Raw genomic sequence first — 70,581 nt, forward strand, 5'->3', positions numbered from 1 at the left:
TTTGGTGTCACAGATGTTGTCCCTCCTCTTCCGGCCAGTGCCAGGAGGGGGGCAGGAGGTACATCTCAACTCCTCAGGCTGGGGGCAGGGGGAGGCAGGGGGTTGGCGTGGGCAGGCTGCTTTGCTTGAATTCCTGAGAAGGCACCATACATAGTGGCCGGAGATTGGGTAGGAACACAGCTGTGGGTGTCGGACAGCAGGTCTGGACCGGACACACAGAGCAAGGGGTCCATGGACCCATAGAAGGAACTCGGAACCAACACACAATATGATCATCTGTTACAGGTGAATTATGCCTCCGCCCAAAGCCATAAGTTGAAGCCCCAGCCCCAGTGTCTCAGCATGTAGCCGTATTTGGGGACAGTTATGTGCCTTTAAAGAGGAACATAAGTTAAAAGGGGGCCATTAGAGTAGGCTCTGCTCCAGTCTGACCAGCATCCTTAGAAGAAGAAAGGCAGACATCCTGAAGGGCACCAGGGACACACAAGCACAGAGGAAAGGCCAGCTGAGGACAGGTCGGGAACACAGGCACCTGTAGGCCGAGGAGAAAGATCTCAGCAGAATCCAATCCAGGCAGCGCCCTGACCTTGGACTTCCAGCTTCCAGAACCAAGAAGTGAGTTTCTGTCAGTCAAGCCCAGTCTGCGGTACTTTGTCACGGGCAGCCCGGGCGGAGTGACATGTCCCCCACGGACAGCCAAGGGATTCTGCAGGAAAGCAGAACGCAGGTGGAGTGTAAATCGAAGGAATGGATGAGGGCCACTGTGAAGCACCACGGAAGCATCAGGAAACCTCCGTGAGGCACCTCGGCAAGCAGATTCTCCCTGGGGAGGCAGGACTGGGGGCGGCCATTCACAGGCAAGAAGCAAGCGAGCCTCTGTGAGCTGTAGGGACGCAGCCTGGGCTGGACTGAATGGGGTCAGTGGGAGGGCGGCCCGTGGACACAACAGGAGGAAAAAGCCCTACAAGTGGCTTAGGGTGAAGGGCAGAAATGATGCGGACAGCAGTGTCAGAGGGACCAGGGAAGATTCCAAAATTTTCTTTTGTTTTGGGGTAAGGAGCATGTCTACTCTGTGAGATACTCAAGACTGCTTTGGTGGAAGAGGGGACACAGAGCGTGGCTGAAATGTGACGTCTCCTACAAGATCCACCTCACCCAGCTGGGACTGTGGACAGGACTTAAGGAGGGAACATACTGAGAGAACTCTGGGCGGCTTCAAGGGAACTAGAAGGGCCAGTGAGACACCCAAGGGCAAAGTCATTAAACACTCAGACCCGAAAGCAAGAGAGCAAGAAACCGTGATATCCCCATTGGGCAAGAGTGGGAACCATGGAGGGGCGGGTGCCCAGCAGAAGTCGTGCATGAGGGGACATGGTTTTACTTCCAGAACCACAGCATCGATGGAGGGAAGGACGGAAAGAAAGGCCTGATGCTGGTCTCCCTTCACTGCCCATCTCCTGGAGGCTCCTGTAGACAAACCCAGCCAAAGACCGAGGACAAGAATGCGCAGCAAAGGACCCAGGCCATGGGGGTCATGGCCTGGGGCCCAGAGCAGAGGGGATCATGGATTTGGAGGATGTTGTGAGTGGACTGTGTCTTCCCCAAAAAAGGTACGTTGAGGTCCTTACCCCTTACCTCAAAATGTGACTTTATCTAGAAATAGGGTCCCTGCAGATATAATTAGTCAAGGTTGTGCTGGAGGAGGTGGGCCCTCACCCAGCATGACCTGTGTCCTTAGGAAAAGATAGCTGTGTGGAGCCAGAAGCACAGGGAGAACACGGGGGAAAGGCAGGATTAGAAGGATGCTTCCAGAAGCCCAGGAGCGCCAAGGATGGAAGCTAAGAGAAAGGCAGGGGCAGAATCTCCCCTAGAACCTCCAGGGGGCGCACGGCACTCCTGGCACCTTGACTTCGGACTTCCAGAACTTTGACACAACAAGGTTCTGCGGTTTTAACATGCACTTTGTGGTACTTGTGACAGCAGCCCCGGGAAGCTGCTACAGGGTGATGGACAGGCTAACCGGCATCTTCAGGGAACGTGATGAGCAAAGCCCCTGATGGCACTGGAGGGTCAGGAGCACAGGCATTAAGTGAGCTTCCTGGGAAGAAGGGAGGGAGAGGGCAGAGTGTGGGGTGGATGCTGGGAAGGGAATTAAGGGCACTCCCTTCCTGCCACCCCTGCCTTCTCCAGGGTGTGGCGGGCGAGGTCATCTGCCCTGAGATAGGGGTGGGGGCTGGAGTAGGAGTTTGAGGAGCCAGGGGAGAGCCAGAGGCATCTATCTGGCAGGGAAGGGAGAGGGGGGGTTTCTGGAAAAGGACATAATTTCAAGGGTCTGGAGAACCATCCATATGATTGGCACCTGTCTATGTAGTCTAGGGATTTTTTTTTTTTAATGTTTATTTATTGTGGAGAGAGAGAGAGAGACAGAGCATGAGAGGCGGAGGGGCAGAGAGAGGGAGACACAGAATCCGAAGCAGACTCCAGGCCCTGAGCTGTCAGCACTGAGCCCGATGTGGGGCGGGAACTCACGGACTGTGAGATCATGACCTGAGCCGAAGTCAGACACCGAACCGACTGAGCCACCCAGGCACCCCAGGAGGTTTCTCCACAGCAAATAGCCTGGTACAGGACAGGATGGGGGATGCGTGTATCAATCCCAGGCAGGGGACCTGCAGTGTGGACCCTGGGGGGCAGCACTGCCCGCTAGGATTTTCTGTGATCAAGCAAATATTCTCTAAATCTCCACTGTCCAGTGAGAGAGCCACCAGCCACGAATGCTTTCACTGGGTCCGGTGCAACCGACCAACTGAATTTGCTTTATTTTCATGAACGGAAATGGAAGTAACCACAGGGGCTCTTGGCTACCATATTGGATTCAGCACGCCGCAGAGCAGGTGAGGGAAGGCAAGGTCGGTTTGAACCAACGAGTGCACTCAGGGCGCTGGGGCCACAGGGTCGGAGGCCAAGTTGGAGGCTCATCCAGGCAAAAGAACAGCCTGGAGCATTATTAAACTTCTCAAGGAGGAAATTGGCACCGGCCTCGAAGTTGGTGGGCAACCCCTTGGACATGTTTTAAGGGTGACAGTTGTATTGAGGTGTGAATCCTGGAAAGTATGGTTATTCCCTAAAGTCATAGTTCTTTTCTCAATTGACACAGGTCACTGTGCCCTCCAAGTATCCTGGGCTTCTGTTACGTGTGAGCAGCTCTCCAAAATGTTTAAAAGCTCCCCAGATGTGCCAAGGAGATGTGCCCCAGAGAAGTCGTAGGCACGTTACTTTCATGGTGCTTTGTTTTATCATTGGATCCTTCTCCCCACGTTTTAAAGAAATCCCTTAGGGGGGATAAGATACCTGTTGGTTAATTAAACTGTGTGATAAGTTATTTGCCCTCTCCTGGGCCTTATTAAGCTACAGACATTCCATAAAGGAGTCTCTACAGGAATTGCAAGGTCTGGAGAAACATACTTATCCACACTGTATCATCCACTAAACTTCTCACTGGTTTTCTAGATGCCAAAACGCATTTTTGGAGACGTGGCACTTTCTCTCCATACCTGGGCTCACTCCCCATGAATTCTTGGATCCTTCGTTGGGGGAGCCACGCTCCTCGGGCATATTCCAGAAAAGCAAGCTGGGACGTGGTCTCCGGGCGGAAAGGGCCCAACCCAGACCTCCAAACTCGCAATTCAGACCTGTTCCACTATGTGATGTCACCTCCTAGGCACTCTGATCAAAACAAAAATACCTTTAATTCACCCCTTGTCTCAAAACTCCATAAAATTTCCACCATGGTATTTGCTCAGACGCAAAGGGGAAAAAAAAGAACGTCTTAGAGACGCCACGCCAAAGAATTCTAGGTGCAGAAGAAAAATAAGTGTTGGGAAATCTATACGTGTACCGACAATGGAAAGATGTCACACTGATTCGAATGAGAGTAGCTGAAAAACGGTCCCTTTAGGAGAGCAGGCAGCGCGGCCACGGGCCCAGCTCCATGGCTCACATGCCCCCGGGGGATGTTCTGCTCCCCAGATGCCAGTGACGGGTCATCATAAATCTCCCCCGGGGTGGGCGGGGGGGGGGGGGGGCCGCCAGGTGTTTCCGATGATAAAATTCTCAAGATTAATGAAAACTTCCCTTACACGATATTTTTTCCGGGATTGACAAAAAAAAAAAAAAAAAATACCAGCTGACCCTTCGTTTCGGCCGGCTTTGGACTCTGCCATCACGAGCCCAGGGCTGCCCATCTCAGAGCCACACGGCTCCAGCAGCTCAGGGACCCCTCTGTGGCTCTTTCCATCCCTCGGTGGTCTAGTTTTGTTTTTTCCCATTTATTCAAACATAAATGACAAAAAAATAAAATAAAATCCACTCAGAGAACCCTTATTAAGTACTGTCGTTGTTACTCTCAGGCAGCGGTGATGAGGTCATTGGGGGACTTTCGGAAAACAGCCTCTTTTTCAAAAGCTGGCCTCACCTCTTGAAGTTCGGGTGTTATCTCAGTAAAATGAGTCTCCCCAGGTGATGTTTTCAGAGGGAACGGTCTGGCCGGCCGGTACACAGGCGACCAAAACGGCAATATTTCTCTTTAGCCAAACAGCACGTAGGGTGTCTCTTACTAAAGCAACATCCAAAGCTCACCTTTGGCTCCTGCTGGTAAAAATCCATTTTAGCGCCAGCGTGGACAGCAGGGTTTAGTGATGAGTGGAGTCATTCTAGATAGAGCATTTGGTAGCACAGCTAACACCACCACGAGCTCCAGAGCTAAACAAAAGTCCGTAACTTGGGCTTGTGAGTTTCGCTCTCCGTAGGAAAGAGAAACCACTCAAAATCGTGTTCTGCGCGTCCCTCTCCTTCCGAAAGTGACCTGCCAGGGGCAGGGGTGGAGGTGGGAGTGGGGAGCAGCCTGACGTTGGTTTCGAGGCTTCCCCGTCATCCGCCTGGAGCAACGTCCCCATCACACGACCTTCCTGGGACGCGGGAGGGCACAGCATCGGCAATGCGGGGTCCGTAGCGATGACTGGTATTATTTACAGGTCTGGCCAACGCTCAGCCCCACCACCCGCCGAGGCTGCTCCCGGCAGAAACACTGCAGGTAATTAGAGAGGAGCCTGCTTCCCCGGGGCTGTCGCTGGTGAGTCCTGGCACGGGTTACGTTGTTTGGTCTTCATTAGGGAACCTACAGGGAGTTGCTTTCAAAACCTCGGCGCGCCCCGAGGACGGATGTGGTAAGTCTTGGCCAAATTGACGAGATCTTCGTGAAAGCACATGAATCAATCGGCTGGGGCTGTACGAGTGAAGTCTTTGTTCCCTCAAAGGGCACGGGTCTCATTCATTCATTCCTTGCCCCAGCAGGCATGCAGGGCTCCTCTGTGTTTGGGGCACGTTTGAGGACCCGAAGACACGAAGAGGAGCAGGACAGTGTCCCATCTAACGGTTCTACCGCCCTCCTCCCCACGCCCTTCAGGGCAAAAAAAATATAGCAGACGCTGGAGAACGCGGAAGTGAAACGAAACCCAGACCCGTTCTCTGCTGTGTCACGTGCTCACAGGTGGACACAGGTGCCCGATCTTTGCTGTCCCTTCTCTGCCACCCCCGAGACTGCATCGAGACGGAGCATCGGATGTGCTGAGTGCCCGAGGACTCACAGTGTGGACAGCTGCCTCGAAAGAGCATGTGCGGTAGATTCTGATTAAGGGCCCTCGAGGAATTCTGCCTCCTCCAGGAAGCCCTCGAGGGCCTATCGGGCAAGCTGGGGCCCCATCCCTTGGCCTCGCTGGTGGTGTTCCACAAACCGAACTAGCTGACCTCAGGGAGTGCTGTCTGCTGACCATCACTTACTCAGGCCCTGGCTAAGACCGGGGGTGACATGAATTGAGTCATCATAGGTGGGATCAAGAATTTGTTTTTTATTTTCCCCCACGGTTAGCAAATTTTGGAAATATGTGAATTCCTCAAATATCATGCACATAACCACAGGGTGGGGTTTCAGAAACTAATCACTAAGGGCTATTAAAATGGAAAAGAACTTGACATTTGAAATGTTAGAACAAATAACCTCTAGTAAATCTATATAAAGAGAGTGATGGTATGAAAAGAATTATTCTTCGAGAGGACCAAGAAGACCACGGTCAATCAGCAAGTTTGCTGATGGGGGAATCCAGCTAATGGATGGATCACATGATAACCTCCGAGGCCCGCCTGCAGGCACAGGTGTCCCCAGCATGGTCCAAGCCTGCCTGTCACAGGCTCGCTCACACACTCTCTTAGCTATCCCCTCACGGTCACGTTCAACATCGCAGCAAGAATGGAAGAAGAGGCAGAGAGGGGAGGGGAAGGGGAATCAGCACCGACGGACGAGTGCGAGGGGTAGGGGCAGTCACAGAACGCTATTATTCTCACCACACACTGTGAATGGATACCAGTATGGAGCCCATACTCTAGAGGACAGAGTCAAGGCCCAGAAGGACTGTGTCCCTTGTTCCAGAGGGAGAATTTGAGCCTACGTGCGTCTGATTCCCAAATTCTGATGGACGCCGTCTCTGAACCAGAACATGCCGGAGAGAAAGCGACAAATGCTTGGCGGGCAGGGGACGCCAGCTTTGGGTGATGCTTGCTTCCAGAGCCCAGCTGTGAGCTTGGTGGTCCATCCCAGGAAATCCGAAATGCAAGTCTGACTCGTTGAGTTCCTGGCTTCAAAGACTCGAGCTGGAGGAATCCAGTGAGGACTGGCCCCCGGGGGTCATTTGGCCCGCCCTAAAGCCAGGGACATTTGGAGAGACGCGACCCAAAGTGCCATGAAGCACGCTTCAACTGGCCCAAAGCCAGACCTGACTCCCAGCGATCATTATCTTCTCAATATTGGCCAACTTCTTGGAGCTTGCATTAAAATCCAAATGGGTCCACTTATTCTGCATGGGCCCTAATTGAAGGAAGAGTTGCCAGACGGAGCAATCACGCAACCGCTTATTAAGTCAGTGGAGCCCCCCGAGACCCGCTGTGTTGCCAGGCACCGTGTGAGACCCCAGAACTACAAGGGTACCAAAGCCGCCTCCCCAGCAAGGCTGTCTCTTGGAATATAACCGAATGAGAAGGAGCGAACCACAGAGAAACACAGAAACATTCTGTTTGCTGACCATTCAAATGTATGGATGTTTTCTAGATCAAGTAACCAAAAGAAGGCACTGCGCAGAAGCGACTAGCTCATTAGAGAAATGACTCTCTGTTGAACTGTTGAAGCAAAGCCCTGCTTTAGGATCAAAGATGTGGCAGAAAGCTTGGCCTCCTCTCAATGAAGGATCTTCACAAAGTAGCACAGCCGCTGATTGGCCTCCCCTAAAAAACAATATCAAGTTTCAGACCTTTCAGGCTTTTTACGCCAAAAATACGCCACGCGGTTTGGGGTTTCTGCCTTCCTCCCCGACCCTACCTTTATGGCAGCGATCCAGCTTCTAAGAATAAGCTTCCCACCCGTACGGCGATCGGTATTATTTTTACACACTGTCCGGAAGAAGGATGCATCATCAGCTTGGCAACCTTAGAGTAACCCTAGAAGACCAAGTCTGACAATCAGAAAGAAAGGAAGGGAAAGTGAGCCTCGAAGTAGAAACTGATGTACTTTGCTTTAGTTTTAAACCTAATTCATCTTTCCTTCCTTTCGAGGGGAACCCCAAAGGCCCAATTTACTATTTTCAAATACTACTCCTGAACTGCAGTCTGGTTCGGCCTTGGGATAACTTCTGACTTCGGCCAATTCTGTAAACTAAACCTGGATTTCATCAGGGGATCTGCCCTTGGACACAAAGCATCAAGGACTTATGCTCGAATCCATCGCTCAGAGAGAAGGCAGGAAAAATGAAATTCTTTTGTCAACTGGGTTGGGGTCTCTGGTAGGGCCGGGGCTTGTTCTGGGCCGCTGGGCTGATGGTCTCGGGATGCCCCTGGGTCTCTGATACAGTCTGCTGGGACTCAGTCCTTCTTCTGGGTGCAGCCTGGCGGCGTGGGGGTGGGGGTAGGGGGCTCGGAGCCGGGCCAGTCTTAGGGTCAGATGCAGGCCTCCTCCACTTACTCTCCTTGTACCAGCGCCTTTGTGCGTGAAACAGGGGTGATAAGGACACCCCCCTCCAAGGCCCAGGTTGGGACCGAGTGAGAGGCTCAGCCCCGCGCTGAACACCTAGACTGGAGTTTGCACCTTTCACCTGCTGCTAAGAGCTCAGACCTCAGACTGTGCCCACCCCACCGCCTGCAGTGGCCGCTCCCGTGGCACTCACTGCCGGAGCCACCAAAACACCCGAAGCTTGAGCAGGACTGCTGGGAACCCCTGCTTTTGTACGCTAAGAACACAGTAGCTTTTTTGTTTTTGTTGTGTTTGTGTTTTGACGTGGAGAAACTTCTCGTGCTGTTGCACAGAGAAAAGGAAATCCAGATACAGCTCAGTATCTTAGGTTTCAGGTCTCTGAGCAGGAAACCATTTGACACTGTGGGAAGACCAAGTCTAAGGGCGCCTCCTGCTAAAACGAGCACCTGTGGACGCCGATGCCCTATCTGCTGTCCCTTCTGAGTGTAGCCACGGGCCAGCGTGCGGGAGACCATCCGTTAATCTGTTTAAACCCATCATGTTCCTGCTTTCACTGCCTCTGGGTTTTTTTTTTTTAAGTTTATTTATTTATTTTGAGAAAGAGAGAGGGAGAGAGAGAAAGCTCGAGCAGGGGAGGAGCAGAGAGAGAGGGAGAGAGAGAATCCCAAGCCGACTCCACGCTGCCAGCACAGAGTCGGATGTGGGGCTTGATCCCGTGAACCGTGAGATCGTGACCTGAGCCGAGATCAAGACCGAGCCACCCAGGCGCCCCTCAGTGCATCTATCACCTCCCCTCTACAAGCAATACAACGGAGGGCAAAGCTCACAGCGTTGTTCCGCCATTTGGTCATGTGTCTGTTGCACAGCTGTGCACTGAGCAAGCAGCACCGAGCCAGGCCCAGCGAGCAGAGACGATTTCCCGGTCCAGGGCCCTCGCGTCTCGTCGGGGAGACAGGAAGCAAAGGCAGGCAGGTCAAAGCCCAAGGGAAGCACGAGGGACAAATAACTTGTGCTGGCTGCATGTGCCCGAAGGGCATCCAGTTATCAGGCACGGTGCATGCAGTTCATACGCTCTCTCTGATTTAACCCTCGAAACAAGCCCACGAAGAAAATACCTCCAGGATCCCCGTATTGTAGTCATAGAAACTGAAACTCTGACAAGTTAGGTAACTTTCCCCAAGTCACAGGGTGGTAAGTGGGGAGTAAAACCCAGATCAGACCTACTAGAGCAAAGTTTGAGTCTTTGACAATTCTCTCACATGCTATGGGTTTCGCCTATGACCTCTGAGTTGCCATCCACACCTTTTGCTGAGTTGTCTGCTACCTCAAACCCCCGAGGTGCCTTGATAGTGGGGGGAGGGGGGCAGGAGGTAAAAAAAAAATACACACCTGTGAAATATTAGTATACTCCTGAGTTTTTGTGCAAGGAAGTGCTTGGTGAGCTGGGCACGAGCTTGATGCTTTAAGCAACGCTGAAACTTAATCTGAGAATGAGATACGGTCACTTACTAAACATAACTTATTCAATTGATTTTCAGATTCTTTTGTGCAGCCACGTTTCACCACATGAGGCTCGTCAGCGGGGCACGGAGCCCCTCTCAGCCTGGCTCCCGCTCACCGCGGGGTCCCCCCAGTGCAAGCTGCTTGTCCCAGGGCCTTCTGGTTCTACTGGAATCACCGCTCACTGGAGCTCCATTCCATGAGCGTCGGACAACCCCGATCTTTGCAGGCCGCATCCATCGATATTTGATTTGGCCGGGCCTGGCGCTCAAGCTCCCCCAAGCAGAGGGGTTTGCAAGGCTAACTGCCTTCCCACTACTAAGAGGGGGCGCCGGGTTGGGGGCGCCTGGGTGGGGGTGCCTGGGTGGCTCAGTGTCCGACTCTTGATTTCAGCTCGGGTCATGATCTCACAGTTCCTGAGTTTGAGCCCCACGTTGGGCTCCATGCTGACAGTGCAGAGCCTGCTTGGGATTCTCTCTCTCCCTCTCGCTCTACCCCTCCCCACTCATCTCTTTCAAAATGAATAAACTTAAAACAAAGCGGGGGGAGGGCACCTGGGTAGCTCGGTCAGTTGAGCATCCGACTTTGGCTCAGATCATGATCTCGTGGGTTCATGAGTTCGAGCCCCATGTCGGGCTCTGTGCTGACAGCTCAGAGCCTGGAGTCTGCTTCAGATTCTGCGTCTCCCTCTGTCTCTGCTCCTCTCCTGCTCACACTCTGTCTCTCTGTCTCTCAAAAATAAATCAAACAGGGCGCCTGGGTGGCTCAGTCGGTTAAGTGGCTGACTTCGGCTCAGGTCGTGATCTCACGGTCCGTGAGTTCGAGCCCTGCGTCGGGCTCTATGCTGGCAGCTCAGAGCCTGGAGCCTGCTTCGGATTCTGTGTCTCCCTCTCTCTCTGCCCCTCCCCCATTCGTGCTGTGTCTCTCTCTGCCTTTCAAAAATGAATAAATGTTAAAAAAAAATTTTTTTAAATAAACCAAACATTAAAAAAAAAAAAAGAGGCACTTCGCGGATCAGTTCTAACCCACGGCCTTGGGCTCTTCCTAAAGTAGTTTCAAATGGGTCCACACACTACTCAGATGTCCCCATGACGTGATGCTTCCATGTCATGTTGAACACATAACACATTTCCCGGGATGGGTGGAAATGTGCGTCACGCATTTTCCTGGATGCCGTACAAGCCGAGGATGAATCAACGTTCAAGGAGGAGATCGTTTCCTCCTGCTGCTTCCCAAAGGGAGAGCTGCTCATTTAGCAGGGCAGTGCCTCTGGGGGAGACGTTTTCCTGGCACCCTACAGCAGGGCAAGCCCCTGGGGTAAAGGGAATCCCCCAGGGTCATCTTTCCCAGCCCTCGAAAGGCACGACTGCTCCACATAGATCTGTCCTGAGACGACATTTTCCAAGACTCACCCACACGATGAGTCTGACGACGAATTTGTGCCACACTGACTCCTCTCCCTCGTTCGTCCCCGGGATGCTCAGACTTCAACCAAAACAGAGGAAAAACTCAGCCGCTGGGCTCTGCGCGGCCACTGAAAGGCTTCCGTGGGCCTGCGAGGTCACTGATGATCAGAACCACCTGGAAACTTTTAAAGAGCGTGAATTGCGGGGTTCACCCTGGAGCTCCTAAAGCAAAACACCCACGGGTGGACCCCGGGAACCACTTTTGTTTCAAATCCTTCCCCGGGAGCATCCTTGCAGCCGGGCTTGGAAACATCGCCACGTTCCACATCAGCACTGCAGGCCAGAAGTCCAAGTTCTATAAGGAAAGAGCTCCACTGCCGACAAAGCCACAGAGATGTCTTCACGCCGGGACCCCTCGAGCCTCAGATTTGCCCAGGTGCAAAGGCACCGCGTCCTCAACCTGTCTGCCCACAGAAACCTCGTTCTCAGGGAACACCCCGGGACTCCGGCAGGGCTGGGCACCCCTGGGGAAATGCCGCAGGCACACGAAGGATCAGGCATCCCCTCCAGACGTCATCCTCGGTGCTCGTATCTGCGTCCTCGGAGCCCGTGCTGCTCGGCGCGGAACCCGGATCGACCCGTTAGCCCCAAAACCAATCCCGACAATCCCTGGCCTCAACCAGGACACCTGCACTCGCTGTGTCTCTTTCTTCCCCATAAAACAGAGCTCCGGAAGCCCACAGTCTCACGTCTGAGATGGCAGAGCCTGTAACCTGTGAGCAGGGAGCCTGAATGCTCAGGGCTGGTTACGAAACAGGGCGACGACCAGGCAGGGCCCGCGGAGCCTAGAGATCCAGAGTTGATGAACTGATTAAGTCAGCCTGGAGGCAGGCCACCGGTGGCCACACCTAATTACTCACTGGCCACTGGGGGCCTGCCTGTTGGGATTCTCCCTTCGTGAATCACTCACCCTGCTCCGGCAGCTGGGGCGGCCTTCCTCCCCCAGCACGCGTGCTAGGCAGCAGCCCCAGATGGCTGGGCCCCTTCCGTTAGCACCACTGCCTCTGGTCCCCACTGAGCAGACGTTAACCCCTGAGTGCTAACTGACAAGGAGGCGTTTGGGGTCGCAGGATTCTACGTGGGCAGCATGAGAAATAAAGTATTAAAAAGAAAACAGACAAGAAAAATACAGAGGGCAAAGGAGGCGGGGGTGCTCCCACACCCGCCCTGCCCTTGGCAGGAGACTTGGTCAGGTTGGAGGAGAGGACTCACTCACTCAGTCACGCACAGTTCAGCCAAGAACAAGGAGACCACGCCAGTCACTAAGGGAGAGAATTGAGCGCGTGGACCTTGGTAAAAGGTGCTGACAGCACTGAAAAGCCGTTCGAGGACAATGAGGCAACCCAGCGGTCACCATGAGGGAGGGGACACCGCCCCTAGGGCCCACAGGACCCTGGTGGAGCAGGAGAAGCTCTGAGGCCAGGCACCACCGGTGAAAACCAGGACCACTGCAGAGATGCCGACCGAAGCAGAGGAAGAGGAGAAGATGCCCACTGTGCTGGGTGCTCGTATGAAGGACGAGTTGGTTGGCCAGAGACAAGGTAAGGGGCCAACCGACAAAGAAAGGAATCCCTAGGAAGGGATGAAACCGAGATGATGGCCCTCGTGGGAGAGTGACTGATGGCTGTGTGGCTGCCGACGGGGTGGGGGGCGGCGGGGGCAAACCCAGAAGACGCTCGTCTGACCTCCCCGGTGGAACACAGCAGGCACCTAGACTGCCCTGCCCCCCAGCACTCCGGATCGGTCAAGGTCCCATCAGGAGAGGAAACCTGAACGGCGAAAAGTTTAATATCAAGGGTCATAAACCACAGCAAGCGCTAACCGGCGTAGCTCCCCAAACCCTCCCTACAAAGGCAGTAGAGAGAGTTAAAATAAAACATCGATACATGCATGTGCGTGCGTACTGTCTTTCACCTTCTTTCTTCCCAAACCCGTAATGAAATCAGAAGAGAGAGACAGACCAATAAGAAACAAATCTATTGGAGCCACGAGAAATTTGAGCTACCAGGTGCCAGGGAGAGGGCAGGACGTGACTCAGGGGCGCTGTGTGCTAGTCAGCTTATACCGGTTCGCAAGGGCCGGCTGTCACGTTCCAGAACTTCCCTGCGTCGGTTATCCAACACAGCAGTGATCAAACCTAAATTATAGGAACTTCAGTTAAACGCACTGTATGAAAAACGGAGGTAAGGATGACTCAGAACGCATCACTTCCTGAGTCTTCTGTTACATTTTGCCGCTCCCTGTGCTCTTGAGGTGACCAATGTGACTGTGTCTACCTGCTGGAGGTGCCACATGAGGACGTGTGCCACGGCGCCTCTCTCCTCAACTCTGCATCCAGGGGCATCAACCCGGCGAGCTTGGAACCAGCCACGGTGGGAATACTGACCTACCAGAGTCAACAGGTTCTAGAAATCGGGACGTCTTTTCTTTCCTCCAGGGAGCCAGCTGCTGACCGTTTACCAAGACGGCAGTGGATGAATCTGAAAACACTGTGATCATCTTAGACCCTCAAACCCGACCCCTACTTCACAATCGGGAGACCACCCTTCCCTATCCAAAGAGGAAACTAGACGCATCCTGCGGAGAAGCTCCATCAGAGTCTGGGCCCTGGGGCCTCAGGCGTAGCAGCCGGTGGCGAAAGGTAAAGGCTGAATTTGGGGCAATTAAGCAAAAGTCACGTGGCTGGGGAGCCCTATCCTCTTCTCTTTCTCCCCTTCCAGAATGCCACAAATCAAAGTCGCACCTCCCAGACAGATAGAAGGATCTGGGAAAAGATGTCACTGTGAACCGTGAGTAGATCGCCAAAGATCTGCGGCTGTTTGAGGAAAACTCTGATGTGAAAGAATAAAATCCAAAACCTGCAAACAGGAAAACAGGAGGAGAAAGGCTTGGCTGGAGCCCGGTCGGCGCAAGGCCTTGTGCGTGCAAGGGCTGGGTGGGGAACGGCGAGCCGGGCTGACCCCTGTGCACACCTGTCTGCCCACCCCGTTCGTGCAGGAACATCCCTGCAGGTGGCTGACAAGTGTCCCCTAAATAACACATCCACCCAGCACGTGTTATTTGAGAAGGGTCTTTGCAGATATCATTAAGGGTCCTAAATCCAACGACAGGGGCCCTCGTAAGAACAGGAGGAGACCCAGAGACGCAGAAGAAAGCCCTAGGAAGCCAGAGGCCAAGACTGGAGTCATGCAGCCCCAAGCCAATGAAAGCCTGGAGTCCCCAGAAACTAGAAGGGCAGGAACTGATTGTCCTCGGATCCTTCAGGAGGAATGAGCCCTGTCAACAACTTGATTTCAGACTCCCGGCCTCCAGAAGTGTGGGACAGTCAATTTCTAGGGTCCTGATGTCCCCAGTGCGTGATGCTCTGTTACGGCAGCCCTAAGGGGGGACGTGTGCAGGGCTGCGGTGTGCTGAACTGTATTCAGACCCCAGATCCATTGCTGGAGGGCAGGTGGGCGGAGCCCACACACGCCCCTGCAGCCCCCAGACCCCGGTTCCCTCTCTCCAGAAAGGGGGTGCATACACACCTGCAGGCCAGCCCCGCCTACCTGGGACAGGGCCTGGGGGCCCACGGAGGTGCCTTTCCATTTCTGCAGCTGAATTTTGGGAACGCCCATGAGGGGCCGGGCACACCGTAAGTGCTCAACAAGCATGGTGTTTCATTCATTACACCCTGTCCGTTACGGACCGAATAATTATTTGTGCCCCTCCACCAAAATTCAGATACTGAAGCTCTGAGCCCCCTGCCTGGTGTAATCACACTGTGTTTGAAGGTGGGAAGTCTAAGGACGTAATTCAGGTTAAATGAGGTCCTGAAGGTGGAGCCCTGGTCTGATGGGATTAGTGTCCTTATAAGGAGAGATGCCAAGAGCTTGCCCCACCCCACCTTGGGCACAAAGAGAAGGTCACATGCGCACACAGAGCTGGAGCACCCCACAAACCCAGAGAAGCCGGAGGACGAAGCCTCTCTGGCCGCTCCCCCGACTTTCTTGTCCTAAAGTCTCATTTCCTGTCCTCAGGGTGGGGATGGCCATTAAGACCTTCCATTCCCAATTTAGAAAAAACGCTCCTATCACACCGTGACGAATGCTGTCGGTATTCATGAACCCGTGGCCACCTCTCAGACGCCTTCACTTTTCCTGAACACGTTTACTTTTAACAGTGACAGCATCCTGAAGACTCTCTGTCCCACACCGTGTGCCCTGGACCTACCTCCTGGAGCCTGGCCGTCCTCAGGCTGGGAGAGGAGGATCCTTTCTTTGTAAGCCTAACCCGATGCCTTCTCTAAGGGATCACTCCCTCCCATCGGCTCTGCATATTTCCCGAAAAGCCAACCGGGATCCTTCTCACCACGCAGCCTCGTAACCATTTCCCTATGTCTCCATTGTCCATCGATCTCCCCTTCCAGGCTGGGAGCCGATGAAAAGAAGAAACAAAGCCCTGGCCATCTCTGACATTTTTAAAGCCCAGCACAGTGCCCGGCACACAGTGGGCACTCAGCAAAGCTCGGCCGAACCGGCGACTCAATGAACCAGTGCACGGCTGGATGAATACATTAACGGAAACAAGCGTGGAATAAATTGCAGAGAAAGACACCCATCGGTGGCACAGCTGGGCAACTGACGACTTTTCATTTACCCTTCAGGCTCCACACGGAATTCAAATTCTCATTATGGTCCCGCATAAAACACAATCCGCACTTTCAACAACGACCCTGAGAAATGCAGCGGTGGGGAAAGCTTTAATGCACTCTTCCCATTGATTACAACTCTGCAAAAAAAAAAAAAAAGGGGGGGGGGGGAGATGAAAAGATTAGCTTCAAACACTTTCATGTGAACAGCTAAAAGGAAGCAAATCCGGCATGGTAAAGCAAAGCCCTGGGCTCTTTCAGACGTACCGCGGCCACCGACACGACGTGTTTGCGGCTCGCCCCACGACACGTTGCCCTGCCAACATACATTCTGAGTCACCCAAGCAGATGTAATGCCATTGCCACAATGACTCCCTCTTCGCTTTTTCTTCGAAAACTTGTTAAAGGGAAGATTCCGACCTACCTAGGAAATGCTTTTAATCAGTTTAGTTCCGGAAATAACTATGGAAATTCAGATTCTTCCATTCTGTTGCTTCTGAACATCATATTGTGACAAACGGCTGATGATCACCGCTCTTCCCCCAGAGCGTCGGGAGGAATGACGTGACTGGCAGCCGTTCTGAATCCCGCATGGAAAGGTCTGAGCGAATAAGCGTATGAAAGGCCAGCAAAAACGAAGCTTTTGGGAAAAAAAAAAAAAAAAGAAGAAGAAGAAAAATGTCAAAATTGCCCATCACTCTTCACATACCGATCCGATAGCCATCCCCTCCTTTGGCAAGAGCTGTGCGTGGCCTTTTGTCTCAGTCCTTGGAAAGCGGGGTCCCGGGGACTCTGGACGGAGGTCACGCGTACCGTGACGGACGGAGGTCACGCGTACCGTGACAGACGGCCATGCGCGGGTGAACAGAAGCCCACTCGTGGACGCCAAACGAGCTTCAGAAGTGTGACAGTCACGGAGGTCTGACACACGGGTCTTCCCCAGCTTACGATGGGGCGAATCCCGATCAACTGGAAACATCGCTGCAAATACAAACTGCCTACAGTAAGTGAGCTCCTTTCCTTTCATGCCTGACCCAAACTACTATCGTTCCTTATCAAACGCTGCCAGTGTCCAAATTTGGGACTGCATAGACGTGCACCGTCCGGGATATTCCGGGACTAGGAGAAGAAGTGCTTTGTAACACTGGCACGGTTTTCCAAGCATGTGACCCTCCCGCTCCCCGGAAACCATCCCCCTGGGAGGAACGAAACTGTAGAGACACACATCCACCGGAGACATCCCTGGGGTTTAGGAGCAGAGTCCAAACCTCCGGGAGGGGACTTTGGGGACCTACCTGCTCTCATCAGCCAATGCGCTCGACCCCGTGTGGCACACATCCACAGCTCCTCGTGTGTCCCCGGGTCGTGAGATACGGGGCTTAGCACGGATGGGGAGTCGCCTGGACCCAGGGCGGAGAAGCCCAGCAAAGAAACAGACCACATCCTCGAGGCGCGGCCTCCTGGGGAGACCTCCAGAAACAGCGAGCCTGGTGATTTTAAATGTCTTGTTACCCAGGAAGAGAGCTGAACACAAGCGTCCGTGGGGTCTCATCCCAGGTTGCCTGGAGTCTACCGGGAAGGCTGAAGTCCATTATCCAGAGGACATTATCCCGCTGTTTGTATGCTGACCTTCGGAGCAGGGTCACAGGGTGGGAGAGGTCCAGAAAAGCCTTCCCCTCTCTCCAGTGGGGGCCGGGGGGGGGGGGTGTCCATCCACATCCCATCCTCTGCTGGAGCCCCAGTAACCCTTCCCGGGGTCCACATGCCATCATGCACTAAACAACGCATAGCTTCACTACCCTCTGGCATTTTCAAAGATCTTTCCATCAGAAGGGCTGCCAAAGGAATGAACCTCAAAAGGTAGAAATCTCGGCGCCAGGCTCTCCGGACTCTGAATTTGAGGAGAGTCAAAGGCTTCTGCCCCAAACCTTCTCCACCGCCACCCCCCGCCCCTCACCCCACAGTCGACCCCGTACCCAAAACCTGGCACACAACTTCTCCCAACTCTACATCTACATCCACGTGGGTGGGACGGGGACAGAAGTTCTTTAATATTAACCGATTAGCCCCCCCCCCACCCCCACGGAGCTCTGTACCTCTCGGCCTGTGCCTCCATCGCCCCACCCCAGAGCCACAGGCCAGCGTCACTGCTCCGGGGAACAGCGTTACAGCCACAGATCAAAGGACAGGCTCTGGGGTCTGGATAACCAGGGATGAATCAGGGCAAGTCTTCAAGCCCCAGGCAGGGCGCAGAAAGGGGATTTCTAGGAGCGGAGACGGTCTGACCACTGGAGCATCCCTGAGATGGAGTTTGCACGTCAGAAACCCCACCGAGCTCTGAGGGCGCCGTGTCCTGGGGTCTGTGGGGAGAGGGGGAATCCCCACAAAGCAGCAAGGGCTGTGCGGTAAGTCGAGAGTCGGTTCAGAGTCTGCCCACCTTCCCTCCGGCCCTCCGTGCCAGAGCAGCAGCTGGTGACTCTCGTGGGGCTAAGGGTGGCCAGAATACAGAAGAGAGTCGAGGCGGTGCACCGAGCGCCCGAGCACCCCACGGCCCGGCGTGGCGCCCAACAGCAGAAAGAGACCCTGGAATAGGGTGACACGCAGGAGACCTGCGTAAGAACCTGGCAGGTGTCAGTGGACACTTTCGAAGATGCTGGCAGGAACTGACGGCCGGGACCGCCCCCCACCCCACCCCCCTGCACCTCCATCACTATGTACCCCCCACCCCCGGCAGAGCTCACCCAAGGTTTCGGAAGAATTAGGCAGTTGCGGGGAGCATCTCTGAATTGATGGAGATGGGGCCTCGAGACAGAAGAAATTAAGTTGAGATCATCTCATGTTACACGTACTGCAAGGCCGGGCTTGTGGGTACAGGTATGTCCCCGCCTTGAATGTGCTGCTCGGCGAGCGTGTTTCTATCTGCGCTTAGGCTGCTAGGAAGCTCAGCGCAAGTTGCAGTCTATTGTCAGGAGCACATATTCTGGTCATGATTTACTGACTTGTCTGTCATTGTGCTCGTCCTTGTCCTTGCTCTTGGGATCTCCGCCCATAGTTGGCCGTGGTCCCACTATCTATATTATTGTTACCCAATCAGAACCCTCAAGGCACATATGCACCTGAGAACATGTGTGTCTGTCACATAGACACTTAGAGTGACTTATAACCCTGGTTTCAAAATTCTCAGCCATAAAGCCCTTTGAGGAACTAGGAGCCCTCCTGTGGCAGGCTGGGTCTATGGGACCCGGGGGGGGGGGGGCTGCTGGGGGCAGTCCACCATGAGCGTCTGGGTGAGCCGACATGCCCAGGGGGCTCTCCTCTATGGTAGCAGTCCCCAAACTCACAGGTGAGACAGGGGCTCGTGGCCCGGGTCCCTCCTTGTGTTGGCAAACGGCTCTCTGTGCAAATCAGCCTTAGCACAGCTGGAGGGGGAAAGGGCAGCTTTGGGGAGCTGGGTCCCCCCCTCAGGTCCTGCCCAGACGCACCTGCCTGCTGAGGTCCCCACCATTCTTGTGGCCCCACAGAGAGCTGGTGAGGGCACAGCAGAACTGACCATTCTGAAAGTGCTCTCTCAAGCCACCGGTAAAGCGGGTTTATTTGGTAACGCACAGGCCGACAACGCACTCATCACCGCGTGGTCTCAAGAGGGTCACAGATTGGTTTTGTCTTTTAAATGAAGAGTTTACCCTGTACACAGGAAGAGAAAGCAGGGCCTAAAACCACAGAAAGCGGGGAGTCTGGGTGGTTCAGTGGGTTAAGCGTCCGACTTCGGCTCAGGTCATAATCTCATCGTTGGTGGGTTCAAGCCCCGCGTCGGGCTCTGTGCGGACAGTTCAGAGCCTGGAGCCGGCTTCGGATTCTGTGTCTCCCTCTCTGTGTCCCTCCCCAGCTCACACTCTGTCTCTCTCTCTCTCAAAAATAAATCAACATTAAAAAAAATTTTTTTTTAAAAACTGGATGCTCAAAGGGGCTCCTGGGTGGCTCAGTTGGTTAAGCATCAAACTTCAGCTGAGGTCATGATCTCACAGTCCGTGAGTTCATGCCCCACGTCAGGCTCTGTGCTGACAGCTCAGAGCCTAGAGCCTGCTTCCGATTCTGTGTCTCCCTCTCTCTGCCCCTCGTCTGCTCACGCTCTGCCTCTCTTCCTCTCAAAAATAAATAAACATTAAAAAATTAAAAAAAAAAAAAACTTCGCAGGGAAGTGTCAATGGGCTATGTGACATGTGGCCCTGGGGGCACACACCAAGCCACACACAAAGTCCCGGGCCCTGGACAATTCTGGGCCGACGGCAGGCGAGAATCTTCCGGCACGCACGTGGCCTCGAAGGCTACACTGACCCAGCATCTCCTTTCCCGCAAATTTACCACATGACATTAAAAAAAAAAAAAAAAGAAAAAAAGCACGAAATGTTTTTCCTTTTCTATCACCGCCTCCAAGCTGACCCCTTGGGTTTTTGCTTTATGGTAGTGTTCTTGTTTTTTTTTTTTCAACGTTTATTTATTTTTGGGACAGAGAGAGACAGAGCATGAACGGGGGGAGGGGCAGAGAGAGAGGGAGACACAGAATCGGAAACAGGCTCCAGGCTCTGAGCCATCAGCCCAGAGCCCGACGCGGGGCTCGAACTCACGGACCGCGAGATCGTGACCTGGCTGAAGTCGGACGCTTAACCGACTGCGCCACCCAGGCGACCCAGCGTTCTTGTTTTAAACACGTCAGGCCGACGTAACATGCAGTACAGATGTGTCGTTATTACCTCACACACACGCCACCTAAATGTCACACATGCTTTTAAAACTGAGACTCAAATGCCTTTTTAGGAAAAAAAAAAAACTTTATTAAAAAAAAAATAACTTACAAACGGAGAGAACTTTCTGGAATAAGACCGCTCGCTTTGTGCACAGCGTCACAGCCCGGGGCAGCTGTGCTTTGTTTCACCTTTTTCACGTACTTTTACAACACCCATAAGATCACAGGCTGCATGACAGAGTCGTTTTGTCGTTCCATACCCCAAAGCACCACACAGACATAAAACTATCGTAAATAAAGCCTTTCCGCCAAGACTGGCGTATATTTATATACTTATATATTTATAGATATATCCTTCCAAACCAGCTAACAATTAATGTCATCCTTAGTCAACACGGAAGTCAAACTAGTCTTCAAACTACCACGCTCTGAATACAAGTCAGCGTTGTGCCTCCCGTACGATATTTAAAATATATTTAAACTTTCAAATACGTTTATCAGGTACACCGATAGTGAGAAAATAAAGTCTTAAGATTTAAATACAAATCGCCATAGAAAACCTTCGGGGAGCACGGAAAGTCCTATTTTACACAAGTGCAGGCAAGCCCATCCCCGCGGCGGGCTTGGGCCAACAGGTCGGTCACACCTGCGTCAGGAGACACCGCCAGGACGCACGGCCGCGTGGCAGCCGCCACAGCGGCCCGTGGCGCACGCTCCCCTCTGCCCGCCACTCGGGCGCCCGGCCCCGAAGCCACCTGGCCGCGCGCTCGGGAAACGACGCATCCCGGTGCCGCGTGGCAAACGGGCACCTTCGGTCCCCGGGACCCCGCAGGGCGCGTCACTTGGTGCTCTGCTCCAAGGCCGAGTACTCCGTGTCGGACGCTCTGGAGGCGTCGATGAGTTTGGTGAGGCCTGTTTTGGCCGAGTACTTAAAGATGAAGGCCTTCATCAGCTCGTACCTGTAGTTACGGTTGATGAAACTGTAGAGCACGGGGTTGACGCAGCAGTGTACCAGCGACAGGCACTGCGTGACGTGCAGCGCCGTGAACAGGAAGTTCTCCAGCTGGCAGGTGAAAGGGAGGTAGTGGAGGATGGAGAAGATGTCCAGGAGCACCACCACGTGGTAGGGGAGCCAGCACACGAGGAAGACCACCACGTAGGAGAAGATGATCTTCCGGCTGGTCTGCTTCTCCTGGTCACCGGACGCCGAGATGGCTCGGGCCAGCAGGCAGTAGAAGACGGCGATGACGCAGGAGGGGACGGCGAAGCCCAGCACGACGGAGACCAGCTCCATGCTGATGAGCCACTCCTTGACGCTGTGCTCGGGGTAGAAGGAGCGGCAGTAGGTCTCGTTGTTGGACGCCGACGTGACGGTCTTCAGGTAGTAGGTGTCGGGCAGGGACACGCAGAAGGCCAGCAGCCACACCAGGACGCAGACGGTGCGGCGAACCGCCTTCTTCCTGCGGCTCGACGTGCCGGCGAAGTGGGTGAGGGACAGGTAGCGGTCCACGCTCATGCACGTCAGGAAGAAGATGCTGCCGAACAGGTTGATGGAGAAGATGAGGTGCGTGATCTTGCACGTGAGCTCCCCCATGGGCCACTGGTTGTGCTGCACGAGGCTGACCACCCAGACGGGGATGGTGACCACCACCCACAGGTCGGCGATGGCCAGGTTGAGGATGTAGCAGTGCGTGTCGTAGCCGGTGGTCTTGGCCTGGATGGTGACCCAGACCACCACGGAGTTGGCGATCATGCCGATCACGAAGATGAAGATGTGAACGAAGGCCAGCGTGTACAGCAGAAGGCTTTTGTTGGGCATGTGGGGGCACAGCACCGTGTCCACGACGATGCAGTCGCTGCCGTTGCACGGCCAGCTGACGTCGGAGAAGTTCCCCGGTTCCGAGTAGTCGAAGAGGTGCAGATCCATGGTGCTGAGGGCAGGAAGCAAACGGCCTGCACAAAAACCACACAAAGAGGGATGGAATGGAAAAGCGGCTTCGTTAGGGAACGCCGGAGCGCCAGCCCATGTGCTTTTCCGGCGCTCCGTAAGCTCGGCTGTCCCGCTCGGGCTCGGTGGCGTCTTCCCAAAGAAAGGACAAAAGCAAGCCGCCGCGACGGAGCTCTGCCCCACCGCAAAAAAAAACCTACCCGGAATCTTAAGCCCACGTGGTGCTAAAGACAGCAAGAGTGGCCGCTGTCTCTATCTTTTCACGGCTGTGTTCTCAAGACGTCAGCAGCCCGGCCGTGCCCATGGGGTGAAATCAACACGGCCCAGGGGCCAGCGAAGCGTCTGACAGCCCAGGCGACGCCGACGGCTCGCTCATTCTCCGCGGAGGACAGCGGAGCCGTTTTCCCCACGTCCCAGAGAATGGCAGTCGATCAGGTCCTGGCAAAGCTGCATGACCAGGGTCCTGTGCTGGGGTCTTAATGACAGCGCTGCAGATTCCCTCCCCAGCGTGCGTCAGAGGTGTGACTGACTCGGTGCTTCTGACCTTCCTGCAGCACGTGTGTGTGTCGGCCCGGGTCTCAGGCCGCCTTCGCCCCGCGGTCCTGACGACCATTTGGCACGCAACGTCCTGCAGCTCGGGTGCCGGGGTGCACCCCAAACCCGCCCCCCCCCCCCCCGTCCCCGGCTGGGCCGCACGCTTTTCAACTAAGGGCAACCAACCGGCTGTGTTCCCTTCTTTTTTTTATCCAACGCTTCGGGAGCGGCTTGTGCCAAGACCCGGAGCACAAAAGTCACCACCTGCCACGCTTCTGGAGGGGCAGACACCTGTCTCCACCGTCTTCCCTGCTGACCTGGGGATCGTCACCATTTGCACATCCATAGAAGAATCCCGCTCCCAGGTACCACGGGGCCTAGATGTGATTTCTCCCGAAATGCACCCACCGTGAGAGCTGTCAGGGGCTGTCTTCTACGGGTGGGGCCCCCCCCCCCCCCCGCAAACCTGAGGGTGCTGAGATCCCACCAGGACCCAGCCCCGGGACGGCAGCCCCACTGTGTGACCGTGGGAACAAGGGCGACCTGCTGAGAGTTACCTCACAGAGGAAGGTGTTTGTGCTTCCTTTCCGCATGTCACGGGTAATGACCCACCCCGAGTCGAGCCTCTGTGCCAAGTTCATTTACAGTGGACTCCAGGTCACCTAGGTGACCTCCCTGGAGGATGCACAGGTCAGTACTCAGGTGGCTACGCTCACGGTATGAGGACACACAGCCGGGAAAAGCACCCATCCCGAGACCAGACCTTCCTGGGTTGGAATCCTGACGCTCCCCTCACGGGCGGTTAACTTGAGACTAGTTGACCTGTTTTCCGCTGCATTGTCAGGGCACCAGAGCCATCGCGGAGTCACCCGGGCACCAAAGGGCCCAGTGCAGAGTCTAGCACATAGGGGACATGCTCTGCAAAAGTCCACCCCCACCCCCTCCCAACCCTTTAGCAAAGGTCACAGCCTCCCTTAATTCTTGGTCCACGTTTGAAACTAACTCTTGCCGCCTAAGTAATTGCCCGTCCCTGCCTGGAAGGGAAGGCAAGGGTGCACAGAGATGGGCGGGGTGATGGGTTTACCTTCCGGATAAATGAACAGAGTCCCTGACAATGAGACATCCCACTGCCTCCCAGGACCGACTTCCTCAGCCTCGAACCCACAGCAGGTGGATCTCAGTTAGTGGGGATCACCAGCAGATTCCTGGGCACTTCTCCTCTGTGGGTTGAAAGTGCCCCTTGGTCCCTCTCCTGGTGACCTAACCAGGCCCCCTGCTGCTAAGGGGTGAAGGCTGGGCCCCCCCGTGAAATGCCCGCAGCCAGGAAGCCTGGTGGTCCTCGGAGCACCCTACCAGGAGGGTCCCGTGCCCTGCAACCACCAACTTGTGCAGGACCGGACCCACAGCAGAGGACGGCATCCCGGGAGACTCAGCACGACCAAGTTTCAGACAAAGAAACTCCTCGCGTGACCAGACTCTGGACCACCTTGTCTTAAGAGGCAGCTCGAGGACCCCCACAGGACACGGGGCAGCAGAAGAGACAGGGGTCCCTGACCCACTGGGTTGGCCTCAGGGTGGACAGCCAGCCCCAGACCATGCCTTGAGGCCACTATTGCCACGTCCCCCTGGCCACTAACCTGCCCGGGACTGATCCTCCCCACCCCGACCCCTGAAGCCCCCGATTCCAGAACAGAACAAAGCAAGGATTTCAGCTTTGCTTTCTTCCTGGTTCCAAGGCAGTGACCCCTTCTCCCCCCATTTCCCTAAAATGAAACACATCTGCAGCACGGCCTAGTTTATAAGGTGCTTTCGCCTCATGACCTCATCTGACCCCAGAGTCCCTGCAGAGCAGAGGACCCCTGCTGGAGGGCAGAGGAAGGCGGGAGCCGGGTGGGGCTCCCTCCTCCACCCGCACCGCTACAGCCCTGCAGGGCCTCAGCAGACACGCCCCGGAGCCCCAGATCTGGACTGTCGGCTGGGGCCAGAAAGGAAGGAATGCGCCCCAGCCTTTGTCACCGTGACTGGGTCCAAGCCCCCCCACCTCTCTGCCCACCACAAGGAGACAGTGAGCTCCCGTGCTGTCCAGTGCACAGGCGCTGGGCGCTATTCGGCGTGCACAGCCATACCACACAGGGCAGGGGCGTATGAGAAGCCACCTGCCTCTCACGCCCTGCTCTTTTGGACCCTCTGGGGCTCCTGCCAACCGTCGCTGTTCCCAGAGCTTGAGCTGTGGCCAGAGAGGGTGCGGGCCCCATCCCGGGTTTTTCCACCTCTGCCCTCTGAGCAATGAAAACCTGTTGTAGCGATCACGGGTCCTCCTAGGCCCTCGTGGGGTACACCACCCAATCCACGTGTCCTCTCCCTGTGTCTGGGGGGGCACAGTAGGGCTCTTCCAGCAAGGGTTGATGGTCTGAAGGGCACAACAGAGGCTTCGAGGCCCCTGGCTAGAGCGAGAAAGCCAGCTGGCCCGTCCATCACCGATCATCCACCACCACTCGGCCCAGGAGCTGAAGCTGGGGCCTGTGCCCTGACCACCCGCCTCCGGGGCACCCGCCTCCCAGGCACCCCCTCCCAGGGCAGGAGGCCCCCGCGGTCAAGAGAAGCAGGGAAGCACAGCGAGGAGACGAGACCAACTGGGAATCAAGCCTTCCACGAATCTAAACGGGGACTAAGGAGAGTAAAAGGCCTCACCACAGCTTAGCCTCTTGTCATGGCGGTATCTTCCATGCATTTGGCTTTGGAGACAATCAAGGGCCGTTTCCAAAAGAGAATACGATCTGACAAAGACAGTCTGCATTTTCTGTCAAATGCTGTCTGCCGCAAGGCCTGATGACAAAGCTCCCGGCAAAATCTGAGGGTGGAGAGGCCCAGGGAGGGGGGGTGCTGATGAACTACAGGGGCCACTTTAACGCCCAGCGTGTCCCACACCAGCTCCTCAGCTGCCCTCCAGCAAAAGCTGGAGGTCACCTCAGCCAGTACACAGACAGACAGACTGCATTCCGCACGAACCCCGGAGGATCTGCACTCCCCGTCTAAGTATCAGGCCTCTGAGCCAGTCTCTGGTCTCTCTGTGCTGGGAGGCAGCGGAGGTCTGATGACACCCAGACCTGCAGGAGACCCCTCATCCCACCGGGACCAGTCACCTTCTGCTTTGCACAAACCAGCAAGTCCTTTCCCTCCAGCGTGGGGCCAGAGCTTGGGAAAAACTCCCAGGGTCAGTCAAACCTGCGCACTGCCCGCCTCCCCGTGGACTCAGAGCCCCGAGGCCGGAGGGTGAGACCCACTTCGACACCTAGGTTCACACGTTGCTCCTCTCGAAAGATTCAGGAGTCCCCAACTGCACGAGCAAGCATGTTTACTGAAGCACTATTTGTTAGCGAAAAAATTGGAGACAGCGTGGATGTCCATCAGCAGGGACTGGGTTGTCAAAGCGTCCACCTTCTGAAATATAACACAGCTCTAAGAAAAATGAAAGGGACCCTCCTTTAGGAACATGGAAAGTTACAAGGTAGCCCAAGTGAAGGCGACGTGCCTGTGCACACGCGTCGCATAATCTCATTTGCGTCCCATAATCTCATTTACGTAAAACAGGAGCAAAAGGTGGGTGTGTCTTTATATGCAAATACATGTGCACAAAAGCCACAGAAAAAAGATCTGCGATAAGTATAAAACTTTGGGCAGAGGGGACGACGGAGGGGGGATTGTGGATTTGACTCTCTAAACTTCTGTACCACTTGAAATTTGACCTCGAGGATTATGTACATTCAGGAATGTTCCACAGACCAGTAAAGGCTCCCTTTCCATTGTCTCCTGGACCATGGAGACCCCACTGACAACAAAAAGCCGGACTTTTCACTGTACGTCCCCTCGTCCCCAGCACTCACTGAGTCTTAACTGACCGCTCCTCTCCCCTGGGGTCACTTTCTATAGACCCTTGGGGGTCACCTGTCCCACACCTGTACTCAGGGACCATCACACTTCTGCCATTTCCCTATGGCTGCGGAGGACCCAGTGTCTGTCTGGACCTCCCCACCGGCCTGGGGTCTGCAAAGGGCCTCATCCACCACTCCTCTTCGCTGGTGGTGGAAAGGTTCCTCTTTGTCAATTGGAGGACTTTTCTGGGAGATGAGCCTCTCCTATCTCAGGCTGATTATTCATCAACCAAGTATCCCAGACAACGAGTGAACTACAGCCAAGTGGCCCGAGGCATTCGTCTGGATCCAAATGGTCCGCCTGAGCTCACCCGGTGAGCTGGGGGGTCAAGCCAGAATTAGAAGTCCCCAGGGTTAGTAGGCAAGGGGTGGCGGTCAGCCTGCAGTAAACATGTCCTCTCCTTGGCCGAAAGTCAGTCCCTCCACGACGGAGACTGCCAAGTGTTCCGGCAACCGGCTGGCGTTCGCCAAAACTGCCTCCTGTGTGTTTGCAAATTCCCATCCCAGACCAGGAAGACTCTTCCCGACCCACCCCTTGGCTGCTCCTGTCCCAATGAACGCATCCTGCTTCTCCCTCCTCGTCCACCACCCAGGCCACAGGTCTCCATTCTGTGTCACTGCGTTCACTTCTCTCCACATTCTTCCTGCCCAAGTCCCACACCCCGACGACGTCTTCACCTTTTTCCACCATGGCCAGCACAATGCAGGGGCTCAACGCACTCACGGTCAGTAAGTCAGCGGGGTTCATCAGGCTCCGCCACACCCAGTGATGCGACGCCATCCCTGGGAATGGGAGTCCAGAAGATTCTGAGCCCCTCATCGAACTGAGACAAACATCAACGCTGTCCAGGCCCCCAAATCTTTGTGGAGCCTCCTCCGCGAGGGGCACTGCTCTGGGGCATAACAGACCAGAATCACCACGCCCCGCCCCCCAAGAACTTGCCAGCAACTGAGATGGGCAGCAAGGTGTGGGATTTCCCCTCAAGTGGCTTATGGGGGCCTTCAAGGAGAAGGGAAGGCGTGTACCAATGAGGCACCACGAAGAGCATCACTGAATTTGGCTGAGGCCACCCTCCCCACACACGAAAGCTGGCGCAAGACTCCGTCCAGGGCAGGGGTGCAGGGAGCGAGGGGGTCAGGCTGGGGCAGTCCACCAGGAGCCACAGGGGTTTTGAGCAAGGAAGTGGCTTGGGGCAGAAAAGGCTTTGAGGGCAGGGGTGCCACAAAGCCGGGAGAAGGCGCACAGCCGGGTGCTCTGGTGGCCGGGGGCAAACAGGCGGGAGGAAGGCGCTCCCCGAAGTCCCCAGTGGTGCAGGTACGATTTCACAGGCCAGGCCAGGGCTGGGAGGCAGCAGCTCAGACCCTAAGGGGGACCCTCCGGCCCTCGGGGCTCTTTGGGAGACCTCTGCCTACGGGTGACCTTTTTTATTGGCTTTCTGCCGTTTGGGATCTGTGTCCCCCCAGGACGGAATTTCACAGAGCAAGTCCGCGACGTCCAGATCCCATCACCCTGTTCAGCCTCTCTCTCTGCTGAACCTCTGCAAACCGAGGCCAGGCCAAGGGACCAGTTGATCTCGGTTTGTGGCTCAACATCAGCTCTCTTCCCTTTCGCAACTTTTCCAGAGACTTCATCCAGTGGGAGCTGTGCTCTGGCCTCCTTGCCAAAGTGGCCCCCCCCCCCCACTCCACCTTCCCGCACAGCCGGCACGCGGTTCGCTAAGGAGAATCCGCACTACCTCTAAAAACGTGAGGCAACGGCCCAGCGCTGAGGTTTGGGTTCTGTTTGCCCCTTGGTTTTGGTGTTTTTACCGATGCTGCATTACATCCAACGGGGCAGTCCGGGAAAGCTCCGGCCCTGGCAGGCTCCCTGCGGCCATCTGCGAGGGCTGACAACAGATTGGGGACTGGTGGGTCCCCCAGTGCCAGGCAAACAAAAATAATGCTGTCTTGACTGCCCATTCAGTCTCAGACGGATACTTACTTTATACAAGTAAGGGGCTGCTCTGCGTCAGCAGGAAACTCAAAGGTCATAAAGAGAGAGTCAAGGAGAAAGAAAGCTTCCTACCCTGATTCAGATCTAGGCCACCTACCCTACCTACCTGGGGGGCGGCGGGGGGGGTCCTCACCATGCTTCCTGTTAACACACGGGGTGGGGTATCTTCATCCACCTTTAAGCATTTGGGGGAGAAAATGAACCCCCACATCCAGAAAGCCCATCTGGTCTATTATGCTCAGCTGCCCACAGGGAAACAGGGCTGTGCCCAGAAGGGCAGATCCAGAGAGCCCCACGTCACAAAGGCTGCCGTCTGGGTTGGCCGGGTGTAACCAGAGCCTTAGTTCCCACCCAGCTCAGGACCTGGACGAGGCAGTGGGAGGTCAGCCAGGCTCTCGGCCAGACACAATAGGGTTCCCAGGAGAAGGCGACTCAGTCTTAAGGCTCTGCTAATAAAACTCGGGGAAGATCCCCACAAAGGTATCTGTTACAGCAAGAAAATTGGAAGACGCTGCCGACACGGTCCCCCACGCTGCCCACTGCCCTTTGATCTGTCCCTGGCCAACAGCCGTCCAAAGTCACCACTGAGATACTCAAGTCCCTCTATCCCTCAAGAAACCCATCAAGTGTTCGAAATCAGACAACCCCCTCTTTTGCTCCTTTCCCATTCTCTCTCTCTCTCTCTCTCTTTATCTCCGCTTGCTTGTTTTTACTTTAATAGAAAATGTGTGTCCCAGGGCTCTGATTTTCCAGACGTGAGAGACACTGGACGTGACCCAGCCTCTGGGTTTCTTTCTACGCTCTACCCACGTGCGGGAAACTCAACGAGAAGGCGTTCTGACACCATTCTTGTTGCTAAAAGGAAAACTAAGTTCAAACGCTGTGCTTTCCAGTTCCAAATTCCACTTGTGCCCTGCAAAACCACTGAGAGAAAGCTAAAGTCCTCAAGTCCTGAAGGTTTTTTTTCCTCAGCTCGGTTTTACTCTCAGCTCGGTTTTACACTTTACTTTCTAGAGTGTCCGTCCGCCAGCCTCAGGTCCGAGTAACCTCAGCCAGCTCCCACATGCCTCCCCGAAAACAGAAACCCCTCTGCCCCGATGATCACACAAAAAGCCACTGTTCCTGATGAAGTAGGTTTTTTTGTTTGGGTTTTTTTTTTTTTTTCCAATCCAGAAAGCCTATACTTTGCCTGTTCTGGGTCTGATTAGAAACCATAATACCTTCTCAACTCTCCCAGGACTCACTGTTAATAAGGGAAAAACTCACCTCCAAAGTCCTGACTCAGTTAAGCACCGGCATGCTGCCTTGGCTACACTTTCTGGAACTTTTTTAAAACTATGACTGCAATGCATGCCCCTCTAAAAAACCGGACAGGCAGCAAAACACAGGCGTTTCTCAATTTTCTTGTGCCCTTCCGCCCCACCCCCACCCCCCAGCCCCAGGAGGCTGTGTGGCATCCAGCTCCCGCACATTCAAGTGTGCATGGCCAGAGACCCGGAGAAAAAGAGCAAATTGTTTCCAAGCTAGAGCGCCTATGTGCAACTTCGCTTTAGAGAAAGGCTTGGCATCTGGGGAAGCTCGCTCCTGCCGAAAGGACAGGCAGTTTATGCATTTAAAAATCTATAGAAAGTTAAGCACAGACCCCAGCAGCCTGCCCTCTCTTTTCTAGGCAAGCCTATTTGATCTCCACATTTTCCTGGAAGAAATAAAAGGACACAAAGGCAGCATCTGCGTTCAAAAAGAAAAGAAAAAGTTACCACATTGAGACCTTGCAGAATGAAGTTTCAGGGGATGTCAGCTCACCGAATCCCTTCAAAGAGCCATAAACCATGTCAGGGGGGCCCTCTGCCACTCCTGGAAAACCTAGTGATCCTGTTGTGAGCAAGTGAACTGGGGGGGGGGGGGGGGGAGAAAAAAGAAAAGAAAAAAGAAAAGAAAAGAAAAAGGAAAGGAAAGGAGAAAAGAAAAGGAAAGGAAGAAGAGAAGAGGAAAGAAAAAAGAGGAGGAGAGAAGAAAGAGAAAAGGAAGGGGGAGGGAGACAGCCAGTCTGACTTTTACAACTTCTCATTCTCTCTGGAAGTTACAAGTCTTGGCTAACCACCCACCCCTTGACCTCACTCCAAACTTCTGCCTGCCAGTCACCCCTTGAATCTTTATGCAAGCTAACAATATAGAACAGCACTCCTGTTTTACCTGAAGGGTACATTTAAACGGCAAAATCCTAGACTTCTGTGTGTGTCTTTATTGTTCTCTAGTTGAAGTTGGACTTCCCTTCCGAGAGCACGATACCTACTCAGATTAGATCAGCAAGGATGCAATCGAGACACCAGAAGCCCGGGCTGCATTTAACATTCACCCTCCCAGCTTCCCGGCTTACAGGATCTGGTAATCCCCCAAAGCACCGAACTCGAGCACATTCTGGAATCCCACAGTTCAGTGCTTCACTTGAGGATGCCTCTTAATAAAGTGTACGTCCTTCTGGAACTACGGATTTCCTGCCAATTCTCTTTCCCGACTGGTATCCCGGCACGAGAGAGGTTAAGCGATGGTGCCAGGCTGTTCCCTATGCCAGCTCGGAGCCAGCCGAGCGGACGGTCTGCATTCTTGCTAAGCTCTCCACTTACCCGAGCTTCAACACCCACAGCAGCAAATCAACACCAGATTCCTAAAGCCAACACACCCACGGAGCGCGCCGTCCACCAGTGCCTGAGGGAAAACGGCCCTTTTTACTTTCTGCAGCCCAAAGGTGAAGCCCCACGTTAGCACCGCGCGCGTTGCAAAAAAAAGCAGCCCGTGCAGCATGCAGCCCGTGCTTTCGGAGACCAGACCTGCACGCCCCGGGGCAACCGTCACAGCGATGCAAAGAGAGTCCTCGGTAAAAAGACCGCTCGGCTGAAGAGCAGAAACCCTGCCCGCCTTGCCTCCCTTCCTCTCCGGCAGGGCTGCCGAGAGCAGCTGCCTTACCTCCCCGCTGGGCTCCGGCTCACGGCTCCCTGCGCTCACCGCCTCCGGGCCGAGCAGTTTGCAGGACTGAGCTCGCCGGCTGCGGACCTGCGTTATATACACTGCAGGAAGGCGCCTCTAGGTGGCAGCTTTGTAACCCGCATCTCCCTCCCTCCCGGCGCGCGCCGCCCCCTCCTGACACACACACGTGCAGGGACACACACACGCACGCCGACACGCACACACACGCGCATGCACGCAGGCACGCGCGCACACCCTTCTCGTAACCCGCCCCGCCCATCTCGGGCGCAGCTCTCCCACCCCCTCCGGCGCACTCCTGGGAAACCCCAGCCGTCCTTGACTTGCAAAGTCTAAGGAGGCCACAAGGTCCGGACCCCACGGGGAAACATATGTCAGCAGAAGACACCCCAGCGCTTTGCAAAATCGTCAAATATTTATCTGGTCTCAGGTATATCTTTAATAATCCCATTACCACCAAGAGTTCCTCTGAATGCCTCTTGGCCCTAGGGAAGACTTTGTTCCCAAGACAAATTGCTCTGACCTTCTGAACTTCGGTGTTGATTTATTTGGCCTGGGTTTTCTTTGTTAATTCCTCCAAAACAGAAGTAACAGTTTGGGTATGAGCAATTAATCAGCACCATTTTCTGTGCCCCGGGAGTGGGGGAAAGGGCTTTTGAAATAGATTTTAAGAATTTATTCGGATAGTTCTGTGAAGGATTTTAGGTCCAGAGTCCTTGAAACTCTAAGCAAAATGGTGTTCCCGAGGGCCTACCCAGTGCCAGGCACACATTAGGGGTATAATAAATGTCTTCTGATAAGGTCTTTTTCTGAAGTGAGTTTAGCAAGTGCTTTATTATGATTACTGAAATCCGCATTCTCAGCAAAAAGCGTACAGCTTAAGTTATGCCCATGGGGAATTCAACCTAAGAAAAACCAACCATTAAACAAGGACGTAAACTTTCACTTTTAAAACCATGCTCGCTGAGTTTTTTTCCCCTCTAGAGTAATGTGCAACAGCGTGTGACTTTTGGTTTGCTTTCTGCTTCTTGTGGGGTTCCCTAAGGGCACGTATGCGTGGAGGCACCCGCGTGTTCCTCCTTTCTCCCCAGCTAAAACTTTTTACCATTTTTTTTATACTTCTCCCTAAAAATAACAGCAGACAGCCCAACGCTGCACCTGGAGAATCGGAAAGGTCAAACTCTCCCGTGGCGACAAGGCCCTGGTGTGGAGAAAGCCCTTAACAAAAGAAATCCTCTTTTCAGATAAAAGCTTCCCATTTTCCTCGGTACCAGAACTCCAAACGCGAGGGCCAAGCGCACACCTGCCCCCCGCCGCCGCCGCCGCCCCCGCCTCCCCCCACCAGCGTCCCCACCCCCACCCCGGGATCGCGGAGGGCGTCTGCCCGCCCCTTCCCGCCCGGCCCCGGCTGGGTCCCCCTGTCGCCTGGGGACCCAAACTCCACCTCCAGGCGCCTGGGGACAAAGCTGCGGTAAAGGCAACTGCGGGCAGCTCTGTGTGCGCACAGGATCCAGGGCGGACTGCAAGAATACTTTTCCTAACTTTCCGATCCTGGTTTCTTCTTGTGCCTGACCCTGTGTCTGAGCCTCATGGGAATGTAAGCGCCGGCCAGCGAGCAGAGGTCCCTTCTGTGACACTGACGCACACCGCTTCACTGTGTGTCTCCGTGAACTTGAGATACCGACTTTGGAGGACGCCTTTCTCCTTCGGGAGGCTCCACGCTCCTGGCGCAAGAGCTAAGCACCGGGCGGGCTGGAATCGGCTGTGAATTGCGCTTGCTGTCTCTAAAAGAAAATATGCACTGGTGAGAAACGTGCCGCAGGATGCAGTCGCTAACGTGAGGGGAGGAAAAACCAAAGTCGTTGTTAAAATTAAAAAAAAAAAAAAAAAAAAAAAAAACCCTCCTGGGTACAGAAGGTGGGGCCCGCACTCCCCTCCCCACCAGCAGGGTGGGGATGCAGGAACCTCGCCCCCACCTGCTGGGGTGCAGAGGGCTGCTGGGCCAGGGGTACCCGGGATCCCCCCCTCCACCCCGGCCACCGTGGCTCGGCTGCGTGGGCCCTGCCACCAATTCTGGAGGCACTGCCTTGAAAGGGAACCAGATTCCAGCGTCCCAGGCCCTCAAATGTCTCTGGGAACCCTCCCAAGGTCTGCCCCAGCTTTGTGGAAAGATCCCTTTGGAAGGGAGGGTCACACTTCATGGTTAACTTGGTAGCAGTGAGTTTGGTTACCCCCAGTGGGAGAGTCTGAGAAGGCAGGAGTGGGTGTCTGTCCTTAAAATTGTCCCAGCTGCCCTCAGGACTCAGTTCTAGATGGAAAGGGTGGTGAAGGGGTTTTCAGCCCAGCTCTGGGCTCTTTCCCTGTGTATAATATGAACCTGAGATGTTAGACTCCACAGAGCAGACTCTCCCCTCTGACTTAATTTGCCTGCAGAGAAAATAAATCTAATAGATCCTTCTACTCTTTCTGGGCCCTGGAAGCCTGAACCCGCTCGCTGCCTGAAACCCCATCTGAGCCCTGGTAGGCTGGGTCCGGGCTCCTCCCGAGCACAGTTATAATAGAATCAGCCTGGACTCTGGTGGCCCCAGAGACGCTCAACGGCATGGTAGGCCTGAAGACAAGGCTGACTTTGCCTAACGGCGGTCTACACTCCAGCCTGAAGACTGTCACACAAGGCATTGCAGATCCCTGGAGTCATGCCCCTGGAAGAAGCTTCATGCTCTAGTGCCTTGGCCTGGTGAGAGTCATCTCAGCTGGCACTGGATGTGCCCCCTGAACATCGGACACAAGGCCCTTTGTGGGGGAAGGGCCTAGAAGCAAAGACAGAGCCCCACACCCAAGGAGGTAGGGTCCCCAGCCTGGGCTCTGTCCAGACAAGTCTGACTTGGAGCCCCGACTGACGCACCGTGTCTCCTTAGGCAGCTTGGCCTTTTTGAACATGAGGTTCCTATCTTCCAAGTGAGTATAGCAGGCCCTTCTTGTCAGGATTAAATGACAGGACGCGTATTAGAGACATCGTGGCTATTTCTTTCCCTCCGCCGTCCGCGTCCCCATCCCCGGCTGAGTCAAATTCCAGTGACACAGTGTGTTGCTTTTGTTTATTTGTTTGTTTGTTTTAAGAACTAACACAGAGGGGCGCCTGGGTGGCACAGTCGGTTAAGCGTCCGACTTCAGCCAGGGCACGATCTCGCGAGATCTCGCGTGATCTCGCGTGAGTTCGAGCCCCGCGTCAGGCTCTGGGCTGATGGCTCGGAGCCTGGAGCCTGTTTCCGATTCTGTGTCTCCCTCTCTCTCTGCCCCTCCCCCGTTCATGCTCTGTCTCTCTCTGTCCCAAAAATAAATAAACGTTGAAAAAATTATTAAAACAAAAAAAAAAAAAAGAACTAACACAGATATGTAACCCAAGGCTTGCAGCGTTCTATGAACTTTGATAAGGTTTGGACAGGTTTCATGACAATAGCTGAGTCTGAACATTTGCTCTTGGCCCGTCTAAGTGTTTTGTCCCACTTTTGTAATTGGGGAAGATAAGACCCACAGAGAGGGGGTAACCCGGCCAAGCTCATGAATGGAGGGGATTCGACCCCAGATGTGTCCGGCTTCCCGCACTCTCCATCTCGTCTGGTGCCACAGGAAGACGTACTTTTCAAAGAAAAAAGGAAAAGCCATTGCAGAATATATGTCGGGCTGTCTTCAGCGGGGGTCCCTGAAAGCAGGATGGTGGAGGAGAATTCAGGGGCAACCCACGTATTAAGGAAGTGCTCCAGAGGAAACTAGCGAGCGAAGGGACGACACAAGCCGAGCTAGGATTCTGGCCAAGTCTCAGCCGCAGCCTGACCCCTCAGGAGCCTCCAAAGCCTGCGTCCTGATTTTGTCCCAACTGCAGGCAGGGATGCTGGCTTTCATACTCCTACACCTTTCAGAGCCTGGGTCAGCGTTGCTGGGTGGGAAGGTGGGGAATGTAACCTCCCCTTACTTCCCGCTCCCACCCCGTATGGGCAACACAGCTCCAGTAGCCTGACGTCAGTCTCGCAGAGATGCGGTCCGGTCACAAGCCTGGGCGGTCAACCCCCATTAGATAGACGCACAGACATACAAGGAAGTCAGCAGCCTGTGGGAACAATGCCACCAGTGCCCACAGTACTAGGCATCAGTGGTACCTCTTAGGGCAATTTTGACCCAAATAAGAGAGTATCCACTAATTAATACTCAGACCTACTTGTTTCTACCTCAGGACCTTTGTACCTGACATTTTCTCTTCCTGGAATGCTCTTCTCAATGACCGTTGTATGGTTATGTCCTTCTTGTTATTCAAATAGTGACTTAAGTATAATTTTCTTAGCAGAACCTTCTTTGACTGCTCTGGCCCATGCCAATTACTCTGTCCTTATCCTACTTCCTTCATAGCACCTTCCACCATCCAGAGTTTCCAGTTTCTTATTTGTCTTTTCCCCACCACAGCATAAATTCGAGGGTAAGAGTGTTGCTGTTTTGTCTTGTGCTGTATCCCTGCTGTCACCTGGAGCGTTTGGCACATGGCAGTGCTCATAAATATTAACGGAATGAAGAAGCTCAGGAGAAGCTCACTCTTGAATCAGGTTCTTGACGCCCCCCCCCCCCCCCATATTTCACTCACCTTCTGCCTCATAGAAATGATTTGGTGGGAGGAGTGCCAATTAGGACAGGGCTCAAGAAAATGTTTTAAGGAGTCTTAAAATATGGACATTGAAAGTAGGCAAAACTATATAGGTACTTCCCACAACTTTGTGACCCCTAAAAATGTGAAAAGGGAGCAACTTCCTTAGTTTGGCAACTACACGTTAAAACGACCAGATGCCTCCAGAAAGGCTGAAATGAAAATCAGTGAATGCTTGCAAGGATGCGGATCCTCCAAGATGCTCGCGCATCTGTGCTTCTCAGACCGTGTGGTGAAGGACCAGTGTTCTCTCTTTTTTCCCCCAATGTATTGCACACTAAGCCGTGGTCCTACTGAGACTGACCGGTGAGGGGCTCCTGCCCCCGTGTGTCATCACACGTGTGCAACATACCGTGTCACACGAGGCTGCTGACCATGCACTTGTGTGTCGCAGCAATGTCACGTGTCTTTAAAACTTTCTAAACGCTCACTGTCCATTTCTAACCTCACTTCTTTGCCAACTAGTGGCAGATCGCTCACAGCCCACACCTGGAGGGACACAGCTGTACCCCAATGGTGGAGGCATAAATTGGCACAGCCATTTTGGCACTGAAGTATTTTTGGGCGCAACATATTTGCTAAAGTTGAACCCACGCATACCTATGACCTAGCACTTCCGTTGCAAGGCACAGCTTAAAGGTGAACCTACTGCACCAAATAAAACACACAAGAATGTCTACGTAGGACTCTGTGTAAGAACTCCACACCAGAAATAACCTGACATTAGCAGAAAAGAGTATTACCGATCAATATCCGTCGTGAACATAGGGACAAAAACTCCTTCAATGAAAGCAAACCAAATGGAACAATGTATATCATGACGGAGTGGGGCTCATCCTGGAAATGCAAGGCTGGTTCAACATTTGAAAGGCAATATAATTCACTAAGTTAGCAAAATAAAGCATTTGAAAAATTCAAAATCGATTTGCAGTAACACCCTTCAGCAATCTAAACATAGAATGACTTTGATTATATTTGGTTCTTCAATTTGATACAGGGGCCTGGATGAATTTGATACAGGGCAGGTGTGAATCCTTAAAAATTTTTTAATGTTTATTTGTTTTTGAGAGACAGAGCGTGAGCACGGGAGGGGCAGAGAGAGAGGGGGAGACACAGAATCCAAAGCAGGCTTCACCCTCTGAGCTGTCAGCACAGAGCCCGATGTGGGGCTCGAACCCATGAACCATGAGATCATGACCTGAGCCAAAGTCAGATGCTTAACTGACTGAGCCACCCAGGTGCCCCGGTGTGTGTAAATCCTTAAATCTAATGTCACTTAATGGTGAAAATTGAATGCTTCCAAAACTGAAAAAAAGGAAAAGATATCAATTTTCACCACTTCCTTTCCAGCATGGTGGTCCTAGCTATTGCCAATAAGGGAGATTTAAAAAAATAAAGACATTTGGCTTCTGCACTTCTTTGAGAGACGTGGGGAGTATGGATCCACCTACTTCTCTGCCGTGTTGCCCCCCCCACCCCGAGATACCACCTCACGCCAGTCAGAGTGGCTAAAATGAACAAATCAGGAGACTATGGATGCTGGAGACGATGTGGAGAAACAGGAACCCTCTTGTACTGTTGGTGGGAATGCAAACTGGTGCAGCTGCTCTGGAGAACAGTGTGGAGTTTCCTCAAAAAATTAAAAATATACCTACCCTATGACCCAGCAATAGCACTGCTAGGAATTTCCCCAAGGGATACAGGAGTACTGATGCATAGGGGCACTTGTACCCCAATGTTCGTAGCAGCACTCTCAACAATAGCCAAATTATGGAAAGAGCCTAAATGTCCATCAACTGACGAATGGATAAAGAACATGTGGTTTATATATACAATGGAATACTACTTGGCAATGAGAAAGAATGAAATCTGGCCATTTGTAGCAACGTGGGTGGAACTGGAGAGTGTTATGCTAAGTGAAATAAGTCATACGGAGAAAGACAGATACCATATGTTTTCACTCTTATGTGGATCCCGAGAAACTTAACAGGATCATGGGGGAGGGGAAGGGCGAAAAAAAGTTACAGAGGGGGAAGGAGGCAAACCATAAGAGACTCTTAAATACTGAGAACAAACTGAGGGTTGAGGGGGGGTGGGAGAGAGGGGAGGGTGGGTGATGGGCATCGAGGAGGGCATGTGTTGGGATGAGCACTGGGTGTTGTATGGAAACCAATCTGACAATAAATTATATTTAATATACAAAAATAAAAATAAAAAAACAAAGATATGGATTAGAAAGAAACATGTAAAATCACCTGTATTAACAGTTGATATGATTATTTCCATAGAAAGTCCCGATGAATATACAAAAGAACTTCTAGAACTAGCTGGTGAACTCAGGCCCCGGATGGGGCACCTAGATGGTTCAGTCAGTTAAGCGTCTGCCTTCGACTCAGGTCATAATCTTATGGTTTGTGAGTTCGAGCACACATCCGGCTCGTTGCTGTCCATGCAAAGCCCGCTTCAAATCCTATCTCCCTCTCTCTCTGCCCCTCCCCCACATGCTTCCTCCCTCCCTCCCTCCCTCTCTCTCTCTCTCTCTCTCTCTCAAAAAAAAAGTCAGTTGTATTTCCATGTATCAGCAGCAAACAATTAGAAATAAAATTGTAAGATGCCTTTATAATAGCACCAAAACCCATAAAACACCTTGGAATAAATTTAACAAAAAACACATGAGACCTCTACAACAATGGCTCTGAGGGAAGGAAGACCACAATAAATGAAGAAATACACCATGTTCATGGATTGGGGGATGCAACAGCGTTAATATGCCAATTCTCCCCAAATTGGTCTGTCCAGTCAACGCCACTCTAATCAAAATCCCAGACGTTTCTTTTGGAGACGTTGGCAAGTTGATTTTTAAATTTTTATGAAAATTCACACGACTTCAAAATAGCTAAAACTGTCCTGAAATGGAAGAATGTTGGAGGAATCAGTTCGTGATTTCATGGCTTACTATAAAGTTAGGGCAAGCAATCTAGTGTGGTATTGGCATATTAGGCAAACCGAGCAAGGGAATAAAATAGTTCAAAAGTAGACTCACCTGCACAGTTGACTGGTACTCAACGATGGGACTATATCAATTAGCAAAAGTTAAGAACAATTATATTACTGTATCATAGTAGAAATCAAATAATTGTTGTCTGTAAGGGTGGGGAATAACGGGGAGGGAATTTTCTGGGGTGATGACAAGTGTTCTAGATATCGATTGGGCCGGGGGTTACAGTGGGTGTATATATTTATCATATCTCATTACCTGTTCACTTAAGATCTGTGCTTTTCATTACATTTTACCTCAATTTTAAAAAAAAGTAAGTTGTAGGGGCGCCTGGGTGGCTCAGTCGGTTAAGCATTTGACTTCGGCTCAGGTCACGATCTCGCGGTCTGTGAGTTCGAGCCCCGCGTCGGGCTCTGTGCTGACAGCTCGGACCTGGAGCCTGCTTCGGATTCTGTGTCTCCCTCTCTCTCTGCCCCTCTCTGTCTCTCTCTCAAAAATAAACATTAAAAAAAAAAAAAGTAAGTTGCAGACTGTACATATCCAGTGACGCCATTTATTTAAAGTTTTAAAGCACTCAAAGTCCTTATTTATGGAAATATACAAAAAGCCCACCTAGAGGTAAGAAAGGCTATAAACCAACTTGAAGACAGGGGTTACCTCTGAGGAGGAAGAGGAGACAGAGGATGGACGGGACACACAGAAGTATCTACACAGTCTCTACAGGATTTTTAGTCCTTTAGGCAAAATATTCACATTTGTTGGATGTTATTGGTCGAGCACACGGAGATATTTTACAGTACTTGCTGTTCTCGGTGTTTGAAATGTTTCATTTCAGCTTGTACATTTGAGGAAAAGGGGAAAAAACGGAAAGTTCTGAGCGAAGCATTGCTTTCTCTCCGCTTCATTGTGAAGTCTGGCACCGAGAAGAATGTTTTTCTGATCTCTGAGTGAGTCCAGGCAACTTCTTCGACGAGAGTATATCAAAGCACGGAGGGGCCTAATGAGACACCAAGCGTGTCGGGTCAACCCCAAGTCTCATTTTCCCGAAACTTTGGCAACATTCTAAAGCACTGCGATTTCACACTCCTCAAACTTCAATATATAGATTGTAGCTTCAAAGCCGAAAAATGATTTCAGCCCCCAAAAGATCTAACCTGAAGATCATGAAGAAATATCTGCACACAGCTAATAAAATTCCTTCAGCAGATACGGGTTTTGAAAGTACAAATTTCATATATGCTAATAGAGTTACACATTTCCGTTTCCACCGATGCTTGAAAACGTATGTAGAGACTTTAAAACACCACGTAAGGTCAAGCTAGTAAGCGAGACTCTTCCTACTTTCTTTCTTCCCTTCCTTCCTTCTTCCTTCCTTCTTTTGATTTTTAAATAATTGTAACATCTTCAAGCGAAGCACAAAACCTCTTTTTTTCCCCTCTGAACTGAGAGTAAGTTGTTGACATGATGCCCTCTCACCCCCTAAATACTCAATGTGTGTTGCTCACAAACAGGCATATTCTCTTTCTTTACCCAAATGCAGCCACCAAAATCAGAAAGCTAACGTTGAGACATTCCTACCTCCAAGCCACAGATCCCATTCAAGTTTTGCCAATTATCCCAATAACACCTTTTGCAGAGAAAGGAGCCTCTGAATCATGGGTTGCCTTGAGCTGCTGGGTCTCTTCCGTTTCTTTCAGTCCGGCACACTCTCTCAGCCTTTCCTCGACATTTATAACCCGGCACTGTTTGAAAATAACAGGTTGGTTATTTTATAGATCGTCCTTCCGTTTGAGTTTGTCCGATGGTTCCTTTTGATTAGACTCCAGTTATATGTTTTTGGTGAGAATTTCCAGGAGTGAGGGTGTTTTTTCATTGCGACCCATCAGATGGTGAACAATGTCAGTCTGTTCCACAGTGTTCACTCTGATCTCTTGATTAGGGACCGTCTGCCAGATTATTCCACAAGTTACTCTTTTCTCCTATGTGAGTTCGAGAGGAGATAGTTTGAATCTGTGCAAATATTTCATTCTTCCTCAAACTTTCCGTTTCTTCATTTATTTATATCTGCCTGAACTTGTGGTTCCCTGTCTTATCTAGTGAGTTATAATCCCTTACTCTGAGTATTTATTTTGCAGCTCAAATTTCCCCTGATTTGGCGGGCGGTAGTTGGCTTTTGTATCCTTTTAAAACACCCTCATCATTTTTTGAAACGCCCATTGTTTCCTGGCACAAGAATATGGTCCAGGCTCATCTCGTGCTTCCTCTACCCCAGCTCAGAATCACCCTTCCAAGGAGCATTACTGAACTGTGATATTTAGAAGCCAAGATCTTGGTGCAAAGTGTGCTCGCAGTTAATGTGTATCGCAACTCCGAGGCTCGCTCGGTGGTCAGAGCCAAGACGTGTATGCATGCACGTGCACACACGTATATAACAGTGGGTTCACACCAGCACCTCTGATTCCAGTCCAACAGACAGATTTCATCCACGTGTTCTCGCTTTCCATATTTGTAACTCTCTTCTCCTTAGTGACAATCTTAGCCTCCATTATCCTTATTATAGCAGTGTATTTGACCGTTCCTCTTAGTTTCCTGTTGCTGCTGTAACAAATAACCTTTTCTTACCTTTTTAGAGATCGTAAGTCTAAAAGCATTGTGCCAGCGGACATAAGAATCCCCTTAGGAAGGCTTCAGGGGAGACATGTTCTTGCTTTTTCCAGCTTCTTTTTTTTTTTTAATTTTTTTTTAACATTTTATTTATTTTTGAGACAGAGAGAGAGAGAGAGCATGAACAGGGGAGGGTCAGAGAAAGAGGGAGACACAGAATCCGAAGCAGGCTCCAAGCTCTGAGCTGTCAGCACAGAGCCCGACACGGGGCTCGAACCCACAGACCGCGAGATCATGACCTGAGCCGAAGTCGGCCGCTCAACCGATTGAGCCACCCAGGCGCCCCGCTTTTTCCAGCTTCTAAGAGGACACCTGCAGGCCTTGACCTGGCCCCTTTCTCATGTGCTCCGTAATCATGTTCTGTCCTCACGTCTTCTACTCTTGGCTCTGATCCAAGAGTCCATATAAGGACCATATAAGGACCTCGTGGTGACATTGGACCTACGTGGATAGTCCAGATAATCTCCCCATCTCAAGATCCTTACCTCAATCACATCTTGCCATAGAGGTAACCCTCCTAGGTTTGCAGCAACAAAAGATGTGTTTGGGGATCAAAGATGTGGACATCTTTGGGGCGCCTTGTGGTCCCTCTTCCCCCTGTGTGGATGTCGTCCTCATTCTTTCTGGTCCCTGACACCCGCCACAGGACTGACCTGTGAGAATGCCCTCTTTGTCCCAACCTGAGCCTTCATGGCTTCCCACCGTGGGCCACACACAATTGCTTTAGGACCGAATTGCTCAGGAAGAAAAAGGCAGAAGCAGGGAGCAGCAAGATCTTATTTCCGAAACATACTTTTTCTAAAACTCACTAACGACAAATTCCCAAAGTGACCATTTCAAATTATATTCGCTTCTACAGAAATCCTGTATCAAAGACGTGAGAGAATGGTACCCTTGCCTCTTTATTTTTCTCTTTTCATGTTGGGAAAGCTGGAGTTGGTGTTCTTTGTTGCTGATTGCCAGAAACCCATCTTGAGCTAGTTTCAGCAAAGAAGATGCACTTATTGGCTTCTATAACCAAACCAAGGCAAAGAGGTACCAGGACTGGCCTCAGGGATGGTGGGCACCAGGGACTCCGATGGCATCAGGTGCTTTCTCTCTGCCGTCTCTGCGTCCGTCTCGTCTTAGATGCATTCTCTCTAGCTAGAGTCAGGGTCGCAGGCAGCCCTTTGCATTCATAAGGTCTTAGCTTCTCTGTGAACAGAGACTTCTCTTTCCTGCCACCATTTTTGAAAAGTCCCATTTCTGACATTGATCAGGAGTCACCCCGTAGATCAATCACTGTGGCCAAGACAAGGTCAGTTACAAGTGCTCCTATTTTGCCCTATCAGAGCACGCTTGGAACGTGTTTGGGGACAGATATTGCCAAGTCTTGCAAAGAGACCCACACACATGGACGTGCATTCATCGCCCTGCTTGGTAGAGTGAAAAGGCTCTGAGCTGTCAGAGAGGTCATCAGGTATATGGTTTACAAGAGACAGAAGCGTTGGGGGAAGAAGCAAAGCCGAAGGACCGAGTTCGTGTATTTGAAGAGCTCCCCTCAAGACAGGTGGCGGGTGTAAGGTAGTTCGGAGCCAGAGGCAGAGACGGAAGAGGGCTCATCCTTCTGGCTGCCACAGGTCGTGGCTCGCGCCCTGCTGCGGATGTCCCGCAAGTAGGACTAGGATGCAGTAGGGCTTTTTTTTTTTTTTCTTTTTCAACGTTTTTATTTATTTTTGGGACAGAGAGAGACAGAGCATGAACGGGGGAGGGGCAGAGAGAGAGGGAGACACAGAATCGGAAACAGGCTCCAGGCTCCAAGCCATCAGCCCAGAGCCCGACGCGGGGCTCGAACTCACAGACCGCGAGATCGTGACCTGGCTGAAGTCGGACGCTTAACCGACTGCGCCACCCAGGCGCCCCTACAGTAGGGCTTTTAAAGTCCCTTCCAGGGGCGCACTCGGTTAAGCGTCCGACTTCAGCCAGGTCACGATCTCGCGGTCCGTGTGTTCGAGCCCCGCGTCGGGCTCTGGGCTGATGGCTCGGAGCCTGGAGCCTGTTTCCGATTCTGTGTCTCCCTCTCTCTCTGCCCCTCCCCCGTTCATGCTCTGTCTCTCTCTGTCCCAAAAATAAATAAAAAACGTTGCAAAAAAAAAATTTTAAGTCCCTTCCAAACTTGACATTCAGTGAAACCCTGCTGTACGCTTACTGACATACTGCCTCTCAGCTACAAATTCACCCTTTTTTTACTGTTTTGTGACAGGGGGCGTGAGCCCCTTACATGTTTTCACCGGGCCAGTTGGCGTGATGTTTAGTTGTGTCAGTGGAGGGGCCGGAGGGGCGTGGCAGAAGGAAGCCTTTCGCTTCCCACTTTGGCTGTGCCACTTGTGGAGTTCCCTGTGTACATGGAAGCCCACAGCAGCCACCAGCTTCCCCCCAGCCCCCTACATGGTTTTGTAGCAGAAACTTGGGTGGTTTTTGTGCAAAATCCATGTTGCCTCTGACGACACATTTCACGAACACCTTTCCCCAGTGCTCTAGAGGACGGAGTTCCCTTTAAGTCCTGACCACGAGTCACCGCAGCAACATCCCTGGCATCCAGGAAGCCGTGGCCATGCCCTCTGCCACGAGGCCTGGGTCTGGGCCTGGCGGTGATGTCCGCCTCTCTATCTCCCAATCCTCTCTTCCTTAGAGGCCCCTTACTTCTTGCTGGCCATTCCCTCCTTACTCTAACCCGTTGTTAGAGTTAATAATGTTTTACATTAGAACCTCCCTATTCAGGTTACCGTGTGGTTCCTCTCCTGTTAGCCCCTGATGGATGCATCTGCCTTGCTCCTCCTGACGTCTTCTCTCTCCCTCCCATTCAGAGTGTATCACACCCTCACGGATCCAGAGACCTTTTCTATAGATCTGTGGGCACAGATTGTAACTCGTATTATTTATGTAAAACGCACAAAGGATTGGGGCGCCTGGGTGGCGCAGTCGGTTAAGCGTCCGACTTCAGCCAGGTCACGATCTCGCGGTCCGGGAGTTCGAGCCCCGCGTCGGGCTCTGGGCTGATGGCTCGGAGCCTGGAGCCTGTTTCCGATTCTGTGTCTCCCTCTCTCTCTGCCCCTCCCCCGTTCATGCTCTGTCTCTCTCTGTCGCAAAAATAAATAAACGTTGAAAAAAAAAAATTTAAAAAAACGCACAAAGGATTAATAACCCCTCAAGGGTAAGGGAAGGTTTCTTAATCACCTATTTTCCCAGAATGGAAGAGAGGAGAAGGGGCAGGTATCAGAATCACCTGGAAGCTTTTCCCAACTGCGCTGTCCTCCTGGAGCGTAAGAACCACTAAAGATTAAGTCCATCTCGTGGGGCGCCTGGATTGGCTCAGTCGGTGGAGCGTCCGACTTCAGCTCAGGTCATGATCTCATGGCTTGTGGGTTCGAGCTCCATGTCGGGCTCTGGGCCAACAGCTCAGAGCCTGCTTCGGACTCTGTGTCTCTCTCCGCCCCTAAGCCAATCGTATTCTGCCTCTGTCTCTCTCAAAAATAAATAAAATTTTTTTTGTTTAAACCACTCATTTAAAAAGAAAAAAAAAAAAGACGAAGTCTATCTCAAACTCCCCGCCGTGGCTCCGACTTGCTCTTTTAGGGCATGGTGTCCTGCCCCTCAGAAACAAAGACACCTTGTGGGCCTCTGTCCTGGACCCTGTCTGGCAACGGGGCAGAGAGCGGGCATGAGGGAATTTTCTGACCAAAGACCTGCACAAATGGAATAGCGATGCAGGACAAATCTCCCGCAATGGCTGGAACAAGGTGAGATGAAATAATTAAAACATCACCAAAGGAAACACTTTCCTTTCCCGCAGGTTGTATTTTTTTGAGACCCTTCCCACTCCTGTGACCGTCACAGGTGCTTACAAACCCGCTCTGAACACAGGCCTCCCGGGGTCCCCACCGTGAGCGACCTGTCCCTCAGCCCTCCGACCATCGTGCCTCACGCACTGGCCACATAAGTACTCACAACCATGTGCACGGATGAGGGGTCTCCCTATCTCTATCTGAGCCTTAGTTTACTGAACTTACAACTCTGTTCCCAGCAACTGAGCCGTGTGCCGGCTCAGCCAGTGTGCCCTCCTTGATGGAGACCCTCTGGAAGCCGTCTTCTCTGTTGTGGCTCATCTTCGTTGGCGTCTCAAGGTCTTGGTCTTTTCCACCTCCACAGAGCTCTCTGTAAAAGATCGAAAGCATAAATACGCCCAAATGTCGTCAGCGGCTGTCTTTACGTTGGGGGGGGCAAGTGGGGTGCCAAAGACCTTCGTCTGCCCTTTAGCTCCAGGCCCCGCCCTCCTCTACCCGCTCCCCACCCGGGAGGCCGAGCCACTGGACGCGTCCACAGGCTCTGGGCACTCTGGTTTCCGGTGGGATTTTGCAGCAAATAGGAGGGGAATGTCACCCTGTTCTCCACCGTCACCCCGGGGTGCCTCACAGAGCCACCAACTCCACGCAACTCTGTCTCCTCTGTAATGGTGGATCCAGGGGCCGTGGGGCTGACACAATTTTGGAGGGGGTCCCCTTTCAGAAAGAGAATACGAGGGGCACCTGCGGGGCTCAGTCGGTTGAGCGTCCGGCTCTCGATTTTGGCTCAGGTCATGGTTTCATGGTCTGTGGGTTCAAGCCCCACATCAGCTCGGCACTGACAGCACGGAGGCTGCTTGGGATTCTCTCTCGCCCTCTCTCTGCCCCTCCCCTGCTCACATTCAAGCACTCTCTCTCTTTCTCAAAAATAAATAAACATTTTCTTTAAATTTTTTTTAATGTTTATTTCTGAGACAGAGAGAGAGTGTGAGTGGGGGAGGGGCAGAGAGAGAGGAAGACACAGAGTCCGAAGCAGGCTCCGGGCTCCGAGCTGTCAGCACAGAGCCTGACGCGGGGCTCGAACTCACAGACCGTGAGATCATGACCTGAGCCGAAGTCGGTCACTCAACCGACTGAGCCCCCCAGGTGCCCCTAAATAAACATTTTTTAAGAAGAAAAGGAATAGAAAGTTATGAATAGGAAACACTGTGCCCCTGCATCACCCTGCGTGGGTTGGGGGACGGAACGTACCAAAGGGAACTTGAAATCGTAGTGGAAAGAGAAACGTGTTAATCTGATGGCGCTTAAAACGTGTTACTTCTACAAACGTTCTAAACAGTGGGGTGTTGTGACCACACCCTGAGAGCCTCTCCTCTCCCCTGGCCTGGGAACGGTCCATGCAGTCTCACTGACTTTATCGTGACCCCCTGCTTCGGGCTCTGGGGGCCACTCAGGCTGCCTGGCCCGTGTCACCCACTACCTTGCTATGTACCCCCTTTGTGGGGACACATATTTCAGATCTCCCCGTTCTGATAGTGTCGTCACAGTATCCATCTTCTTCTTTTTTCTTTTTAGTGTTTATTTATTTATTTATTTTGAGGGAGAGCGAGCATGAGCAGGGGAGGGGCAGACGGAGAGGAAGCGAGAGAATCTCAGGCAGGCTCCCGGCCGTCAGCACAGAGCCCAATGCGGGGCTCGATCCCATGAACCGTGAGGTCATGACCTGAGCAGAAACCAAGAGTCGGTCACCTAACTGACTGAGCCACCCAGATGCCCCTCACAGTATATGTTTTCTTTTCTTTTCTTTTCTTTTCTTTTTTTTCTTTTTTTTTTTTTTTTTTTGACAAGAGCCGACATCTACAATTTTTTTGCAAATAAAATCACCCCTCCACCACCAGCACACAAGTCTTGGGTCACGGCAACTCCCAGCGGTCACCACTGTGTACAGAATAAAACAGAGGAGGAAAAGTCTGGGGAAACACCCCAAAAGTCTCAAGGTGGTTTTCTTTGGGGGGGTGGGGCCAATGTTGATGTTCCTTTAGTTCTGATTTTACTAATTTCCCCAATTGTTCACCGTGTAAAACAGAAACAATGTGAATGAACAAGATGGACGACAGACAGGTGGAGACAGACCCTCCCTCTCCCTGCATTTGCCCCCGTCACCTCCCCCGCACACACTCAAGGACACGGTCGGTGTCACCTACCAGGAAGCTGTCCCCCCTCCTCCCCCTTCCCCCCTCGGGGTTTCTCTTGCTCTGGGAAATCCCCCTGACTTCCCTACAAAAATGTAAATACTCTGAATCAGGGTATCGGCCAGGAAACCCAGCAGAAAGTCCCATCAGGGGAAAAGACCAGGTTCGGTTACTAACATGGGGATAGAAAGAGGTGCTTGATAACAAGAATCAAGGCCAGAGTCCAAATACTGGTACCCGAGTCCCAGGGCAGGTGGGACCCTCGGCCTCCCAGTTACCGGCCTGGGTGCCCTGCGATGTCGGGACAAGGCTGGCCCAGAGACAGGTGGGAGCCAGCCGGCCTTGGGGCCTCAGCTGCAAGAATCAGAAGACCCGGGCCACAGGATCCAAGCAGACGGTCTTGAAGGTCTGTGCTCAAATACAAATCCGCGCTCGTGAACTCTGAAAATGAAGGGAAAATAATGTCCGACAGCCCAAAGCGCATTTTCCTGTTTGCGCATATCCCATTTTGCCTTTCAGAAGCCATCATTCTGTGGATTGGGGGTGGGGGGGGGGCGTGGAGGGAGAGCAGGCGAACAGTCCCAATGCAACCTGTTTCGATGTTGGGGTCAGTTAGGACCTGAATCGGCGGGGGCCTGGATCCCGTTGTCCCACAGAGACGGTGCACTTCGGGAGGTGAGCTCACGGGACAGCCCCCTACGATCAGCTCACAACGGGGCACCCTGGCTCCGCGCGCCTCAGTTTCACGGGGAAATGCTTTCTGAGTTCCTCCTGGGGTTGGGACGGGTGCGGAAGCACACTTTCCATCCTGCAACCACAAGGCTGGCCTCCGGGGCAGCCAGCTTCAGCTCAAACGTCACCAGCAAGGTCCCCAGATACCTGAGCAAGGGACTTCACCTGGCCAGGCAGGAAGGGCACTAGGGCGCTGGGGCACAAGGGGTCAGCATCCTGGCCGGGGCCCCAGGAGGAGGCCTGAGTGCCTCGAAGACGAAGGAGAAGCAGGGAGCTGTTCATCAACTGTTAGGCGTCATTTAGGCCACAGCCTGGTTAGGGAGGCTGGGTCTCTTGTTGTGGGAGGACCGGCCTCGCCTGGAGCTGGTCTGGGGCTGCAGGCTCCCCCTCAGTCTCCATCTTAGCAGGTAGCACTTGCCTGAGACAGCAAAGCAGTCACACTGGCCCGGATTCCCTCAAAAGGTAATGCCATCAGGCAACGCATATTTCACTGCCCGATGACACGGAGAATGGCGACTCGCCCCTGGAAACTGAGATGCTGTTAACCCGGCTCGGTCGGATGGCTCCCCGGCCGGGCAGGAGCGGGGGCGGCAGGATGCCCACCCCCCACCCCACCCCCGACGTCTCCTGCCAGGAGCTTGTCTGGCAAAGATGCGTCCTGGCGTTCCGGGGCCACGAGGAGGATGTTATGGATTTCTCCCCTCACCCCTCCATCGCTGGGGGAAGGCCAGCCCCTCCGTGACCATGGGGGTGAGAAAAAAACGGGGTATGAAGGAGGAATCCACACCGCTGCGGGTTGGCTCCCTACTGCAAAGCTGGGGCCCTGGTTAGCCACCTTCAAGGAGCACTTGTCAAAAGGCCAGTAAGCATCCCAGGTAGCTACACTTGGGGTCCAACAGCCAGTCCCCGTCCGCATAGTCACACCTGCAGGAAGGCTAGAGAGGAGGGAGTGTCTCAGTCCCACTGGAGAAATCGGCGATTCACAAACACTACTGACCCACTGATCCTCTGGAAATAAGTGCATTGAGACCTGCCCCACGGCCCATTTTCTTCGACTGAACACAAGACACGATGTCCATACTCCCAAAGGAAGTCCTGGGGACTATAGTAATTGTACCCGCCATTACATGAGGGCCCCTGAGAGGCGGCCCCCTTGCAGACACAGCAAACATCAGGGGACCACGAACCATGCACCGATCTCCCGGCCCCAGCTTCCACCCTGCTCCTGCTCTCACTTCCAGAAATGCCACCAAGCGGAAGAATGCTGCCGTGTTGTACATGTTCGTTCCGTTATCATCTAGCTAAACATTACGACACCTGTTGGGGCGCCTGGGTGGCCCAGTTGGTTAAGCATCCAACTTCGGCTCAGGTCATGATCTCACGGTTCGGGGGTTCAAACCCCGCGTCGGGCTCTGTGCTGACGGCTTGGAGCCTGGAGCCTGCTTCGAATTCTGTGCCTCCCTCTCTCTCTGCCCCTCCCCCGCTCATGCTCTGTCTCTCTCTCTCTCTCTCTCTCTCTCTCTCTCTCTCTGTCAAAAATAAATAAACATAAAAAAATTTTTTAAATAAAAGAACTTGGACCTTACGCAATAGACGCAAGAAAGAGTACAGAGAACACCTGTATGTTCTGGACTCAGACCCACCTGTTTCTTGTTAGCGTTGCTTCATCTGGGCCTCTCTCTGCCCTCCCCACCTCCCCTCTGTACTCATAATATTATTTTTGCCCTGAATCATCTGAGAATTGTTGCCTGTATCACTGCCACGTTCCTCCTTGTCACTGAGGAGGAGCACAGGGTACCTGGAGTCATCCCCCTCCTGACGGGCACAGGGGACACACTCAGAAGGGTGGCCGAGCGGGGACCCACAAAAAATCAAGGGCAGCCTTCCAGAGACCAAGCAGGGACCGCAAAGCAGGCGGGGGCCAGCAATCGTGGAAGCACCCCCTTTCGGGCGGCCCCTCGAGCCTGAAGAGTCAGGGCAGGGCTGAGAGGAGACCCCGAGCCCAGCAGAGCTAGACCCACAGGAGAAACTTCCCCCATGGAAGCTGTGGGCTCAGACAAAGCCCCGTCCGACAGGCAGAGAAGGGGGGCAGAAACCCCTCACCCTCTGAAAACATCTCAGCTCAATCTTGCTGGAAAAGCAAAGAGCTTATCTCATTTTATAGAAACAAAATTTGTCAGTTTGCCGTGGGTTCCTAGTGACTCCCGACAGCAATCTCAAATTCCCCTCAAAGTAGAACCGAGACAACCAAGGCTCTATATTTAAACGACTCTAATTTTTCACCAAGAGATGTTCAACTTGAAGCTTTAAGAATGGCATAAATGTGTGTGCCCTGGTGGTTTGTTCAGGAAATCTATTCCAGAATGGTAATATGTCCTCTTTAGATACATGTAAATGAGCTTCTAATAAGCTTCTTGGCAAGAAATCATCCAGTAAGTATAAATTACAACTAAATCAACACTGAACTGTGCTGGTGTGAGTTTTTATTGGCTGTGATGTCAGAAAAAGCCGACATCCGCAATTCTCCTCAACACCCCTTCCAGATCTTCCCGTTCCCGCGTCACACGGGTCCCCCTTCCCAAGCTGCGCAATCGCTCCCGTCCAGAGGTTGGCAATGTCCACTCACATCTGTCCTCTCGCCGGGTTGGCTTGCTCGTGAAAGGTGGGACGAGGGCCAGAGCCGAGAGGTCAGAGCGGAGACCTCCACGCACGATGCCACAGCCTCCACGGGAAGGTTGAGAAGGATGGTGAAGGCTCTCGGTCCTGGTTAAAGGGAGAAAAAAATATTCCCTGACAGTTTATAATAACGGGCCAGACCTTATGCAGGTTTGGGGACTGATTTCGATCCACCTGTGCGGTCCAAAGACATCTTGGTGGAGAATTTGGTAGAAAGTAGACCTTCCTGCAGCAGGCCGACTGAAGCATGTACAAATGCCCGGAAGAATGCACTCCCGACCCAGGTGCAGGGCTTCCTGAGGTGAAGACCTCCATCATGAGTTCACAATCAAAATAAACTTAGGAAAATCACCAAGCTCATGAGGAAACAAGACATCGTGAACATTGAGTCAGCAGAAACAACCAATGGCAGATCCAAACCCACAAAGACACAGATATTGGAGCTATTGGATATGGACTAGAAAATCGGGGGTAGAAAACCCCAGACATGGAAAACAGAAATGACAGAGGCGCCTGGGTGGCTCAGTCAGTTAAGCGTCCGACTTCAGCTCAGGTCATGATCTCGCGGTTCATGAGTTCAAGCCCCGCGTCAGGCTGTGTGCTGACAGCTTGGAGCCTGGAGCTTGCTTCGGATTCTGTGTCTCCCTCTCTTTCTGTCCCTCCCCAACTCATGCTCTCTCTCTCTCTCTCTCTCTCTCTCTCTCTCTCACACTCCCAAAAAAAAAAAAAAAAAAAAATATAAAAATAAAAAAAAAAAAAAAGAAAAGAAGAATGACAGATGAAAAGATAGGAGGGCCAGGGAAGTGTCCATCTAATGGAAAATCCAGGAGAGACAGAAGAAAATAGGGGTGACACGATAATGGAGGGAAACAGTACTGAATTTTCTGGAGCTGATGAAAGACACGAATCCTCAAGGTCAGGAAGCACAACGAACCTCAAGCAGAACACACGTTACAAAGCTCAGCACCCGGGTACATTACAAAGAAATTTCAGAGCATGAAAGTCAAAAGTGAGCATGTTCAAGGCAGCCCCAGAGGAAAGACAGGTTGCACAAAGAAATGGCAGTCAGACTGAAATCCGACTTTTCAGACACCAGAAGAATGGCCTCGAGAAGTCAGGGGAATAATATCTTCAACACAATGAAAGAAAATAGCTCTGAGTCTGGAATTGTAAACTCCGGATAATTATCTATTAAGAACGCGTGCAAAATTGGGGCATCTGGGTGGCTCGGTTGGTTGAGCATCTGACTTCAGCTCAGGTCCTGATCTTGTGGTTGGTGAGTTCGAGCCCCGCGTCAGGCTCACCACTGTTGGTACGGAGCCCACTCAGGATCCTCTGTCCCTCTCTCTCTTAGCCCTTTTCCCACTTGTGCTCTTTCTCTCAAAAAGAAATAAAACATGAAAACATTTTTTTAAGAATGAGTCTAAAATAAAGCTTTCTTGAATTACATAAAGTTCATCTATTTACGTATACGGTTCAGTGATCTCTAATGCATTTCTAAAGCTTCAAAACCATCACCAAAATCCAATTTCAGAACATTCCCATCATCCCAAAAGATGCATTAAATTTTAAAAATTGTGGGGCGCCTGGGTGGCGCAGTCGGTTAAGCGTCCGACTTCAGCCAGGTCACGATCTCACGGTCCGGGAGTTTGAGCCCCGCGTCAGGCTCTGGGCTGATGGCTCAGAGCCTGGAGCCTGCTTCCCATTCTGTGTCTCCCTCTCTCTCTGCCCCTCCCCCTTCCATGCTCTGTCTCTCTCTGTCCCAAAAATAAATAAACGTTGAAAAAAAAATTTAAAAAATAAAAATTGGTTTCAGTTACTCATTTTCCAAAGAGCTCTTTGACAATAACATATCACATATACAAACCATCAGAAGGGTCTTTGGAGGGGCCCCTGGGTGGCTCAGTCAGTTAAGCGACCAACTTCAGTTCAGGTCATGATCTCGCGCTTCATGGGTTCAAGCCCCACGTTGGGCTCTGTGCTGTCAGCTCAGAGCCTGGAGCCTGTTTCAGATTCAGTGTCTCCCTCTCTCTCTTCCCCTCCCCCACTTGCGCTCTGTCTCTCTCTGTCTCTCAAAAATAAATAAAAACTTCAAAAAAAAAAGAGTCTTTGGAGCCATCAAAAACTGAGTTTTTTTTAAACCAACAAAGCCTTCTTAAAAGACAAAATAAAATTACCCCAGAAGAAAACAAAACAAAACAAAACAAAAAGATCTGACCTACAAGAAGAAAGGATGAGCAAAGAACATAATAAACCTGTGGGTAAATCTATTCAAATTCTGATCATGTATTTGTGGAACGTGTTCTTCATGGATGAGGAATAGATATTCTTTTGTAGATAAACACAGGGACAAAATGGCTCTCTTCAGAGCACCCGTCATTGAAGGCCAAAACTTTAGTAACTGTGTTTATAGTTTTATAGCCTATGATTTGAAATGTAGTAGAGAGGGGAAAAAAATAGTATATTGTTAAAGAGTCATTATCTCACTGTGGAGATGCTCTGAGCAATTTTTACTTCCTTATTTACACTTTAATAGTTTTCCCATGTGTTCTAGACTCATCATTGCTGGTGGTGAAATGATGACAGGAACATCCTTGTCAATGACAGCACATGTCTGCAGCCGGGGGCAAGGGACTCTCCCCGAGGGAGGGACACCAACATGTCTCTACCAACCCCAACTTTCAGGCTCCAGAAGCTGCACCCCCAGAACCACCGCAATGGTGGGTCCGCACTTCCTGGGGGGGGGGGGCAGGCTTCTACCTGAAAAGCCAGGGAACTGATGCGGTATTAATTTACAGTGAGAATAACCGTCTCCAGGGCCAGAGCGCTTTCTCTCCCGAAAAGCAACTCATGGAGAGAAGCCAAAACATAACGAGGAGGTCTCCCTACTGGGGGGGGCGGGGATCCAAAGCAAAGGGAGGTCAGGCGAGCACACTGCTTTCTTGCTGAAGGCCAACATAGCCTAGGAGTCCTGCTCGCCCCGGGACCAGGCGACCCACAGTGTCCCATCCCAGGCTCCCTATCCCCAGCACAGCGGCTGCACGGCCACTGCAGGTCTGCCCCTGGACCCCCACGCCCGCAGGCTGACCACTGCCTCCCCTCCCTTGACTGTGGGTCATCCTGACTCAGGAGGGTGGCCGTGCTGGTGGGCCTGGGCGCCCTCTCCAGAGTCAAGGGCGTCTGCCCAGCCTTGCCCGTTACAGCTTAGATCTCAAGACACCCTTACTCCCTTAAACCTAGGCTCTCACTGTGACCGCCCAGGACTGACCCATTTTTTTACATTTGTAGTGGAAAAGTAGCTGTGTATTAAAGTCACACGTAGAACAGCCCCACCCGGGCGCACAGAGACTAAGAGACACAGAGGAGATCACTGGCCCCTGAAGCCAAGGGGCCTCGGCAGGTGGGCCCTGAGGGGCCATCCTTCCAGAAGGAGCCACAGGTGGAGTCCCCTTGTGGGCGTATGCCAGTTACCAAAGCGCCCACTTTACCTGCGGCTCAGCAAGAATCAGTCTGCACGTCACCAGTTACCCAGTGTCTCCTGAGACCAGCAAAAATTCTTCTGTGCCAACAAAACGTTTCTGTCGCCTGGTGCTTCACAATTCACAAAGGCCCGCCACCGAATTTTCTCGCGTTTCCTCCAGCCACACACGCAGTGCGCCTCTGAAAAGGAAGCAAAACTCTTGTGGTCAAAGTACAGCTCCCCGCTTTGTAGCCGGGCTGAAAAATAACCCAGAGAACAGCTGTTCCAGAACTTCATTTCCTTTCTCACATGCTCTAAACTTGGGGCTTTTCGGTTCCCCTCGCACTGTGAGTTTAAGGCATGTGAAATTCAACAATGAGAGACTACACCATGCAAATGGCTTCATAAATAAACATGACTTCTCTTTCTAGTAATCTAAAAGTATTTGGCTTGGAAAACACCGTGAACTTATAAAAATACATTCCCAGGGGTTTTAGTTTCCATCCCCCGAGAGAGAGGAGATCCCGGATTACATGCCGTGAAATCTCCCGGTTGTATAACCGAGTTGCAAAGCAGAGCATTAAAACCTTGCTGTCCTGAGACGCGAGTCCATAGGGAATTTCCCCCATCCCCTGCTCACCGGTGCAGACAAGCATCAAGGAGGAAAGGGAAGTAGGAGACCAGGCCCCGCTGAACTTCCTGACCTTGAATGGCGTTGAACCACACTCAGAAGAGAAATGGATTGTTCCGGTTGGCCAAGTTCTCTCTTATGGACAGCTTGCACGGATTCCTCGCATTCTGTCCATCCTTACAACCGTATCTTGAACATCATTCTCAAAGTATTTAGTATATGCCCACAGCACCCCGGCTTCATGATCGTGGGGGGTCAGATGTATTACGTAGCCTCTTCCTCTTTAATTACAGCACTGATGGAAGCTTCCAGGGAGCTACAGACATGCACGAATTATTAAGGACATACGACATAGAAACACGGAGTGTCGGCAGGACCTCGAGATGGTCTGTAAAGCGGAAAACGTGGTGGCTGTGTTTCTGGGCAGGGGGACGAAGCAGGGGGCCGTGAACAGCCAGCATGGTGGGCATTCCGGAGCTGGGCGTGATGCCACACAGGAATCCCCAGCATGTGGGGTGGGGGGCAGAGCCCCCGCAGATCAGGGTCTTTCTCTTACATCCTTCAGTTGCAAGAAATGAAGGTGCTCTCTGCCTCGCTTCAGCTCCCGTCAGTGAAGAATGTATGGAAAAGACCCAGGGCGTCCCGTGGAATTCACAGGAAGCAAAGACTCATCCTGAGGGACCGCAGCGAATAAGGAACGTGGACCCCCGAGGTGCTGGGCTTCCCAGAGGTCACATGTGTCCCCTCCTCTCAGCTCTGGTGGCCTGCCACCATCTGCACACCAGACTCCTCTTCTTTGGGGTGAAGACCAGTGGCCCCATTCCCCTGTAAATATGTCCAAATGTGTCCAATTAAAATAAAACAAGATCCACATTGTGTCTCGTAGATGTCGGCCATGATTCCTAAGGGCCTTAAAACAATGGCCTACGCTCCATGTGCCTCTACTTGCTCCCAAATCCAGCCCCGGTCTCTCTCTCCTGAGCATCAAGCCCACGTTTACCCCTTCCTTGATGTACCTCCGATTCCTGGGTCGAGACAATCATCCTCCACCTAAAATCTGCTCCTCCCCTCTGCTCCTCCCGCTCAGTCGTAAGCCCGTAATCCAACTATCCTGGTGCACGACCCACATGCTGGGACCACCTTCACCCCGTCTTCTTCACATTCAACGTCTGCACTGACCCTCTTCCCATCCAGCCAGCCTTCCCTACGTCTCTCTTATCTACCCTCAGGTCTACACCCCCAGTGGTAAGTCGTCCCCACTTGGGGGCCCTGAAGTTGCCTCCTCACTGGTCTGCCTGCCTCCAGACTTGGCATCCATCGGACAGCCGCCCTGGCAACAAAGGAAGCCATCGAAATGACAGAGCTCCCCTGTGATGGCCCATCGCACACCCGAGCGGCCTCCGTACCCACAGTGAAAACCTCTCTGAATCCTGGGCCCCTCCGTGTCTACATGACGCTATAGACCTTTCCCCCAGGAGACCGAAAAATCACACACAGTCTGTAACCACTAAGTCGAACAAGCACAACTCGTGGATAGAGTCACACAGCAATTTTATTTTGGGTGCCACTGTCCCTTCAAATCTACCCTGCCCTTGGATGGAATTCGGGTCATAAAACTTTAGAACAATCACTATTCTGGTCACTTCCAACCAATGAAAGTGGCCATACCAGTCCGTAATTAAAATGCCCAGTGTAGCGATCTAACCAAACGTGGGGTTTCGTTGAAAGCTACTCCTTGCCAACCTGCACCTACTACTGGCTGGGCACCTACCCCCCTGGGAGGCTGGGGGCTTCATTGCTTTTTCTACACAGCGTGTATTTACCTATGCAGCCCCCAGTGGTGCGGTTACGACACACAACACATGAATAACCCCAAAGTCTTCTCTTCGTCTCCAGCTCCTTTGCTGTAACCTCAGTGCGGCTGAAGAGTTAAAAGACGGAAGGCAGCTTTCGTCTTCACCAACCCCTGCACACAGGCCTCAAACACCCCTCTCCAAATAAGCCACCCGGGTCATCGTTGAAACTGAAGCAAAGTGGTTCCATCCGTCTCTGAGGGTCCGCACCGCAGGAGCCCTGTCTTCCAGATGGGCGCCTGCCTCTGCTCCACGTCTGGAGCCCTGGCAAGATCCCCGAAGGCACGAGGCTCTCCCTGCACACTTTCTCTCCTCTACCAGAGCTATTCCCTTTCCCGTCCACCAGGATAACTGCCACCCACCGTTTTGTCCGCCCAACAGCAGCTCGTGCAGAAAAACGTCCTTTCTCTGTTGCTTCGGTAAAGCATTGCTCACACTAGACTGTCTAATTTCTGTCTCTTCCACAGAAGACTTGGACCCCGGAGGCCAAGAACCATCTTCTTCGTAGCCTCCACGGTCATCACCGGGTATCAGACAAGCGGGCCCTCGTGGATAACCCGGAAACAGAAACCGTGGCCAAGAACGCGAAGCGTCACGGCCTGCTCTGGGTTCTTACAGGACTCTCTCAAGATGCGGGGGAAGAAATTCCATGCCGGATTCTCATCCACGAGTGCTGTCCCAGATCAATGCCGGCTTCCTCTCAGGTCTGCACTGTGTCCAGGAAACGTCGTGTACTTGCTCCCTTACGCCTAAACTTGACCCAAGCTGATCGCTACTTCTCTTAAAGCACCTCGGTGCTGCTCGGGATGGAACCCGGACCACTCCCTCCTGACCCAAACTCGTGTAAATAGGACGACAAGTCTCTCACCGTCGATTTGCTTCCATGGCATCGGAGACCCGAGGGATGGTCCAAACGCTGGGAGGTAATTCTTGAACTACGGCAGGGCGGGGAGTTTTCCAACATTTTTTTTTACAGTGTGCCTCTGCGTAAACAGACTTCGTAATGTTGAAAGTAGGGGGTCCTTACCTTTTGCAATTGCTGGAGTAAATGAATGGCGTGAAGGCGGGCGTGGACGGGGACACACAGCCCGAGGGTGGCCCTGCTGGTCACGCCCACTGATTAGACACCATCTCCAGGGGAGCCCCCGCTGCAGACTGGCTCCAAGATTGTTCTGGGGCTAGTGCAAATTAACCCGGTGCACTCCATGAACACAGTGTGCGCGGGCGACTCTGTAAAGCAGGAAGATCCCTGTCCCTGATACAACTGCCAGAGGCCATGTGCGCCTCCCCTCACCCCACAAGACAGCACGTATGACAACTCAGTCGCTGCCTTGTCTCCCCACCAGCAGGAAGGTTGAACCCAACGATGTGCTCGTCAACATTCAACAATGTTAGGAAAAGAGTCCTGATTTGTAGCGCTTGCCTGTTTCCAGGGTGCAAATGCCCCCGTCCCTCCTGACCGCAAGCTGCCAACCCGTGGTCACCGAAAGCAAAAAAAAAAAAAAAAAAAAAAAAAGGCTAAAAACTGTTGGGATTGACACATAACACCGGCATTTGTCTGTTGTGGTGATGTTTCTGCAGCAAAAGTTAGAGAAGACTGGAAGGTAGGAAGTTGAAAATGCCAAGTAAATTTTCCTGGTAAGAACCTTCAACAACTTGTATTTTTGGATCATGTAAAGAGGAAAAAAAAATTATTGCAGGGAGTAAGGGTAAAGAAGCAAGCATTCTGGAGCAACCCTCCTAAAGACAGACAAAGCCAGCACTTGGTACGCTACCAGTCCGAGATAAACTCAGGAGATGATGCAGGTTTCGATAAAGGTGTAGACGAAACCACAGATAGACGCCAACAGAGCACCGGGCGAGAGGTTTCTTCCAGCCGTCCTGCCTTGGCTTCCCCCAGAAGGCGGAGCCATCCGTGATCAGGACTCAGGCACCGGCCCTCCTAGGACTTACCGTAAAGCTACAGTAATCAGGACAGTCTGCAAAGACGCAGAATGTGCTAGAAACACACACATGCTCAATTGATTTTCAACCAAGACACCAATGGGATCCACTGGGGAAAGGCAAGTCTTAGTAAAGCATTGGAGAAGAATGGATAATCACACAAGACAGAAGGAGGCTCCCCCCTTACGTTAGACCATAACACAAAAATTAATTTGAAGCAGGGCATGGGCCTAAACATAAAACATTTTATTTTATATTATATATTATTTTATATATGCCAAGTGTTACAAGAAAATAAGAAGAAAATTGTGTGACTCTGAATCAGGCACAGATTTCTGAGAACATAAAAACTCCATACGTGAAAATAGTCGATAACGTGGATTTAATCGGAAATAGAGCCTCCTGTTTTTCCAGCGACGTCATTGAGGGAATGAAAAGGCGAGCCCTAGAATGGGGAGCAAGTACCTGAAAAGGACTTGTATCCTGAATGTATACATAATAAATAACGCAGTAAGAAGACAGATGTGGGCGAAAGACTCGGACAATTCTTTTAGAGACAGGAATGGCCAGTAAGCACCCGAGAAGATTCTCGACCAAATTATCATCAGAGAATTAGGAACCAGAACCACAATAAAATAGCGTCTTACAATTACTAGAAAAACTGACGTTTTAAAAAGACAGTTCCGAGTGTTGGCAAGGATGTGGAACAGGTGCACTTTTCACACGCCGCTGGTGCTCTGGACTGAGTGTTTGCATCCACCCTGGGATTCATATGCTCAAGTCCTAACACCCCACGTGACGGTGCTGGGAGGTGGGGCCTTTGGGAGGTGAGCAGGTCATGAGGGCACAGCCGATGGGGGGTGAGGGAGAGAGGAAAGTGGGTGATGGGCATTGAGGAGGGCACTTGTTGGGATGGGCACTGGGTGTTGTATGGAAACCAACTTGGCAAAACATTTCACTTAAAAAAAAAAAAAAAGAGTGCTCACAGGGGCTCCTGGGTGGCTCAGTCTGTTAAGCGTCCAACCTCAGCTCAAGTCATGATCTCGTGGTCCATGAGTTCGAGCCCTGTGTCGGGTTCTGCTGACGGCTCGGAGCCTGGAGCCTGCTTTAGATTCTGTGTCTCCTTCTCTCTCTGCCCCTCCCTCGCTCATTCTCTCTCTCTCTCTCTCAAAAGTAAATAGGCATTTAAAAAATTGTTTTAACAAAAAATAATATAAATAAATAGATAGATAGATAGATAGATAAATAAATAAATAAAGAGACTTCCCAGAATTTGGTAGCCCTTTCTGTTCCTTGAGGACACAGAGAAGGACCCGGCTAGGAACCGTTACGAGAACGCTCGCCAGCATGGACCCATGGTGCTGCCTTCGTCTTGGCCTCCCAGCCCCCAGAACTTGGGGGAGGGGAAAAAAAATCTGTTGTGTATAAACCACCCAGTCTTGATATCTTGTTACAGAGGCTGAACGGACCAAGGCAGCTGGTCAGAGAATAAAACGGCACAACCATTCTGGAAAACGATTTGGCATCTTCTCACACAGGTAAACATACCCTTCGCAGAAGGTCCAGCTTTTCCGCTCCCGGGGTTCTGCCCAAGAGAATGAGAGTGTGTATGTCCACAAAAAAATGTTGCGCACCAAAACACACAGGAGCAGCTTTACTCATGATAGATGAAACATGGAAACAAGTCAAGGGTCCTTCTCTCGGAGGGAGAGAAGACATAAAAGAAGAAATACCGCCCAATTCCATCTATGTGAGGTTCTAAAACCCGAAAGCTTACTAAAGATTCTTAGAGACTTGATCAGTCGGGACAGACTGTCTGGGCCTCCCTGGCCCTGAGCGAGGGTTGCCTGGTTCAGCAAGAAAGAATACAGGCCTTAGTCAAGCTTCAGCTTCAGATAGACCGCAGATAATTTTTTTAGTATAAGTATGTCCCACGCACTGTGTGGGATATACATGGCACACACAGGCCCTGGACATACTTTTTCTAAAAAAGTATGCATTGTTCATCTGCAAAATCCAAATTAGCTAGACATCCTGTTTTATCTGGCAGCTCAACGCTGTCGTTTCCTGTGGCCTTTCTAAGGGCAAGGCCTCTGCTGACCGGGAGGTCCGCAAGGCCTGGTCTTACCCCCAGTCACTTCTCAGAGAAAGGGACAGAAAACGAGTCTGCCCCAGGCCCCTTCCAGCACGCAGGCCCCTGTCACGGCGTACGGGTTTCGACCTTCACTTCTCAAAGGTGCAGGAGTCCGAGCCTTGCAGGGGCTACAAGGTGGGGGGCCCACACCCCAGGGAGGGCACCAAGCTCCTCCCGCGGGGCGGGGCGGGGCCGAGCCCAATCTCGGGCTTGAATGACTCCTTCAGACCACATTCTCATTACTTCAAATCGTGAAAATGCGTCATTACTGTGTCGCCGTCTTATTTCGGTTCTTTGTGTCTTGCTTTTTCCTTTCCGGCCGTGTCTGCAGCTCCTGTTACCTTGCAGAACACGCTCCATCGCAGCTAATCAAAGAGGGGATTACGGCACACGGGAGTTTTAGCCCTTTTCCAAGAAGTCAAATACCAGATGTGACAGCCTGATATTAACAAGCAAAGGGAAGCCCGATCTGTTTACGCTGCTTTTCACACCGGTTACAAAAAGAGCTTTTTGAAGGAGAACCTGTTAAGAGTTGTTCGGGGAATTGTTTTTTTTAAAGAACCCCCCCCCCTTTTTTTTTTAGAAAGCCTACTTTGAACATAAACACTTTCTCAATAGGGATTTTTTTTTTTTTTCCTAGCCTGGCAACAAAAAAAAGGGTATAATCTGCCAAGAGGTGATTCCCTAAAAGAAGCACATTCACTTGCTTGAAAGAACATGAATATATACCAGCGAGAGAAAGTAAATTTGACAAGAAAATTACACCTTTTAGGGAAAGTGCAAAAAACAATAAAGGTGGTGGGAGGGAACACTTTGATCGAAAAATTAATATGCATTTGCCCTCCGTGCACCTCTCTGTGAAAAATGGCTAACCCTGGCTCATAAATAGTAGCAGGCAAAAAAGAGGAAAACCTGGAATTTGAAAGTAGAATGCGTATGCATTAAGAAAGCAAAAGGAGGAATTTAAAGTGTCGTAAAGGACGGGTCGGATGAGCCTCGCCGCGTCTGGGGGTGCTCTGGGGTCCCGGCACCTTCAGAATTTACATCGGGATGGCCCGGCTGAGGTGGTTTTAGGACGTTTGGGTCGTGGACCATTAAGATCCTCATAAAAATTACGAACCCGCTTCCTGCGACATGCACACACCCCCGTGTGCACACAGCTTTGCAGACCACTGCAAGGGGTTCAGGCACCGCCCCCGGATTGCCTCGCAGAGCCCAGGTCAGGAGGCTTTGAGCGAAGCCCCACCAGCATCCTTCACGCTGCCTGCCTCCTGGGACGGGCCTCTCCGGCCCCACTCTTGGAGCCAAGGCGGGCTGCCGGCGCTGGACCACTGTCGCCTCTGTCCTCCCACGCAGCAGCCAGCAGCTTGGACAGCCCACCGGTTGCTTCTCGTCTGATCACGAACCCTAGGATGCTTGTCACGGTGTCCCATGACCCCATGCGGTGAGAGACTGGGGGCAGGAGGCAGAGACTGGAGCGGGGAGGGCCTGGCTGTGCTCTCTGAGCTTCTGGGCCCTCACCCAGATAGTAGCCACGGCCTCAGGGGCTGCAGTGAGGACTCCATATCACCACGCCTACGAAGTGCCTGGCGTGCCGCAGGCATTCTGGAAAACGGAAGAACGCGTCTATTCCAAGGATCAGTCCAGACGCATTGACGCTGGCCGGTGACTCTCAGTGTTATCTCACACTCGGACCGTGGTTTGTGAAGGGCAAAGCACCTCCACGGGAAACTCATCATTGCGAACTTAGTATTAGCCCACGACGCCCACGAGGTGGTTCGATCAAAGTTATGGTTCCCGTTTCACAGGTGAGAAAACTAAGTCTCAGGTTAAGAGGGCTGTTTTTCTTCATTCCCAAGGCTGGGACATGCCTCCAGAGCCAGACCAGCGAGCAAACACCCGGGACTGAAGGTCACCACGTTCCCCTAGATAAAAGGGCACAGGTCACCACATGCTACCAATGAACTTCACAGCAGCCCAGGAGGCTTCTCTGTCCTGATAGCAAAGGCCTGGCTTGGGGTCAGGCCCTGGAGCTGCATCAAAGGCCCCCCCGGAGCCCTTCTCACATCCTCCTCACCCACCTTCTACTGGAGCCGTTCTGGTGACAACCGGCCTCCTGCAGGTGCTAGCCGTCAGCGCTTGGCCTCCACGGCCCCAGGCCGCCCTGTGCCCGTGACACCTGCCCGTCACCCATACACAAGGGCTGGAGCATACAAGGCAGGGACGCCCACACAGTGGCCCCTGACAGTGGAGAACAGGAGCCCCCGGATAACTCCTCCTTCTCCCGTCCTCGGGCAGACCGTCCTTGAAGGCAGACTCTATGGGGCTCCCGAGAGGGTCCAGTGAACGGAATCCCCCAGCCCACGGTGGCGTCCAGCGTGAGGAAGCACCTTTGTAACCTTGCTCCCCTTCCCCGTGTTGGTCCCCAGCCCCCAACACTGCCCTTGCTTCTGTTCTGTGCCCACCTCCTTCCGGCAGCCCAGCCTGGGGAGCGTCCTGGCCCCCGTGCACACCTGCTCTCACAGAGGCTGCCGTGACTCAGGACTTAGAAGATTGCCCTCCAAAGGGCCTGGATTCCAACACGGAGATCCCAAGACCCCCGACTGCCGGAGATGGCACCCTCAGCCTCCCCTTCCCCCAAACGTCCCAGCTGAGGCCGGGCTTTCCTCGGCCATGGCCGATCCAACGCTGGGGGACAAAAGCACCGCCTCTCGGCCGCACCCCAAGAGCATGCCAGGAGGGGTGCCGGAGAAGCCAGCAGCCTCCGTCAGCTTCTACTGGTGTCCGTCTTTCCGTGCCTTGACCGTCGGTTGGTCCCCTGACACTGGTTTGGACTCTGGTCCCCAGCCGGGACTGGAGTCCGGTCTGAGATGGCTGGGTCCTTGGCGACATTGGCACTGGCGACATGGTGCTTCTACGTGCATGGTCCCAGTCACTTTCCCACACCAAGGCTTGCCCGTCCCGGCCGACTGTCCTAACGCCTGGCCTGTCTCTGCACGGACACCTGCTTCACACCCTGTGCCATGTGTGGTCCACGGAGCCGCAGCAGTGTGATGAATGAGAACTATGGCGGCCTGGCATAGCTCCCAACGTACTGTGTCACTTTTAACCTCCCCGTTCTGGACACCAACCCAAGTCCCTGCTGAGGCTCTCTTTCCAGCTCCTCCAGTCCAGCTCCTCTGGACTGACCGAGTCCAGTCATCAGGAGGACTCGGTGCCATGGAGACGAGCAGCAGGCAAAGGCAGCCATGCCCCTTAGGGTCGTAAGTTCCTGAATACCTTGTGTCTGCTCTGCCATGGTTAGGATGAGGCTCAGCATCACCTCCAAGTGCTCCGGGATTGGAAGAGCCTCCAGGCTTTCCCTGCCAGATTTTCTGGGGAGGCAGGTTCTATGTGGAAGCAGCTGACTGAGGAAAATGAATTAAGGAAACAGGATATTTTTTTCCAATTTTTTAAATGTTTATTTATTTTTGAGAGAGAGAGAGAGAGAATGAGTAGAGGAAGGAGAAGAGAGACAGGAAGACACAGAATCCAAAGCAGGCTCCAGGCTCCGAGCTGTCAGCACAGAGCCCGACGCGGGACTCGAACCCACGTACGGGGAGATCGTGACCCGAGCCGAAGTCCGTCACTCAACCGACTGAACCACCCAGGTGCCCCTGGAAATGGAATCTTTCTGTGGATGAGGGTTGGGGCTCACCGCATGATTGTCTGGTGAGTTGATAGGTGTAGGGGGCCCCGGGGGTGTCCCCAAGACGTCCTGCCAAGAACCCTACTAGACTGGGTGAATGGGTCAATGCCCCAAACCTGTAGGTGGCCTTACTTTGCTTTACCGAAGCCAAACCCCGACCTGCCCACAGTCTCCTCGTCTCCCTAGAGCAAGGTCAGCAAAGATGTGCTCAACCACCGATTCGTGTGCTCACTCACTGATGCAACCTGCTTTCACTGGGCTCCGCTGGGCACAGGTTAGGCGCTCATACACAAGACAAGCGCTGCCATCACGAAGCTTACGTGATCTCAAGGAAGTAGACGCTAAACCGGTTGAAAACTACACGTGACATCATTTCAGTGGGTGATAATGGCAAAAACGATGAGTTAGGGCAGGTTGGTGGGGATACAGGATAAGTGCCAGTCCCCGATTAGTTTTTAATGGCTCTTCACCTCTGCTGAAGAATACAGCAAAATAGTTCTACGTATCTTCTCTACCCCAGACCGTTTACATGAGGCAAGAAGAGACATGCCCATGTTACTTTCGCTAAAGAGAATCACTTAAAAGTACACGTCGCCAACGCGTCTTTCAGATTTTATACGGATTTATACTCTGACCACCGAAGTATAACAGAGCTGGTTCTCGAGAATCCTCGCTAGTTCCTGGGTGTTATGTCCTTGCCCTTCACTGAGACTTTGCCGTTGAGAATATTTTTGAAAACAGTAACAGTGGTTTTAATTTGCCTTTCTTCAAAGATGTGCTCCTGCTGGCCCTTTGCCCTTCGCAAAGGGGTCTAAGCCTTTCTTTCACCCGAGACTCACGCTGGTGCTCAAGGAGGCACCCAGGGCTGGGATCATCTCCGAGGAGCCCAGGGTTGTCCCTACCACAGAGGCCTGTCCCCCCGCCCGAGAGATCTCTCTGGGCTCCCAGACTGGGGCAGGCAGTGCCTCGAAGCACGGCCACCGGGAAGAGTACTGGCTTCCCACCGCATGAGCAGGTGGCTCTGGGGTCTGCTGGTGCCCCTCAACCGTAGGGAGACCCCATCGCCACGGTGGAAACCGCTGGAAAATGCGCCTCTGTTGGTTTCTTTCTCTTCTCCATCTCACTTCCAGACACCCTTATGGGCGCTTTCTGGGATCACCGCCCAAATCATCTACTTGTCTCACAGTTGACTTCAGGAACCCAGGCTGAGGCAGAGCATACCAGGAACATCTACTAAATGGACCCTGGGCCCATGTTCCTTCCTAGCGGAGAGAGAAGGGGTAGCACAGAACAGGTGCAGCTCACATAACACCCGTGGCTGGCCATGGAAGACGAACTAATAGATTCATGTTCAAAGGGAACCTCAGTGATGGGCGGGTCGACCAGCAGACCCAATACATGGGCTCTGGTCACCTGGGCTGTGACCCCCTGCCCTGGGAGCTGCCTCGGGTCAGATCTGTCTTTGCACAGCCCTACCTGTCGGTGCAGCCGCGGACATCTGCTGACCTCAGATGCGATGCCTCTGGGGGCTCGGCCTGGGAGGGTGTCGAGTGGGGACGGGCATCGCGACACCCTCAGGAGATGATTTTCCACGTTATCATCTCCTCTGGGTCCAAGGAACTGTAGCGGCTGCCACAGCCCCTGTCCACAGCTGGCGTCTGGACATCTGGATGAGGCTCTGTGGGGCTTCGGAAGGGGATGGGGAAGCGGGGACAACTCTTTGACCTCCAAGCAGGGAGACAGCAGCCGTAAAGAAGTGGTTAAGAAGCCACGTGTGATCTGGGAGTGGGGACGGGTGACTTGCGATCTCAGCCGGGGACAGCAGCTGCCCCTGCCTTTTGGCTAACGCTACTCAAGCAGCCGGAGCTGAGGCACAGACACCTGCCCTGAGCAGACGAGAGAGGGGCACATCGGATTGCCCACAAAACCTTTGTTCCCGGCTCCACCCTTCTAAAATGTATGTGAAATTAAAAAAAAAAAAAAATAGGTTGAGGGGGACGCCTGGGTGGCTCAGTCGGTTGAGTGTCTGACTTCAGTTCAGGTCACCATCTCATGGTCTGTGAGTTCAAGCCCTGCGTGGGGCTCTGTGCCGACAGCTCAGAGCCTGGAGCCTGCTTCTGATTCCGTGCCTCCCTCTCTCTCTGCCCCTCCCCCCACTTGTGCTCTGTCTGTCTCTCAAAAATGAATAAACGCTAAAAAAAAATTTTTTAAGCAAAATTTTGAGTAACGCAGATGGCAATGTATAAATGCAATTTGGTATGAAGCACTATGTGGAAAATAATTTCGCCTTGTTGAAAAATGGTTAATAATTTCAACTTAACATACAATGATTTCCCTTTCATAAGGCAACGTCGTGTTTTCTTTAGCGCACGATGCATGAGAACGTGTACCGTGTTTTATCTTGCGCGGATTCACTCGTGGAAAGACTCGAAGTGTGACAGAAAAGAACAGAGGGCGGGACGGACCAGATCGGCAGAGGGAAGCATGTCCATGGGGAAACCGAGCTTGATGGGGAATCCAGCGGGTCCTTGTTGCTGGAAGTTTTTCTGGGCCCTTGTAAAGCCCAGCTAACTTTGGATTCTGGGGACGTCCCTGAATCTTCTCGACAAATTCCTCTTTCTGTGTAACTTAATTTGAGTGGGATTCCTTTGCTTCTACCGTGGGAAGAAGTGGAAACTGTACAAGGCTTTCTTGACAAATTCAGTGTCTTGACAAAGTTACATGACTTTCATTTTCCTTATTGACACAGTAGCAACAATAAAGCTTGCTTCATTATGAGGCCTAAAGTGCGAGTGTGTGCACACGCGTATGAGTGTAGAGCGCTTATCAAGCATAAAATACTACCAATGGGGGCACCTGGGTGGCTCAGTTGGTTAAGCGTCCGACTTCGGGTCACGATCTCGCGGTTCAGGGGTCCGAGGCCCGCATCGGGTTCTGCGCCGACAGCTCAGAGCCTGGAGCCTGCTTCGGATTCCCTCTTTCTCTGCCCCTCCCCCGCATGTGCATTCACACGCGCTCTTTCTCTGTCTCTCTCAAAAATAAATAAACATTTAAAAAATTTTTAATAAAAAAATAAATAAAATACTACAAATAGTGTTTTGATGTTATTTTCTCGTCAAAACAACTCTGAATGTTTTGTAAGGGAAATTCCCCCTACAGCTTTTTCCTGGATGAGGACCCGAGTGTCGTGAAGGAGGGAGGCACAGAGCCCAGACCTAGCTCAGAGCTTGGTCCGCCAAAGGGTGGCCAGGCCCAGGTGCAGGCTATTTCTACAAATCCACACTGGTGGCATGAGAAGGGAAATGGAGACAGTGAGGATGACTGAAGTCATTTGGGGCTTTCCTTTCTGGACAAAATACAAACACAGCAGTCGTTTGTAGGCATGGCCCAGGGTCCCTCGTCAGACCCTTCCAGGCAGAGATTCAAGGCACTTCTAGCCTATCTCTGGCCGGGGCGTCTAGAACGTTTGCGTCTAGTGCAGTTATCAGTATGGTTGGGTTGGCGTCCGCCATCTTGTTGTGCGTGTTCTACGTTCTCCACTTTGTCTCTTTCCCCTTTTCTTCTTGGAGGGGCCTGAACACCAAAAGTAGAATCGCCTCCGATACGGAGGCGCCCCACGAAGAGTCCTCAGAACCTCAGGACTCAAACAAAACACAGAACGCCCACACTTTGCCCTTTGCCGCCCCAACGGAGTTTATCTGATAAAGCTGAAACGAGATTATGTTTCACCTTAGTAAAAAAGAAAGGTCTCAATTATTCGACTCGTGGCTGTCAGTTCTATTTTTCTGGTTACATGGGAAACATGTGATTTCGGCAAAGGCTCTGAACGCGTGTCATCAAACTAAATATTTATAAAGAGTCAACAAAGTGAATTATTTCTTCCTTGTAAACTGGGAAAAGGCGGGCTGTCCTCACCACGGATCAGGTGCTATCCTACAAATACGCGAAAACACCCACACTTCGCGGGGTTTGAACGGACCCGGCGCCTGGGAATTTGAAAACTCCAGCCCAGCTCGGGTGTGCGCGTTTCAGAGGATGTGTCACGGTGAGGTCGCCACACTCACGTGCGTTAAGGACACTGTGCGTGTGAACCGGCCGGGAAGGCTCACGGGCAAGAGGTACAAAGCACACGCACTCCCAGTGCGGTTGAGTCAGCTCAGTAAGAGGCTAGAGCCTCTCAACGAAACGCGACGGCACCTTTAAAGTACGGCATGTCCATTAGCCACAAGTTCTAAGGGAAACCAGGGTCGCTGTCAGCCACAAGTCCCTGGCGTGCGTCCCGGGGCGCGGAGAAACAGGAAAGATTCTCTGGCACCCACACTCTGGCACCCACACTCACACCCACACTCACACGCGGGGCAAGATGGGTTCATTTGCGCACAGACCCAGACGAGAGAGAAGAAAGTGGTCCAAAGGAAAATAATGTGGGTCCTAGAACCCTCTGAATTATCTGAGTTGGGCAGAAACGTGGCTAAGGAAGAGTCTTTCGCTGCTCACCACCACGCAGGGACTGAGGACTCGGTCACAGAGGCTGAGGCACCGAGCACGTGGGACGAGAGCAGGAGCACAAACCTGGCTTTGCGTGGCTCTGCGTGAAGTCACCGCTGACCCCAAACTCTCCGCTGTGGGGGCCGATGCGCGTCCCTTTCCGCAAAGCCCATTTGAGTTGGTTTTCGGCCATTCACAACCAAAAACGAAATAAATAAACAGCAGCCCTGCAGGGGGTCGGATGAGGGAGGGGTGGCCGTGACGGGGCCGGGCGGAGGGGAGGTCTGGGACACCTGTGGGATCCATAGGGTCCCCTATGGAGGAGGTGGATGGAGGGAGGGAGCAGGGAGGGGACAGCAGCTCTCAGCTGTGACGTCACCAGCCATCCAAATGTGCAGTTCTAAAATAAGCAAGTCATGGGGATGATGAAAAGTACTGCAAAGAGAAGATAGAGGCTAACGTCACGATGACGTCAGGTGGAGACAGAAGGGACCACGCTCACCCTGGGGAGCCCTGAGGAGTGTGCAGGGCACGGTCGAATCAACACATGGTGCACCCAGAACTAATATAAGATTGTACGTCCGCTATACTTCGATGAAAGATTTGAAAAGATAATAAAATAAACCACGAGAAATCATTTAGGACGCTGGTCAGTCCTGTGTCCCTTAGGAAAAGGCAGTTTGCTGAAGAAGAGACAGAACAGAAAATTTTATTTTCTGGGAAGGAGGCGTCAGAAAGAAAATGTGGTCGTCTTGGTGCATGCACTGGCTAAGCTTTCGCGGAGGAGATTCCAGAAAGCCCCAG

General features: G+C 52.4%; 1 protein-coding gene and 1 long non-coding RNA gene across 6 annotated transcripts; both read right to left on the bottom strand.

Annotated features, from left to right (window-relative positions):
- Positions 1 to 20,602: 20,602 nt before the first annotated feature.
- On the bottom strand, positions 20,603 to 31,914 carry ACKR3 (atypical chemokine receptor 3). Of its 5 annotated transcripts, XM_040450577.1 has the most exons (3): positions 31,786 to 31,895; positions 31,446 to 31,527; positions 20,603 to 22,367 (listed from the first exon to the last, which is right to left on the bottom strand). In XM_040450577.1, the coding sequence occupies exon 3, from the start codon at positions 22,339 to 22,341 to the stop codon at positions 21,253 to 21,255; it is 1,089 nt and encodes a 362-aa protein (XP_040306511.1). In that variant the 5' UTR covers positions 22,342 to 22,367; positions 31,446 to 31,527; positions 31,786 to 31,895; the 3' UTR covers positions 20,603 to 21,252. The 5 variants fall into 5 exon arrangements, with proteins under 5 accessions (XP_040306511.1, XP_040306512.1, XP_040306509.1 ...); XM_040450578.1 differs by lacking the exon at positions 31,446 to 31,527 and having other exon boundaries at positions 31,786 to 31,914; XM_040450575.1 differs by lacking the exons at positions 31,446 to 31,527; positions 31,786 to 31,895 and adding an exon at positions 30,625 to 30,745.
- Positions 31,915 to 51,369: 19,455 nt separating this feature from the next.
- LOC121014282 (uncharacterized) lies at positions 51,370 to 55,229 on the bottom strand. Its single transcript, XR_005783139.1, has 2 exons — positions 55,068 to 55,229; positions 51,370 to 51,666 (listed from the first exon to the last, which is right to left on the bottom strand). It is a non-coding gene; the product is annotated as an uncharacterized LOC121014282 (long non-coding RNA).
- Positions 55,230 to 70,581: the final 15,352 nt, after the last annotated feature.

Source organism: Herpailurus yagouaroundi, unplaced genomic scaffold (genome assembly GCF_014898765.1).
Source record: "Herpailurus yagouaroundi ecotype Mexico unplaced genomic scaffold, PumYag 202, whole genome shotgun sequence".
Lineage (NCBI taxonomy): Eukaryota > Metazoa > Chordata > Mammalia > Carnivora > Felidae > Herpailurus > Herpailurus yagouaroundi.

Excerpts from the sequence above, each read along its gene's own strand:
- ACKR3 (XM_040450576.1), bottom strand. The coding sequence starts at position 25,693 with ATGCAGACTGTCTTTGTCAGATCGTATTCTCTTTTGGAAACGGCCCTT. Across the intron at positions 22,368-25,587 it reads TGACAAGAGGCTAAGCTGTG|GCCGTTTGCTTCCTGCCCTC; the intron begins GTGAGGCCTTTT and ends GTTTTTGTGCAG.